The sequence below is a fragment of the Arvicola amphibius genome, chromosome 5 (assembly GCF_903992535.2).
Source record: "Arvicola amphibius chromosome 5, mArvAmp1.2, whole genome shotgun sequence".
Classification (NCBI taxonomy): domain Eukaryota; kingdom Metazoa; phylum Chordata; class Mammalia; order Rodentia; family Cricetidae; genus Arvicola; species Arvicola amphibius.
The window spans coordinates 109298841-109364217 of NC_052051.1; the positions used below are offsets into that span (position 1 = coordinate 109298841).

Here is a 65377-nt window from a genome sequence, read left to right on the forward strand (position 1 = left end):
CTACTCAGCGGTAAAAAACAATGACATCTTGAATTTTGCAGGCAAATGGATGGAAATAGAAAACACTATTCTGAGTGAGGTAACCCAGACCCAAAAAGATGAACATGGGATGTACTCACTCATAATCGGTTTCTAGCCATAATTAAAGGACATCGAGCCTATAAATTTGGGATCCTTGAGAAGATAATAAGAAGGTGAACTCCCAAAAAAAGATATAGTAATCCTCCTTGATATTGGAAGTAGACACGATCGCCAGGCAAAATTGGGAACTTGAGGGTTGGGCGAGACTGGGCCAAGGGAAGATGGGGAGAGAAAAGTGTGAAGGGGAGAATGGGGGGAGCTCAGAGGAATGGGATGCTTGGGATACAGGAAGGGTGGATATGGGAGCAGGGAAGCATATATCTTAATTTAAGGAGCCACCTGAGGGTTGTCAAGAACTTGAACCTAGAGGGGTTCCCAGGTTTCCAGGGAGACGCCCCCAGTTAGTTCCTTGGGCAGCTGAGGAGAGGGAGCCTGAAAAGGCCAGTTCCTATAGCCATACTGATGAATTTCTTGCATATCACCATAGAACCTCCACCTGACGATAGATGAAGAAAATGACAGAGCCCCACATTGGAGCACTGGACTGAGCTCCCAAGGTCCTGATGAGGAGCAGAAGGAGAGAGAACATGAGAAAGAAAGTCAGGACCGTGAGGGAACCTCCATCTGGCGATAGATGAGGAAAATGACTGAGCCCCACATTGGAGCACTGGACTGAGCTCCCAAGGTCCTGATGAGGAGCAGAAGGAGAGAGAACATGAGGGAGAAAGTCAGGAACGTGAGGGGTGCGTTCACTCATGGAGACGGTGGGACAGAACTAATGGGAGATCACCAACTCCAGTTGGAATGGGACTGATGGATCATGCGACCAAACCCGTCTCTCTGAATGTGGACAACAGTGGGGGCTGACTGAGAAGCAAAGGACAATGGCGCTGGGCTTTGATTCTTCTGCATGGACGGGCTCTGTGGGAGCCTTCTCAGCTTGGTCGATCACCTTCCCGGACCTGGGGGGAGTTGGGAGGACCTTGGTCCTAGCATAGAGTAGGGAACCCTGATGGCTCCTTGGCCTTGAGAGGGAGGGAGGGGAGGTATGGGTGGAGGGGAGGGGAGAGAAGGGGGAGAAGGAGAGGAGGAAAGGGGGAGGAGGAGGGGAGGGAGATGGGAGGAGGAGGGGAGGAGATGGAAATTTTTAAATATAAAAAAATAAACCATGAGAAAAAAAAAAAGAAATGATGCCCAATGGTCTGGTATCTTAAAGGCTATTGGCTGAAGGAGTTCCCACAGCAACTTATTATCCCTCTCTCAGAAGTCATTGGTTGCTTGTAGTTCTTTGTCTAGGAGTGGATGCCCATGGGATTTCCCCTTCCATGTTAGCATGTCTATTGGTGCTGTACTTGTTTACATAGCCATGTCATTGACATAGATGAGGCTTGCCTGCCATTTCTAGGAGATAAAACTTTACATTTTTGCTCAGGATTGCTTGGACTATCAGTGTTTTTAGTGAATAGCTTTTTCTGTTCTGTGAAGAATGTTGTGGAAATTTTTATTGGGATTGCATTGAATATGCAAAGACTTTTGGTAAAATGATCGTTTCCACAATGTTAATTCTATAAGCATCAGATTTCTTTCCATTTTCTAGCATCTTTATCAAGATCTCTCTTCAGAAATTTGAAGTTTTCATTGTAGAAATCCTCTATTTCCTTGGTTAGGTTTACTCCTAGATATTTTAGTTTCTTTGAGGTTATTATGAATGGCAGTGTTTCTATGATCTCTTTCTCTGTATGTATGTTGTTGGTGTGTGGAAAAGCTATTAATTTGTGCAAGTTGATCCTGCAATATTTCTGAAATAGCTGATTATTTCCAGAAGTTTTCTAGAATGTTGAGACCCCTCATGCATACTATCGTGTCACATCATATCATGATTTTCTTATTTTCCTATTTGTATCCTGTTAATTTCCTTTTCTTGCATTATTACTCCAGATAGTGCTTTAAGCAAAATATTGAAAAGGAGTGGGGATTGTAGGCAGTTATGTCTTTCCTGATTTTAATAGGATTGCTTCAATGCTTTCTCCATTTTGAATGATGTTGTTTGTGGTTTCTAATACATAGCTCTTATACTGAGATCTATTGCCTTTAGCCCTACATGTTCTAGGACTTCTACCATGAAGATATGAAGGCCTTTTCTACATCTGTTACCATGTATTTTTGTCTTTATGTGGTTTGTTGTGTATAGTGGCTTATGTATATGGAACTATCCTTGAGTCTCTGGGATAAAGCCAACTTGGCAGTGATGCACGATCTTTTTGATGTATGTCTGTATTTGGTTTACAAGCATTTTACTGAGGATTTTTAATCATGTTTATTGGGAATGTTGGCCTACTGATTCATGTTGTTGCTGTTATGTCTTTACCTGATTTGGGTTCTAGTTGGGTTTCTCTAGAAGAACAAAACTAATAAAAATTAATCTATATATGATATATGTTAAAAGGGGATTCATAAGAGTGGTTTACAGGCTGTAGTCCGGCTAATCCAATAACGGCTGTCTCCTGACTGAAAGACCAAGAATGTAGTAGTTGTTCAGTCCACTAAACTGGCTGTGTCAGCTGGTCTTCAGGGTACAATGAAAACCTGAAGAGGTAGGTTCTAATTCCAGCAAGGGAATGCCTAAGCAGTAGGATGGGTGAGCTAACCAGAGTGAGGGCAAACAGGCAAAAAGCAAAGCATCTTCCTTCCATGTCCTTTTAGGTAGACTGCCACCAGAAGGTGTGGCCAAGACATAGAATGGGTCTTTTCCAACGAGTGATCCAATCAAGAAAAATCCCTCACAGGTCTTAGTTGATTTAGTTGATTCCAGATGTAGGCAAGTTGGAAGGCTTTTTATTACTGTTTCAATCTCCTCATTTGTTATGGGCTTATTTAGGTTGTGGATCTTTTTCTTGGTTTAATTTTGGTGGTTTGGCCAAATGTAGAAATTCATTCATTTTTTTTTTAGGTTTTATAAGTTAATGGAGTGTACATTTTAAAAGTAGTCCCTTATAATATTCTAAATTTAGTTTGTATATCTTGTTATGTTTCTATGTTCATTTCTGGTTCTGTTAATTTGTACCATCTCTTTCTTTCTTTAAACAGTCTGTGGATTTTGTTTATCGTTTCAAAGAACCTGTTCGTAGAGTCCCTGATTCTTTAATTCTTTTATGTCATTAATTTCTACTCTGGTTTTTATTATTTCTTGCTGACTACTGGGTTTATATTTTATTCTTATTTTTCCGCAACTTTAAGATGTATCATTTGTGTTCTTTCTGACTTTTTTAATGTGGCACTTAGAGTAATAAATTTCCCCCATAAGAGTGCTTTTTATATATCCCAGAAGTTTTGCTGTTTTGTATTTTAATTTTTATTGAGTTCTAGGAAATTTTCTATTTCTTTCTTGATTTCTTCTTTGACTTACTCTCTAGCCAAGAATGAGTTATTCAATCCCCCATGGGTTTGTGTATTTGTTAGAGAATAGTTTGTTGTCTGTTTTTGCATTTTATTGAATTGTAGTCATATAAGGGTACACAGGGTTATTCAATCTTTTTAAATTTGTAAAGATTCATTTTGTGTCTCAGGATGTGATCTATGTTATCTATTTCTGTGTGCTGTTGAGTAGAATGTATATTCTTTGATGTTTGAATGGAATTTATCAGAAGAGGATGCTTCATTCCAATCAAGAGCACATTAACCGAAAAGACATTACTATCAGAAACATGTATGTACCAAACTCTGGTGCACCTGGTTTCACAAAAATTGTATTTCTGTAATTAAAAATGCAGATTAATATCAACACATTAAGAGTAGAATTATTTTACTATCTGGCTTTCTCCAATACATAAATCATTTGGACAAAAGATAAGTATCAGGATTAAATGACAAAATACAACAAATGAACAGATAACTACAGAATATTCATTCTTCTCTTCAGCCCAAAACATTGCTTCCTGTATTTTCTTGAGGTTTGGTCTGCTGAACATATATTTGTTTTTGGTTCGTCGAGACAAGGTTTTTCTGTAGCTTTGGAGCCTGTCCTGGAACTAGCTCTTGTAGACCAGGCTGACCCCGAACTCAGAGATCCTTCTGCCTCTGCCTCCTAAGTGCTGGGATTAAAGGCATGCACCACCAGTGCCCAGCTGTTTGGGTTTTCTTGGAAGTCACTCAGGCATTAATTTCTTTTTAAGTTCATTGACCTGTTTCTTTGCATCTTTAACCTCCTTAAATTCCTTGAAGTTTATGATTGTCATTTTAAATTCTGTGCCCTGGGGCTCAACTCATCTAGCTAATTCTCACTGGAGAGCAGGTCCGTAAGACTGGTGGACTGGGGCAGGAGATAGAGCCTTGATCTTCCACAGTTTTAAAATTTATTTATTTTTATTTCATGTGCATTGGTGTTTTGCCTGCATGTTTGTCTGAGTGAGGGTGTCAGAGGCCCTGGAACTGGAATCAAGACAGTTGTGGGCTGCCATGTGGGTAGTAAGAATTGAACCCTGGTCCTCTGGAAGAGAGCTCTTAGCTGCTGAAACATCTCTCCAGCTCTCATTTTTTATATTTTTATAATGAGATCCAGACAGACTTCTTTAATTAGGGGTTATCTAGTCCCTGTCTCTTCTTCAGAACATCTCCTCAATTATAAAACACTTTCTCCTTTACTCTCATGTTGGGGCCCAGAAGACTATACAGTAAATGTCAGCTGACAGATTTATAAAGGCAGACCCACAAGTGTACAACTTCTGGGGTCACCCATTTTTGCAGAGCTGCAGGAACACTTGTCTTTTGGGAAAGTCACTGTCATATCTGTAAAAATCTTCTGAAGCCATGATTCTTTCCTTCGAAATGGGATTCATTCCCAAAACACCTCAGCAGTGTAACTTCTGCTTGGGCAATGGAATGACCTTGCTCCATTCCCCCAGACCACAGGACTTTAGAGCATTAACATTTGTTCTTTGTTCTAACAGTCAAATTTACATAGAGACAATCTCACAAAATTACCTGCTAAAAGACCACATAGAAACTTCTACAGATGACAGGCACTGAGCAGGGAGGCAGCACGCCCCCCACCCCTTTGCTAACAAACAAATCTGGGTGTCCCCAAAGCTGGTTATCACTAAAGAGATTAGATGAGGAGAATGTTTGAATCTAGGATTCAGGGATGTTTAGTAACCTTATCTAATGATTTGGGATGTCAGGTACTTCCCCTTGAATGCTGGCTCTTTAATGAGTGAGTGGTGGCACCTGTTCCGGAGTACAGGTTCTACCTGCCCTTTTTGTGATTTTGAAGTGCATATTATCATTGTCCTTGCCTATGGAATTTTCTATGTAAAAACCAGAAACCACGTGGAGACCACTTCTTCTTCTTCTTCTTCTTCTTCTTCTTCTTCTTCTTCTTCTTCTTCTTCTTCTTCTTCTTCTTCTTCTTCTTCTTCTTCTTCTTCTTCTTCTTCTTCTTCTTCTCCTCCTCCTCCTCCTCCTCCTCCTCCCCCTCCTCCTCCTCCTCCTCTTTTTCTTCTTCCTCTTTTTTCTCCTCTTCCTCCTCCTCCTCCTCCTCCTCTTCCTCCTTCTCCTCCTCTTTTTCTTCTTCCTCTTTTTTCTCCTCTTCCTCCTCCTCCTCCTCCTCTTCCTCCTTCTCCTCCTCTTTTTCTTCTTCCTCTTTTTTCTCCTCTTCCTCCTTCTCCTCCTCCTCTTCCTCCTCCTCTTTTTCTTCTTCCTCTTTTTTCTCCTCTTCCTCCTCCTCCTCTTCTCCTTGCTACTTCTACTTCTTCCCCTTATTCTTCCCCTTACTCTTCTTCTTCTCCGTGCCCCTTTACCTCACTTTTTCCCCTTGCACAAAAAGTAAAGAACATTCAGAGGTAATTTACTTGAGTTAATCATTTTACCCTCAGATCCTTGCCTGCCATAGACATCCAATTCTGAGCCCTGAGGGAGCCCTGAGGGAAGTTGGTACTCAAGGTCCCTGATACTCTCAGTCCTAGCTCTGACCCTACTCAACTACCCCACAAACAAACAAACAAACAAACAAAAATGTCTCAAATTATTTTCTTTTTTTAAGACATTACCCTGGAATGTCTTGGAACTCATTCTGTAGACCAGGGTGACCTCAAACTCACAGAGACCTGACTGCTTCTGCCTCCTGAGTGCTGGGATTAAAGATATTTGCTAGTTCTCAATAAGACTAGCTGGGCAGTGGTGGTGCATGCCTTTAATCCCAGCACTCGAGAGGCAGAGGCAGAGGCAGAGGCAGAGGCAGAGGCAGAGGCAGGTGGACCTCTGAATTTGAGGCCAGCCTGGTATAAAGAGCGAGTCCCAGGACAGCCTAGGCTACACAGAAAATGACAACCTGCACACAGGAAGGCCAATTTAGAATCTTTCAGATAATGCTATAACTTCTTGGCAACTACACAGGACCTAATTGTTCTTGTCTCTGAATTCTGTCATGACATCTACAGAAACAAGCAACATTGTAGATGTGTATGCTAGGGTCCTAGGGCCAGCTATTGGTGTTTGTGAAGACCTACTCTAGTCCTTTCTGCAGAACTGATCTTGTGCCATTTTGCCTCCCCAGATGCCTGGTAGTGGGCCCCTACCTCCCCTGACTAACTACATTGATTCAGTGGCCAGAAAACCCTGGACATCCAACAAAACACAGACAAAAAAAAGAAGAAAGAAAAGAAAAAAAGAAAGAAAGAAAGAAAGAAAGAAAGAAAGAAAGAAAGAAAGAGAAAATAAAAGGCAAGGAATAGTGTCAATAACAGAGTTTAAATGAGGATGTTATGGTTTAAGTAAAATCTGAGTCACAGCATGAATGTGTTGCTTATCTATCTCGGCAGCCGAAATTGCCTTGCCTGCCCTCTCAGCGTTGCCTAGTTCCCGATATCTCGGAGGGACCTCCAATTGCCGCGCACGTATGCCCCCCTGTCTGTGGTCTATACTCCAGAATCCAGTTCGCGAGCTTTGGGCAAGAGGCTGGAGGTTGAGGAAACACACACAGAGACAAACCAACACACAGACCTCTAATCGCTGGTACAAAAGCCCCCCTTTAATAGCACCATGGAGGCTTAAATACCCTGCAGTCAATGACCAACAGTTGAAAATCCCATCCTCTGATCCTCTAGGCTAGGCACAGCTTCTAGTAACTTCAATTAGAAGGCTCTAGACAGGGAAGAGCAGCTGAAGGCCAGGACTCAATTAGTCCCAACATCCTGGAGGTAAAAAATGTAGACATCTCTGTCCCCATTCATACTTGGATCCACAAGGAGTCTTGATCCCTTTCTCTAATGATAAAATTCCTACTCAGAAAACCCAAGCCAGTCAAATACTAACCTACCTCCTTGAATATCAATGCTCTTCTCCTTCAAATGCTTGTCCTCATAAATAGTAGCCATTAGAGAGCATAAATGCTCTCTAAAATTCAGCCTGACCTAGGAAAAGACTGTTGGATCTGCCTGAGAGCAAGACAAGTTGCATATTTGGGACCAGACTTAACTAAAATCCCTTTAACCAAGGATTTCACATTCAAGCCCTGCCTCCATGCCTGGTCTGTACAAATTGTGGCTACGGCTATTGTGTGGGCCATCATAACTGCAGCAGGCTAATTTCCAACTCAAAAGTCCCTAATGGCACCTATTTTGAATGTCCCAATGACCTTCTTGCTACGTATCAATTACCCCAGGTGCCAAACTGTATATTTAATTTCAGGCCTTATAATTATCTCTTGGGCTAACAAAAACCATCATCCCACCCCTATCTTAACCAAAAGGGCTGACATATTGCTTCCACTCCTAGGGTCATTGGACTCCAATAAGTACGACTTAGCCAATTTCCTCAATGAATCAAGGTTGATCTGACACTGGCAGAGGACAGTACAGAAAAATGCCAGACTCAGTTGGACTCCCTGGCAGTCATGGTATTACAAAATAGATGGGGATTAAATCTCATTACCACAGAGAAGGGAGGGATCTGTGCTATGTTAGGGGTGGAATGTTGCTTATTCATGGACTTATCAGGTGGTTAAGAACGCTTGACAGCTTAAAAAAATAGGATCATGAACCAGAGACTCCCTATCAGACTTGTGGAACATCAACAACTCTTTTTATTGGACCCCTTCTCATGATAGATCTAATCTCCAATCCCTGTTTTGAAATTCCTCTCTAATTTGTTGCAGCAAAGAATACACGCCATTATTTCCTCAACTACCATTCAACTCTTCCTGACTGAGGACTACCAACAGATCTCTCAGAGTTCTAGAACCAGATGAGTTCGAAGATCCATGAGTAGCTACTTGCTTCTTTAACAAGGTTTTAATTTACTCTCTCTCTGTCTCTCTGATTGTCTCTCTGTCTCTCTATGTGTGTGTAGGGGTTCGAGACAGTTTCTCTGAGCAACCCTGGCTGTCATGGAACTCACTGTCTACACCAGGTTGGCCCGAACTCAGAGATTCCGCCTGCCTCTGCCATGCTGGGATTAAAAATTTAAGAGGCTCTTAAGACAAAGATCTATACTTAATGACCTAATAGTTTTTCAGTTGCAATTTAGTTATTTTGTAAAGAAAGAAAATAAGATGTTTCATAAGTACCAGTCATCTTATTTCATGACTTTCTTTTATCCATTTTTTAACTTTCTCGGCGAAGGAAATTCAACCTAAGACGCTACACGGGCAAGACGCTTTGGAGAACGCACACAACAATTCATCAGCGCTCTCTAACCTTAGAACTACAAGTCCCAGAGAACAACGCGCTACTTTCTTTCTGAACTTAGGGCGGGAATTGGAACTGGCCGAATGTTAAAATGCAATTTTAGCGGGTTCTCATTTTTCGCAGAAACTCAAATGTTCCTCAAAGGAAGCTCGAACACAGGTGCAAGCGAGTAACATCACTCCTACTGTTGACAGACCAAATCCGGCCCGAGGTCGATATTTATCTGAAGCCGAACTTCCCGCTCCCACTCGATTGTCCCAGCAGCCTCTTTCCCGACGCTGCCATTGCGTCAGAGAACCATAGCACCTTCTGATTGGCCAACGGAAGGGTGACAGCGCCTGCGCACTGCGTTTCTCTGAGGGTCGTGAGCAGGCGCCATTTTGGCCCCAGAGGTGCTGCTGGGAAGTTGCGCGCGGACCTCCACTTTGCCGGCCTGTGAGGTACGGCCCTTTCGGATAGCTGGCGTCTCCGTGTCGGGGCGTCTGCGCCGGCCGCGGCCGACTTCTCCGGACCCTCGGACGAGGCCGAGGCGCTGCGCCGCCGAGGGAGGTCACTCGGCCAGGAAGGACGTGACGGGGGCGGCGCGTGTCGCGGACACTCCCCGCCGAGAGCCCGCCCGCCCGCCATGGACTCGGAGTACTACAGCGGGGATCAGTCAGGTGGGTCGGGACGGGTGGACCGGGCTGCGGCTCGGCCTCGGGCCCCAGCACGGAGGGGAGAGGCCTCGGCTAGACGGTCCCCTCCCCGGTAGACTGTATCCCGGGGGTATCGGCGGGGCGGGAGCTGCGACCTCGGAGAGGAGCTGTAGGGAATCGGTCTGCCCGGCTCCCCAAGGGGTTTTCCTCAAGTTGTCACCTCTGCCTGCCGAGGGAAGCGGGCTGCCCTTTTAAGGGAATTGCCAGGAGTTGAATTGTTCCAGGATCCTAAAAAAACTGGTCGGTGGCGGGGACAGAGAACCTTCTAGACTCTTTACCAGTTAGGGCTAGTTTAAGTTCTCTCCCGTAATGCAGGCTTCCCGGGAATAACGCGCAGGAGCTTTAAGTTTACAGACGTAATTTTTTTTTTTGTTTTGTTTTTTTGTTTGTTTTTCGAGACAGGGTTTCTCTGTAGCTTTGGAGCCTGTCCTGGAACTAGCTCTTGTAGACCAGGCTGGTCTCGAACTCATATTTTAAAGCGAGGGACGAGTCCAGGGTACTTAGAGTGAATTCGTGCCTTCTGCACGAAGTCGGCTCCACTATGCTTGGCACATTAGATGTAAAGATGAACCAGGCGAGGGCTTGGACGGGCAAAACAGCTGTGTGCTGATTTCTTAGGGACTTTCTGTATCAAAAGTACTGCAATAGATAGTTAAGCACTAAGTACTGTAATAGATGGTTAAGCATTAAGCTGTTTTCTGTTCTGACTTCAGTTGCTAATGACTGAACGGCTATGACAGTAGACTCTGTTATCCTGGACCTCTACTGCTGTTTTGCTTAAAATATCTTTTTTCAAAATATTTTTTTAGTTCATTGGCATTTTAAAGTTAAGGCTGGGCGGATGTGGCGCACCCCTTTAATCCTAGCACTTGGGAGGCAGAGGCAGGCGGATCTCTGTGAGTTCGAGGCCAGCCTCGATAAGAGTTAGTTCCAGGACAGGCTCTGGGATTAAAGACGTGTACCATGCTCAGCTATAAACTTTGCTCTTCAGGTGAATAGAATATCTCATTAGTATGAAAGTCACCTATTTTTTATATTGCTACCTTGACTTTCTCGTAGGTTACTGTTTCCTTTAATTTTTATTTACTTTTTTTTTTTTTTTTTTTGGTTTTTCGAAACAGGATTTCTCTGTGTAGCTTTGGAGCCTGTTCTGGAACTCGCTCTGTAGACCAGGCTGACCTCGAACTCAGAGTTCTGTCAGTATCTGCCTCCCAGGTGCTGGGATTAAAGATGTATGCTACCACCACCTGACTACTTATTTCTTAAATTGCTAATCAAGTCATGTATTTCAATGTCCCTAAGTACTCAAGCATAATTTTATTTTGTATTTTTAAGGTGTTGGTAGGTTAGGTGACAGTTCATATTTACTGTTCCTTCTGTAAAAGTGTAGTTTATAATTAAATGAATTGTCACTATTTCTGGGCTAAATATTCCTTGTGCTCTCCATTTATAAACATATATAAACTTCCTATATACAAGTTATGAATCAAAAAAGTTCACAGTAAACAAAATAACTTGTTATATAGTGCATTATAGGGTGATAAGTGCCATGGAAAGATAGACAAAAAAATTTGGAACTATTTAGATGACTTTGATTTGGCATTTAGTGATTTTTCTAGGCTTCATCTTTATGAAATATTTTTATTGCTATATGTGCCACACTACATGGTAATAGTTGTTGGTTTTTATGTTTTCTGTTTTTTATTTTCCCCCAGAACATTTGTTTCATTAGCTATGCTTCTTCAATAGTAGTAACTTTTGGCTCTTATATTTGGTTTGCTCATCTTAACTGTAGGTGGTCATTTTTAACTGTAATCATAAACATTATTACAGATATCATCCATCTTACACCCTAAGTGGGGTTTTGTTTTGTTTTAAGCAGATGATGGTGGTGCTACCCCAGTACAGGACGAGCGGGATTCGGGGTCAGATGGTGAGGAGGATGTAAATGAGCAGCATTCCGGATCTGACACTGGAAGTGGAGAACGGCATTCCGAGGTACCGTGTCTTTGGGGAGGCTTTTCCTGACATTTCTATGGCACTTATTTTATTTAGGAGTTTTAGAGATTGCCACAGGCTTTCATCCCTGAAAGTTAAAGGTGCCACAGGCTTTCATCCCTGAAAGTTAAAGGGTGTAAATTAGCTGATTGTTTTAAGGTGAGCAGAGATGGTCTGGTCACTGATGCTCACAGGGAAAAGTTCTATTGGGTCAGATTTAAAGTCTAGGCAGTTTTCAGCTGTGCCTGTTTATTCAGAGTATGATCTGTTAGTAGGCTTCACCGCTACTAAATAATATCTGGGAAAGGCAGTAAGCATTTGCAGTCAGAAATACCCCTTGAAACAGTTAGGGGAGATATAATTTATTAAAGTTTATTTCAGGAATTAGACTTGTCATTCTGTTGTAGTTATTATTTATTTTAACTCTTTACTCTTTAGGGGCCTGCTACCCAGCTCCCAAATAAATACACAGAGATTTATTTTACTTATAAATAAATACCCAGGCTTAGTTTGGCTTAATTCTACCCAGCTTTTGTTAAATTATTCCACCTACCTTTTGCCTCTGGGCTTTTCTCTTTTTCCATTTGTATATCTTTTCTTCTTACTGGTGACTGGCCCCTAGCATCCTCTCTCTTCCTTTTTCTCCCATTTATTCTCTCTGCCTGGCAGCCTTGTCTATCCCTCTCCTATTTCACTATTGGCCATTCAGCTCTTTATTAGACCATAAGATGTTTTAGGCAGACAAAGTAACACAGCTTCACAGAGTTAAACAAATGCAACATAAAAGAAGGTAGCACATCTTTGCAATCGTTAAACAAATATTCCACACCATAAACAAATGTCACACATCTTCAGCTAATATTTCACAACAATCTGTGGCAAGGCCTATTATTATAACTCAAATATAATGTTTTGCTGTGTTTGTTTTGTTATTGTGTTGCTTGGGATTAAAGCCAGAGCTTTGGATCTGCTAGGAAAGTAAACACTCTACCACCGAGCTACCTTTTATTTTTTATTTTATTTAGGAGTGTGGGCTGGGCATGCCACGATGTGGTGGACTGAAGATATCTTGCAGGAATTAGTTCTCTCCCACCAAGTGGGATCTGGGATTGAATTTAGGCTGTCAGCTTTAGTGACACATGAATGCCCTTATCCCTGGAGCCATCTCCCACCAGCACTCTTTTTATTTTTAAGGCAGAATTTTCCTAAATTGCCGAGGCTACTCTTAAACTTTTGATTCTTCTGCTTTAGCAGCCTCCCGGGTGCTGGGATTACAACTGTACTTACAACAAATGTAGTTTTAAAAGATGCTGGGAAACCCTGTCTCGAAAAACCAAAAAAAAAAAAAAAAAAAAAAAAGATGCTTTAGTAACCAAATAGTGGTGAATTTTGTATACATTTTAACATTTGTCCTAAATATTCTTGAAGCTGCTTAATAAACCTCCTGGTCATATAGCATCTCTTAGTATTAACAACATAAAATTGTAACTTTCCAATAAATCAGCATGTCTTTGGTAGATATACATAAAAACAAATAGGAATGGTAAAGGTGGATGGATTTTCTAAGAATTTTATGACTGGCATTTTTATTGCATAAACATAAAGTTTTTTCTAATTTTAAATTGTAGATGTGTCTTCGAAATTGTATTAACTCATTACAGTCATGTCATTTTTCAGATTATATGTTCACATCATTCATAAATACACTGAATTTACTCAGCACTGAGCATGCTGTGTATCAGGCTTTTTTAAAAAGTGCTTTGGACATGTACATTTCTAAAAGTCAAAATCCCATTATTGGGTTTATTTTCCAGTAGAAAGAGACTCTATGAGTGTAATTTTAATGATTTCATAATATGGATATAACAGTACAGTCATCCCTTGGTCCATGGAAATTGATTCCAATACTCTCCCTTATCCTTGCCATCTGAAACCCCAATCAAGGATGCTCACATTGTTTATTATAAATGACACAAGGGATGGGGTATAGCTCAGTGATGATGTGTGTTCTTGGCATTCATGAAACCTTGGGTTGGAGTTTCAACACTAAAAAAATAACATATTTAAAAGGGCAAGCCAGGCATGGTGGCTCATGCCTGAAATTCTAGCACTTTGGAAACAAGTAAGAGGATTGCTGCAAGTTTGAAGGCTAGTCAGTTCCCTGTCTCAAAAAAAAAAAGTTTTTTTAAGGTGTAGTTTTTGTGTAATAGGCACTTTGTTCTCTATACTTTCAGTCATCAGTAGACTACTTACCATACCTAGTTCAGTTAGAATGCAATGTTCAGGAAATAATGACAAATAAAAGGCCCATTCTGGACCTAACTACATAGTACACATCCACAAGGTACTGTTAGTTTCTTTACATGTTTTCAGTGTGTACTTTGGTTTGTTGAGTGTGTATTTGGTGATTCCCTAACTATTGATATTTATATTGTCAAAGCTTCTTTTTTATTTCACCACACCAAGCTATTGAACTTCCTTGCTGCCCCTTGATTATACTGTTTTGAATAATGCATTGTGACATATATTGCTTTATAAAATAATCCCACAAAATTCTGGCTCTTTGGAAATGAATAGTTTTCTTAAAACAGAGTGGTCCCAGACTACTCCTAGCTGAGACTCTTTTTGTTATTGTGTGTGTTTGCTGTGTGTTTTGCTTACATGTGTGCCTGGGCACCAGCTGCATTTATGGTACCTGCAGAGCCAGAAGAGTGCATCCGATCCCTTGGTATTGGAGTTCTGAGTGAGTCAAACCCAGATCTTCTGGTAGAGCAGCCAGTCCTCTTACCTGCTGAGCCATCTTTCTAGCTCCTCTTCCTAGCCGTGGTCCCTGGTGCTGTCTAGCAAACTAACAGACCTATATTATAGCCTGTGCCTGAAATCTTCTGTCACAATTTTCCCAAATCTGATTGTATATGAAGTCTATTTCTTTGGGAAGTGATTAGGAGTGACTTAGTTTAATTCCGTGTTTTCTGCAGTACTCTGGGACTAGTGATGGGAAAATGGTGAGCTTGTCCCTGGCTGACCTCACAGCTACAGAAGCTGAGCTCTCAGCAAGAGCCAGTAGCAGCTCATTGTCATATTCTTACAAGCTGGGGAAAGTGACAAGAGCCCCTATGTTTTCTAAATGTTGTGCCCAAGTATGGCCTTTGATTGAGGATGGAATGGCACCTTTCCATTTAAAACTGATCTCTGCAAACATTTGACAGGAAATAAAGGCCTCTCCCCATTCATTGTTGGGCTAAAACCTTTTCTTTTGATAGCTAAGTTTGATAGCTAAGGAGTACATATTAGTAGCAGCAGTTATCAACCAGTCAGAGGGATTTACTTAGCGGTAACCACATTGTTTCGACCACACCATGGAGTGGCTACAGATTTCTGTGAAAATAGCTTGTTTCCATCTCCACCCTAAAATTTACTTTTTGCCTGGCTGAGAGAAGCCTGGAGATTCCTGGCCATTGAGCCTCCACTCCCATTTTGAGGTGTGCATGAGGACGTAGGGTAGTTACTGCTGTTTGAAACTCTTGCATCTTGTAGATCCAGTCTTAAATGTTTTTCTGAAAAAACTAGGATATTTTCAAATTGTGTGCTCGGTAGGAAATTTGAGTGAACTTTGTTTTTGAAACAGAGTCTCACTAGCCTGGGACTTGCTCTGTAGACCAGGCTGTTTTCAAATCATTGAGATCCATCTGCCTCTTCCCAGGTGCTAGGATTCAAGGTTTGTGCCACCACCCAGCTTAAAGATTTATTTTTTTAAATTTTATGTGTATAACTCTTCTGTGTCTTGTATCACAGGTATGCAGTGCCATGGGAGGCCAGAAGAGTCTCCTGAAATTGGAATTACAGACAGTTTTGTCCTACCGTGTGGGTGCTAGGAATTGAGCCCACGTCCTCTGGAAGGGCAGTAAGTGCTCTTAACCACTGACTCCCCTTGTGTGGAATTTTATGCAAGTACTGTTCCATGAATTTTATAAAATGTAAAAATGGGTATCTAGAGAGATGGCTCAGTGATTTAGAGCACTTGCTCTTATAGAGGACACAGTTTTTATTCCCAGGACCCACATGGTGACTCACAACTGCCTATAACTTCAATTCCAGGGGATCTGATGCCCTCTTCTGGCTCTGCAGGTACCAGGCACACATGTATGGTACATACACACATGCACACACACAGAGGTAAAACACGCATGCATATAAAATGAAATAAACTTAATGTTTTTATTAGAAAATAGGTAGAGTCTTATTTTTGGTAATGTAGAAATAGAAGATGCTGTGGGGGGATATGAAAGAGGAATGACTAATTCTGTCAGAAGGTTGTGTTTGTGCTATGTCCTGAAAGATTTTGTAATTAATTACAACTAGTAAGGTTCTGTTATTAGCAGCTTTTCATGCATTTAACGTTCAGAGCAGCTCTTTAAAGTATAATTACTGTTTCTGACTAACACCTTGTAGACAGAGGCTTTGAGCACTGAGAATGTCTCCTCAGGTCACACAATGTACAGTGGCAGGCTGTGGCTTCCCAGGCTCTTGTGTGACTCTAAAGTCTGTGTTCTTAACTTTCACATTGCAGTGCACAGACAGAGAGAAAGATGGAAAGGCTTCATGAGAGGAGTATTTTTGCCAAGCAGTCAAATTATGGCTGCCAAGTTTTTTATTTGTTTTGATTTGTTTTTCCAGACAGGATTTCTCTGTGTAGACTTGGCTGTCCTAGAACTCTGTAGACCAGGCTGGTCCTGAACTCAGAGATCTGCCTATCTCTGCCTCCCAAGGGCTGAGATTAAAGGTGTATGCCACCACTGCTGGCTGGTAAAAACTGAATTTTTAAAACATTGTAATTCTCTCTGGGAGTTTATATTAGAATTGATAGAATTGTGATATTTAATACTCTCCTTTCCCCATCATTACATTACAACTGTTTTCTTTTCACTTAAAGAATGTCAGTTAAGGTTGAGAGATGACTCAGCAATGAAAGGCTAAGGCTCATAACCGAAACGTCAGTTATATGTGTTATAACCTTATTCTGTAAGAGCATGGTTGCTATTTGAATGCTGAAATGAACAATGTGTTTATGATAGATAATCAGTAGTTCTTTATAACTGCAGTGTGAATGATTGCAGAGAAAGCTTGAGATCAGACATTTCTAAAGCTTCCCAAGATCCTCAAAGTGCTCAGTTTTCCTGAAAGCTCTAAGTGGGAACTTTTTGCTTGTTAAAAAGATGGCATTTGGACTGGGGGTGTAGTTCAGTTGATAGAGTGCTTGCCTGCAATGTTATAAGCCCCTGAGTACAATCCTTAGTGCTGTATTAACTAGATATAGTTGTGCACGATTTTAATACCAGCTTTCAGGAGGCAAAATCAGGAAGGACCAGAAGTTCATGGTCATCTAGCCTCAACTACATAGTAAATTTGATACCCTGTTTGGGAGGAAAATGACTTTTAAGAAATTTTGGCCAGGCAGTGGTGGCATACACATTTAATTCCAGCACTCAGGAGGGAGAAGCAGGCGTATCTCTGAGTTCAAAGCCAGCCTGGTCTACAGAGCGAGTTCCAGGACATCTAGGACTGTTATACAGAGAAACCGTGTCAAAAGAAAAAATCTAAATAAATAAACAAATAAATAAATTTTGGTGGTGCCATGCCTTGCCATATTGGCACACACTTTTAATTCCAGCACCCAGGAGGCAGGGGCATGTGGATCTCTTGAGTTTGAGACTAGCTTGATCTACAGATCCAAGTTCCAGGATGGCCAGGGCTGCACAGGCAAACTCTGTCTTGAAGAAGAAAAGAAAAAGAAAAAAACAGGGAAAAAAAAGAAACTTTGGTGGTAATTTGTAATGTTTCCTATACTTGTGTCTGATTTCTGTTTTAAAAAAGTTTAAGTTTTCAGTTTGACTGCTAAAAATAGTCTAAAATTTTTAAGTATTTTAATGACATCAAATCTTTTAGCTGTGTCATGTTTAATACAGTCTCCTCAGATTCTGTAATGTCTTTGCCCTCTGCTTGAGTATGTTTACTAGTTCTTCCTCTTTTTTTTTTTTTTTTTTTATTGATTTTGTTTTGAGACAGGCTCTTACCATGTTCTTCCGACTAGCCCAGCCTGACCAGGCTGGCCTTGAACTCACAGAAAATATGTTTCTGCCTTCCACGTTCTGAAATTAGTTCTGAGATTAAAGATGCGTGCCTACATGGCCAGAACTTGCTATTGACTGAAACTATTGCTCTTTTTTTTCCCCTTCATGTCACATAACTGGATGAGTGCCCAGATGTTACAGAGCTCATTTTAAAAATGATAGGAGCCAGGTATGGTGGATCACATCTTTCATCTTAGTGCTTGGAAGGCAGAGACAGATGGATCTCTGTGAGTTCAATGCCAGCCTGGTCAACATAGCAAGTTCTAGGACAGCCAGAGCTACATAGTGAAATCCTGTTTTGTAAAAATGTAACATTCTTGTAATAATTGTTTGTTTTGCAGTGCATATACCATGTGTTAGGAAATCCAGGTTAGAGGGTAGCAGATAAAATTTGGGAGGGCTGTCCAGCTCGTTTTGTCTCTTAGTGCTTCTATTTTGCCTGTTAACAGATGTGAGTTAAGTCGTATTTGACTTGCTTGGGCCAGTTAGCTTGTCTCTGAGGTATTTAAATTTTAGAACCCCCACCCCCCCCAGGTCTCAACATGTAGCTCTACGTGGCCTTAAACTCAAATGGAGATCCGCCTACCTCTTCCTCCTGAACTCAAACCTCGTCCTCCTGAATTCTGTGATTAAAGGTATATGCCACCACATACAGCTAAGACTTAAATTTTTTACATTGAAGTTTAGGGTTTAGTGGTTAGAGCTGTATCACACTATCAGTGGTACTCCAGGAAAAAGGCCCAATTATCTCTATTTTGAAATAACCCATAGTTTGTTAAATCCTGTCTTAATGTCCTGTAGTGCCAACTGCTATATCTGTGCACTTTAAGACCTAGCTTTCTTCCTCTTTTTGGGGGGTTGGGTGTTATTATGTGCATGCTTGTGAGGTGTATCTGTAGGTTAGAGAAAAATTTGGAAAAGTCAGTTGTCTCCTACCATGTGGATTCTGGGGATCAAACTCAAAGTTAGTAGGCTTGGTAGCAAGTGCTTTTCCCATTTGAGTTATCCTACTGAGTTTCTGCTAATACATCTTAGGACAAAATATTATTGTTGGAAATTGAGGTTCTAAAAGTTGAAGTTTGAGACCTCTAAAATACTTCAAAATACTTGTTTTTGGCAGGTTTAACTTTTATCTTTTTCATCATTTTTATATGATGTATATATCATGTTTGTACCTTAAACCTTGTTTCTCTCTATGTCTATTGTGATCTGACTTAATGGTGACCCACTGTAACTCTCTTCAGACTTGGTGCCCAGTTGGTGACTATTTGGGAAGTAGAAGTTATGGCCTTCTTGGAGGAAGTATGTCACTGGGGGCAGGTTTTGAGGTTTAAAAGTCTCATGCCATTTTGAGTTAAAGCTCTTTGCTTCCTTGTGGTCAGAGATGGGAGCACTCACCTGCTGCTCCAGCGCCTCGCCTTGTCTGCCTGCTGAGGATCATGATGCTGGAATCTCAACAAAAGAAAAGGAGCTAATACATTGTCTGTGTCTTCCTGAAGTCTTGCTGTGTAGCCCTGGCTGGCATGTTATTTGCTGTATATCCCTAACTAGCCTTGAATGTGTGGCTATCCTTTGCCCCTTAGTTCTGGGATTTCAAGTATGTTCCACTGTGGCTGTCTTTGACTTTTATTTTGAAAGAGTTTTTTTGGAAGAAAGGAAGATTGGTAGGTATTTCAACTTACATTGTATTAGTTTAATTAGGTTGGTCTTGTTCTCCCAGAATCTAGTCTGTGTTCCCTAGTTGATACATGCTTACCTGTGACTACATAACCATCTATCCCCCCCTTTTTTGTTTTTATAACTCGAGAATTTCCTAAAGTGTATTTTGATCATTTCATCTTCCTCCCACAATTTCTTCCAGATTCTCCCCTCCCTCCTTACTCACCCCATTTCATGTTTTCTGTCTCTTAAATCCATTGAGTCAAGTTTTTGTGTTGGTCAATTACTCCTGGATATGGGACTTGCTCTGGAGTATGGTCGACATACCAGATGTTCAATAATGGAAAGATGTTCTGTCTTCGAAGAGCAATCAAATGTCATTAGCTCTTCAGTGGCACTTATACCTACTTCCCCTCCTCCATGCTGGTATTTGTCTGGATCAAGCTTCTGTAGGTCTTGGACATGCCCCCCCAATGGTTGTGAGTTCATATGTGCTTCTGCCCTGTTGTGTTTGGAAAAGTTTCCTTGAAGTCGTCCACCATTTCTGGCTCTTTCTATCTCCTTCTTCTACTTAGATCCCTAAGCCTTGAGGGGAGAGGTGTGATACAGATGTCCCATTTAGGGCTGAGCACTCCAGAATCTTATTCTCTATCCATTGACCTGTTGTATGTCTCTGTGTTAATTTTCATCTGTTACTAGAAGGGTTGAGTGATGTGGTCTGATGTTTGGGTTTAGCAGTAAATCATTAGGAATCATTTTATTGTTGTGTTCATTTATCAGAATAGGTTTTTCTAACCTTGGTCTATAATAGGTCTACTTAGCCACAGGCTCTTGGTCTTATTGACAGTGTCAGTATGTATTCTATCTCATGGAGCAGGCCTTAAATTTAGAAAAGTAGTTAGTTACTCCCATAGCATTTGTGCCACTACTGCACTGGTGGGCATATCTTGCCAGGCAGGTCATTATTGTAGGAAACAGGCTTCACAGCTTAGTGAGACGGATTCTTGCTTTTGTACTCTAGTGTTGCTGTGAAAGCTAGCCAGTAGGGATGAAGCATCCAGTTGAGTATCATACAGATTTTTCCATGTTCTATGGTTCAGATATGTGGCTCTTAAGCAATAGGGTCAAGCATTGACAATAACTTAACAGTGTTGGGGGGGGCATGTCTCTAGGTCTCTATTAACCAACAGCTCAAAACAAAAATCCTGTTGGTACTGGTTTTTTTTTTTTTTTTTTTTGGTAGCATGCGGTATCTAGTTAGGGCATGGTCTATATACTAGTTACATTTAAACTCTGTTTTATGTGTGTATATCTTTTAGGAAGTGCTACAGTATTAGTTATCCCTCCCTGTATTCCTTTCTTTACTATTCCTTCTCATCCCCTGCCCCTTTAATCTTTTCCTCTTTTTTTTTCTTTTTTTTTTTTTTTTTTTTTTTGACACAGGGTCTCTTACTTTATAGTTCAAGCTGGCCTCAGGTTCTCTTCCTCCTGCCTCAGGCTCCTGAGTACTGACATAGGTGTACATCACATCCTCTGTTTTAAGTGGAAGCCTGTTTTCTTGGCCTGAAAAAATACTTGTTAAGAAGAGAAAGTGAACCAGCTGGAAACGTAATGCTGGCCTTTTTGTTTGTCTGGAGACAGGGTTTCTCTGTAGCTTTGGAGCCTGTCCTGGAACTAGCTCTTGTAGACCAGGCTGGCCTCGAACTCACAAAGATCCACCTACCTCTACCTTCTGAGTACTGGGATTAGGCATGTGCCATCACTGCCCGACTATAATACCGACTTTTTTTATTTTTATTTTTTGTTTGTTTTTTCTTTTTTGTTTTTCGAGACAGGGTTTCTCTGTGGCTTTGAAGCCTGTCCTGGAACTAGCTCTGTAGATCAGGGTGGTCTCGAACTCACAGAGATCCGCCTGCCTCTACCTCCCGAGTGCTGGGATTAAAGGCGTGCGCCACCATCGCCCGGCTTATAATACCAACTTTTAATAGGTGCTTTGAGAATAGGAACTACTTTTTTGTTGGTTGAGATTTTCATGGGTGAATATGTGCTATTTGACATTTGAATAATTAAAATTTTTATAGTGAAGCTTTTTTTCCCTTAAAATAATGCCAATTTTATAGAACTCGGGATTATACCTTTGTGAAAAACTTGGTTATATATTTGTTTTTATTTCTTTGGGTAACTAGAATTGTATGAGGAATTAGGCTCTGTTTTTAAACATAGAGATCTCTGCATGTAGGAATATGCTTTAGTGGTTTGATTATACTTGTCTTTGGGGGCCAGACTGTGACATTCCATTTCACAGACTGGCCTTAGTTTAAGTGATGTTTCTTTATTGGTATAGGATGAAAAATCTTCTTTAAGTATACACATATTCCTACATTTTAAAAAATTATTGGAATTTTTTAAAGGTTACATTACCTTTTATGACATTGCTAATTTTTTCTTATGTTTTCAGAATGAAACTAGCGATCGAGAAGATGGCTTGAACAAGAGACTTAATGGAACAGACTCTGAGAACGATGAGCCCTCCAATCTTAATGCCAGTGATTCTGAAAGTGAGGAACTTCACAGGGCAAAGGATAGTGACTCTGAATCCGAGGAGCATGCAGAGTCTCCTGCCAGTGATTCTGAAAATGAAGACATCAACCAGCATGGGAGCGACTCTGAAAATGAAGAGCTTCTTAATGGACATGCAAGTGACTCAGAAAAGGAAGAGGTTAGAAAGCATGCTGCCAGTGACTCTGAAGTTGAGGACACTCTACAGCCTCAGGTCAGTGAGTCGGACAGCGAAGATCCCCCAAGGCCCCAGGCCAGTGACTCAGAAAATGAGGAGCCTCCCAAACCTCGTATAAGTGACTCAGAAAGCGAGGAGCTCCCCAAACCTCGTATCAGCGACTCGGAAAGTGAGGAGCCTCCAAGGCCACAGGCCAGTGACTCGGAAAGCGAGGAGCTCCCCAAACCTCGAGTCAGCGACTCAGAAAGTGAGGAGCCTCAGAAAGGACCTGCTAGTGATTCGGAAGCCGAGGATGCCTCCAGACCCAAACACAAGCCAGAGTCAGACGACAGTGACACAGAGAATAAGAGGGAAGATTCGGAAATGCAGAACGAGTCAGAGACCCATGCAGACAGAAAAAGACTCCACAGCTCTGACAGTGAGGAGGAGGAAGAACCAAAAAGGCAAAAACTGGATAGTGATGAAGATGAAAAGGAGGGGGATGAGGAGAAAGTAGCAAAGCGGAAAGCTACTGTGCTTTCTGATAGTGACGATGAAGAAAAAGCATGTAAGGAAGTTTATTAGGCTGTAGCTTTTCTTACTGTCTATTTATAAATGAAATAGTGGGTCCTTTTCTGCTATATTTTAGTGTACATTGTGATGTTAATTTTATTATAGCCTTTTCACATAGAAATACATAGTATTTTTTAATCATACTTAACCTCATTATCCTGTCATATCCCACTCCCACTACTCCCCTCGTATCTTCTTATTTTTTATGGATTTTTTTTGTTTTTGTAACCAAATGAGTTTAATTAGAAGCCATGTACCTTACTGTGGCTCTACCACTGAAGAAAAAAATTACTCCTTGGCTGGGGTCCTCTGTGACTGCTAGTTCACATTTCACTGGGACAGGAACTGAGCCTTAGAAGTCCTTCTTTGTTAGCTGTTACACATTGTTGAATGCCCACATCCAGCAGGGTTTGGAGGGATTCTATTTAGAGACTGTAACTCTGTGGAGTGTTAGTCTTTGCTGCCTCAGACTCCATTTTCACAGCTAATACTTTTTACTTAATATCTTTTTGTGCAACTTGTCTTTTTGGACAAAGCAATACATTCCTTTGTAGTGACAGTTGTTGCAGGATAAGATACTGTACATACGGTCATATAATTTGATTCATTGAGTTTTTGTTTCCAACATCCCTCCCCAACCTAAAATCTCAATGTTCTTGCTTTTTTTTTTTCTGTATTGCCTTTTCCATTCAGATTTCTCATCTGTTTTGTAGACTTTTACCCATGTGTGTTGCTGACTCTGTTCTCTGAGAGTGGATTAAATTTATTATGATTTGTATCCTTTCAGATTATTGATCATTTTTATGAAAAGGGTTTTGGAATTTTTATGTCATTTTAGCTGCTTCAGTACCTTTTGATTTTGTTAGTTGAGTCATGTTGCCTTGCTTTTTCACATTTCTTGTATTTTTGTGTGGTGATTTATGTACTTACTGGTTTGGATATCTTCTTTTCATTGACGCGGGAATCATTTTACTGAGCAGTCTGCTCTCAAAGGCTCAGTCCCGTCTCAGTAAGTGAGAAGGAGACAGATTGCTGTAGTAGTGACATCATCAAACCACACAAGATTTGGTTGGAAAGAGGCTTAAGTTTAGCCCTTGCACCTAATACAGCAGTGGGCAGAAGACAGGAAATGACATTACTGTGGAGTGATCTGTGAAGTTAGAAATTACCCAGGGCAAGTGTGGAAATGATCAGTGGGGAAAGGAAGGCAGGGAAGGAGAGAAAAAGAGAAATAAGGCATAATAGAGAAAAGCTGGTGACATTTTATAGAGGAAGACAAAAGAACAAGAAATTAGAGAAAAATTTAAAAGGAAACTAACACTTTAGTAATAAAAACCTTTAAAAACAAAATTAGATAAATGTAAGAATGGGAATTTTAAAGATTTTTTTTTAAGCCAATAAGGTAAAAATCAAAATACTGTTAATGATGGGATGGGGAAAGACAGACAAAGGTCAAACAGAAAAATATGAAACTAAGAAAAAGAAAAAATTTTGTTCAAGAATGGTAATAAAAATGCATAAGCAAATTAAATGAAGATGTAAAGGGGGATAACCAGAATTAAAAATTCAATACATTAAAAAAAATAATAATCTTGCTTAAGTGTGCAGGAGAAAAAAATTACATGAAAAAAGTTGCTGTATGGATGTGGTTTCTTTATGGTTTCTTGAAAATTAAAGATTGCCACTTCTATGCACAGGAGAGGGTCAGTTGAACTTAGTTTATGCTGTGTGTTCTGAGATTGTCTGCCTGTCTTGTGTCTACCAGAGTTGTCTTCAGTTTTTTATTTTGGTGTATCAGAGTCTCTAACTGGCCTGATCTTTGCATACCATATACGTTTTGTGGACTGGGTAGATTCTTTTGCAATCTTACCAGACTCATCAGACTGACTGTTTTAGCTTGGAGTGGGGAAGGCAGTGTGGAAAAGCAACTGTAACACTGAATTATTTTTCATTGTTTCTAGTTTTTGTTTTTTGGTTTTTTTGAGACAGGATTTCTCTGTGTAGCCTTGGCTGTCCTAGAACTCTGTATATCATTTTAGCCTTGAACACAGAACTCAGATCCACCTGCCTCTGCTTCCCTAGTTCTGGGATTAAAGGCGCACTCCACCACTGCCTGGCCAACTTCCTATTTTTAAGGCCTCCTGAGTACTGGTCACACTGCTGGACAGATGCAGCTGTCTCTGCCAAGTACACCCTGAAATTTCAGAGTTCTTGGACTCTAGCACAGGGAACAACAGATAGATGATTCCAGACTTTGATCTATTCACTGTCTTCTGGCTCAGAGCTATCAGACTCTGGGGTACTTCTCAGTGATGAGATCTGTTCCCTTTCCCTGTCTTTTCTTGTGCACTTCCTAGCCTGATGCATCCTTCTGCTGTCTGCACCCTTTGGTGCGTTATGATCCAGCTCTTCTTCCTCTTCACCACTGCCTCTCTGGGTCTTCCCTCATGCAAGAGTGGTGGCAAGCCAAACAGCAACTCCCAGACGTATGGATTTTCCTGATTTCAAGCCCCTGGGGGTAGCTCAGTAACAATAGATTCTCTCTCAAGATTATGCCTGGCTATTGCCCTTTGATTATTCATGGGTTTCCCTTCCCTTGGAAGAATCATTGTCTTAAACCCCAAAAGATTTGGGGGCTCAGGAGAGCTGTAGACTGTCCTGAGGGTATGACTACCTGACTTACTTCATCTAACATGTGTTTGGCTGGCTGCTCTGCATTCTTTGTCTTTGTTCCTGTTCCTTCCAGAGTCGTGTTGTGTCTTAGGAAAAGGATTTCCCAAGCTTTTCCTTTATTTCTCTTGTTGAGGTACAGTTAGCTTTTTCTTATTTAAATCTGTTCTTCACTAGTTTTTACAGAAGCAGCCTCAGGTCCACCATCTTACTCAGAGAAGTCTGATACTACCATAAGGAACATGGGGGATACACAGTTTAGATTGAAGGCTGCACAGCACAGAAAGGATGCCCATTCTGCCCAGCAGATTATTAAGTTTCTGTGGTCCCACAAACGGAAAGGTGTCCACTGATACTTGCTTACATTGATGATATCTTTATCATTTAGCCACTCCTTCCTAGGTAAAGCAGCAGAAAATGTGTAAAATGACTATCAGTGTACCTATTTGTGTGTTTTTGATGCTGAGAAATAGAACCTCAGGACCTTGTGCTTGCTAGGCATGTACTCTACTACTGAGTTACACCAGTTGTTTGGGAACTTTCTTCTTTTTCTAATTCATGTGTTAGCTATTTGATTTTTTCCCAGTGCTCACATTTTCACAGCCCGTTACACTTAGTAATATATAACAAAATAACACAAGTGATCGTATTTTCTAACAGCAGCAAAGAAGAGTCGAGTTGTCTCTGATGCTGATGATTCTGATAGTGATGTTGTATCAGACAAGTCAAGTAAAAGAGAGAAGACAGCAGCATCTGACAGTGAAGAAGGAGGGAAAGAAGAATCATCTGGAAAGAAAAATGAAGAGAAGGACCTATTTGGGAGTGACAGTGAATCAGGCAATGAAGAAGAGTAAGTGAGAACAAGGGGCTTTCCAGGGTTCTTCAGTAGCGAAGAGGGACTTGATGAGGTGCAAGACCTCAGCTGCCTGGCTGCTTGGCTTTGGCTTTAGGACATCTGTGCTGAAGTCCTGTACACAAAACAACACGAGTGGGTCTCAGGGTTAGGGTCGGTGCTGAAGTACTATACACACAACAACACAAGTGGGTCCCAATATGTTGACTGAGAAGATTGAAATGAGTGTGTTATGGCTCCATTTATGTGATGTTTAAGAGCTTGCAAAATTCATGGTGCTGGGATCAGTGATCATGTTACCTCTGGGTCTTGGTGATGGATGGTTTATTTAAAAGGGGTGTAAGGGGTTGAAGATGTGGCACAGTCAGTAGAGTGTTGGAAATGAAACAAAATGCCCTCACCTGTGGGTTGAGTGCTGCATGAGAAAAGGCTATGAGGAAGCGTCTAGAGAAATAGGCTTCTTTGCTTAGGGCACTGGTTATATGAGTGCTATGTTTGTTAAAGCCCATTGACTTTTGTGCCTAAGGTCTGCACATTTTACTATCCATAAATACCTTGTTTGTAAAATGGTACATATGCAAGTGTAAGAAAGCTGATGGGTGGTTTTATATTTGGTTTTCTAGAAATCTTATTGCAGATATATTTGGAGAATCTGGTGATGAAGAGGAAGAGGAATTTACAGTAAGTTTAAGATAGGACTATTGTTTTAATTGCATTGTTTCGTTTCTGTGGTAGCAGTTCTCTAATACAGCGAAATAGTATAAAGCCTTACAAAGAATAAAAGGATATGAGGTTGGAGAATTTGGAAAATGCAGGTTAGTGTCTCCTACCCTCTGAATAGTATGCTGACATATGTATGATAAAAGACTAAAGCATGGAAGTGCTTCCTGGAACACAGCAGGCTCCGACACCAGTGGCCAAGGGGGGATCTCTTGCTATACCGCTCTTGATACCTGTTGAGTACTCTTTGTCCTTCGTGGCTATATTATTTAATGTGAGAAGTCGGGAACTGTTTGAAGAAGGAAATCTGTGAGGTGGTCATGATAGCTGGGCTAACTCACTGTACCTTTAGGGTTTCAACCAAGAGGATTTGGAGGAGGAGAAGAATGAAACACAGCTGAAAGAAGCTGAAGACTCGGACTCTGATGATAACATCAAAAGAGGAAAGCAGTGAGTGTTTTTTGTTATTTTTAAGAAAGTTCAACCAAACTGAGAAAGGTGAAGGTAGACTTGGAAGAGTGTTTTGTATTTCTCCTTCACCTCCTCAATATACTGTCAGTGTTCGCTGTTACTTGCTCTGTGCTCAGATGTCGTAAATTATAGATTATACGATACTTGTAATTTATTTCTTATAAGATAAACTCTTCTGAAAAATAACTTACTACAAAATTTTTTGAGGGAAAAAAGTTCATTTTGGGGGACAGGGGGAAGCAAATCTAAAGTAAATACAAAAATGTTTCTTAATTATACTCTACTTAACTTCTGTTAAAATAATTGCGAGCCATGTCCAGAAAAAGATGATATCATGAATGGGGTGATAACCACTGTTCATAGTTGTGAAGATTATGCTTTCAGTGATATGCAGAATTTAGGTGCTTCTTTGAGAAATTTGAATTTATTAGTATGTGGCAGAGTGAGATAACGCTCTCTCAAGTGTAAGTAATGATAGCTATAAAGGCCAGGCACTTAGCATGTGTGTAGTCACTTTGTTTTAAGTTGTGCTCTTCATTACTAAAAAGTGGCAGTTGATTCTTTTTTTCATAGTCATGGTTCATAAGGCAAAGCATTCAAATAATTGAACATTTTCTATTTCTAAAAAAGTAGTTCACCTCAACTGAATGTGCTCCTAACCAAAGATTTAAAATGTTTGTTCTCAGGCTCGTAGATGACAGGTGTAAATGTGGCATATGAAAAGCTTGGGCCTGTTTGTGTTACTATTTATCAGTACTGCAGAACAGGAATTGGATATGAAGTGTAAGGTTCACTCGTGTGGTAGTAAGTTATGCGTATTTGAGCTTTTTAAAAAAGTAGTGTTGGGGTGTATCTTGTAGCGCAGGTTGGTTGAAGAAAGAAGGCATTCCAAGATGAATTTTTTTAAAAAAGAAAAAAAAACTATCTTTTTCATTTTACATACCAGTCCCAGTTTCTACTTCTTCCCCTCCTCCCAATTCCTACCTCCATCCATTCCTCAGAGAGGGTAAGGCACAGTGCTTTGGGAAAGGTCCAGGGTCCTCCCTACTATATCTAAACTGAGCAAGGTATCCCTCCAAAGAGAATGGGTTCCCAAAAAGACAGTACAAGCAGTAGGGATAAATCCTGGTGCCACTGCCAGTGGCCCCGCAGTCTGCCCCAGCCATACAACTGTCACCCACATTCAGAGGATCTAGTTTGGTAAGATGAATTTTAAGGCCTATGTGGCAGCAGGGAAGTCCAGCCTCTCTCATAGACTGAACCCCTCTCCAACAGCTGTACAAAGGCGTATTTATTGACTGTTACACACAAGTATTTCCTCATACCAAGGTCTCTAATTTATGTGTCTTACTAAAGGAAAGCATCATATTGCCTGCCCCCTCCCCAGTCCATTATTATGTAACATTTGCAATACACAATAATATAAGATCAAAGTCCTGGGGTGGCTGCAATACCCCTTAAGCAAAACAATTGCTGTTTTCCATGAGGATTCTTCAGGGTCAAAGTACTTTTAAAAAACAGCTATTCATTCTAATATCTACCCTCTACTTTGCTAAATTCATACAGCAAACTAGCACTTTGCAAAGCATGGTGGTGCACTCGGGAGGCAGAGGCAGGTGGATCTCTGTGAGTTCGAGGACAGCCAGGGCTATGTATAAAGACCCTGTTTCAAAACAAAACAAAGTAGCACTTCTTTGACTCAAGATTAGACAATTTGATGTTCTTAATTGTAATTAAAGAAGGTGTATGATTAAAGAGCTTGATTTTTGTGTTACTGCCTAGTATGGACTTTCTGTCGGATTTTGAGATGATGTTACAACGTAAAAAGAACATGTGTGGCAAACGTAGGCGAAATCGAGATGGGAGCACTTTTATTAGTGATGCAGATGACGTTGTGAGCGCCATGATTGTAAAGATGAATGAAGCTGCTGAGGTAGGATGTCACTTCTAAGTTACCACCTTTCTTTCCCCAGAAGATTGATGATGTGGTATCTTTTTTCCTTAAATGTTTAACTTCAGACTGCTGTAAAAGATTTGTTGCTTTCTGTGATAAAGTATGTACTTGCTAAATTTTAATCCTATAAATCTTAATTTTCAAACTTGAGCTTAATGGTTAGAAAAAAGGTAAAGTAAAAATGAATCTTTTTTTAAGTGAATGGGAGGTTTGTTGTCATAGCTACCTTGGTCCACTACCAAGGTTGATGTCTATTTAAATACAAAATATGCTAAAAAGTCATTTGTTTTACCCCTGATCAATAGATTGTAGCTGACTCATTGTACTGGAATATATATTCCAATAATTTGAAAAAGATAGTTATATATCTATTGAATTATTAAAAATTGGCAAATGTGTTTAAAAACTAATTCTGATCTGTCAGAACTTGCAGAGATGCTTTTGTTTTTTGTTTTGAGATGCTGGGAACTGAACCCAGGCAGTTGGCAGCCAAAGGCAAATGCTCTATCACTCAGCTTCACCACCAGCCCCTTGCTCAGATATTCCATGGGGTTTGATGATCTGTCTTGGCTTTATTTGAAACAGTTCAAGTGTGACAAGAAAAATAGGTAGATGTATAGTTAAATGAACAATCCTGTGTTTGTTGAAATGTACATTGGATATGCTATTGTATATTTGTAGAATTTAGTATTTTTATAATTAAAAAATGTAGAAATTACCCAAGTAATATTTTTGGTAATAGTCCATACTTTCCTTGCTCATGGAAAGATAATTCTTGAAGATAAACCAGACTTTCACAGCTATATACTGTTCTTTGAATGAATTCCAAAAGCTTGGAAAACTTTTTAGTACTATAAATGAAGTTGTCTCTCAGTTCTAATTGTTAAAAAGGAATGTAACAATATTTGTGGGTTTGATTGACTGGACAGATTAGGAGTTTGGCTTTGTGTAAAACAGCTCCTCCTTTCAGAAAAATTATACTTCCTTTGAATAATTATTTTAAGGTTTAGAATTGTAGTAGTTATAATTGTGTATTAAAAGTTAATATTGCTTTATTTTAAACCCTTTTTTGGGGGGGTATTCTGCTTTTTGAATAGGAAGACAGGCAATTGAATAATCAAAAGAAGCCAGCACTGAAAAAATTAACCTTATTGCCTACTGTGGTTATGCATCTTAAAAAGTGAGTATTTTACCCAAAAAAAAAAAAAAAAAAAAAAAAAAAGCCGGGCGGTGGTGGCGCACGCCTTTAATCCCAGCACTCAGCACTCGGGAGGCAGAGGCAGGCGGATCTCTGAGTTCGAGGCCAGCCTGGTCTACAAGAGCTAGTTCCAGGACAGGCTCTAGAAACTACAGGGAAACCCTGTCTCGAAAAACCAAAAAAAAAAAAAAAAAAAAAAAAAAGTGAGTATTTTGTTTTCCTGGAAAAAAATTCCTTCTAATAAAATGATATTCAAGTTGGGTAGTGGTGGTGTAATCCTTTAATCCCAGCACTCAGGAGGCAGAGGCAGGCAGATCTCTGACTTCAAGGCCAGCCTGGTCAACAGAATGAGTTCCTGGGCAGCCAGAGCTACACTGTAACAGGATGAACAGGCTGCTTGTCCCATCCCACCGGGCCAGCTAGTTTCCACCCAAAATAATCACACAGAAACTGTATTTACTTCAACACTGCCTGGCCCATTAGCTCTAGCCTCTCATTGGCTAACTCTTAGATCTTGATTTAACCTATTTCTGCTAATCTGTATATCACCACGAGATTGTGGCTTACCAGGAAAGATTTAGTATGTCTGATTCTGGCAGCTCCATGGCGGTTCTCTCTCCTCCTTCCCAGCATTCTGTTCTGTCTACTCCGCCTACCTAAGTTTTGCCCTATCAGGACGCCAAGGCAGTTTCTTTATTCAGCCAACACATAAACAGAAGGATCTCCTACACCATTTCCCCTTTTTTGTTTAAACAAAGAAAGGCTTCAACTTCAACATAGTAAAATTACATACAACAAAAGTTATCAAACAAGAATTACAGTTAAAGCCGGGCGGTGGTGGCGCACGCCTTTAATCCCAGCACTCGGGAGGCAGAGGCAGGCGGATCTCTGAGTTCGAGGCCAGCCTGGTCTACAAGAGCTAGTTCCAGGACAGGCTCCAAAGCCGCAGAGAAACCCTGTCTCAAAAAACCAAAAAAAAAAAAAAAAAAAAAAAAAAAGAATTACAGTTAAAATATTTATATCTATTTATCTTTTATCATAACTAAGGAAAACTATATCTATCTATTCTTCATCTCCATCAGAGACTTTAGAAGAATATAATATTACCTAAGTAAACAGGAAGTGCATTGTAAGCACTATGTAGTCCTGGCTGTCCTGGAAATTCCAGGCTGGCTTCAGACACACAGAGAGCCACCTGCTTCTGCCTTCTGAGGGCTGGTAGGCATGCACCTCCACTGCCCGGCTCATAAATTTTTCTTAAACCTTAGTGCTTTTTACAAACAGAAAACTGGTAATATTAAAGAAAACCTTGCAATTTACTAATTTTATTCTTTGCAGACAATTGAGATCTTGTAAATTTTCATCTATTTTTTCCAAGGTAGTAGGAAACAGCAAATCTTGGGAGATGTTGCTTGGAGCTCATGTTGTACAGATTTGACTTGGACATCACAATCATTGCTCTGCTTTAATGATGCTCCTCCTAAATCCTTGTTGAGAAATTCTATGATTAGTTTATTCACAGTCAGAAGCAGCTTTGTTTTCTCATTGAATAAAGTTACAGCCTAGTTTTGGAGTTAAAGAAATGCCTTAGCATACCAGGGAGCCAGCTTGAAAACTATTTTCTCCATTGTGACAGGCAAAGTTATTTTGCAGATTTTGCATAGATATGTTGCATTTTCTAATTTATTCCATTGCATGAAGCAGAATTTAAATATTGGTATTCAGTTGATATGTTCTCCCTTCAGGAAAACTATTTTCTTTGTTTTCTGAGAGAATAGCACAGTTGTTTTCCCCACTCTGAAACAAAAAATAGGTTGGGTTTTTTGGGTTTTTTTTTTTGTTGTTGTTGTTGTTTAGTTGTAATAGTTGGGCTTCGTTTTTTTTTTGACTATCATTGATACCAGTTTTAATATATTCATTAAATCTGCATATTTTAGTTAGTTACCTTTGAGTGTAAGCTTTTATGCTGCTTTTGAAACTAGGAGTTGAGTAAATATTGAGTATATAAATAATTCTTTAAAAGCAGTTTTAAAATTATTTATTTATTATGTATTCAATATTTTGTCTGCGTGTATGCCTGCAGACCAGAAAGAGGGCATCAGACCTCATTAGAGATGGTTGTAAGCCACCATGTGGTTGCTGGGAATTGAACTCAGGACCTTTGGAAGAGCAGGCAATGCTCTTAACTGCTGAGCCATCTTTTCAGCCCCATAAAAGCAGTTTTTTAAAACATCACTATGTAAGTAAAATCAGGGTATAGGCTTGGCATTATCATCGTGTTCACCGTTATTATCATTATTGTTGCAGGCAGGACCTTAAAGAAACATTTATTGACAGTGGTGTGATGTCTGCCATCAAAGAATGGCTTTCACCTTTACCAGATAGGAGTTTGCCTGCACTGAAGATTCGGGAAGAATTGTTGAAGATTCTACAAGAGGTTGGCACAGATAATGTGTAATTCAATAAATATCTAATGTGGTTTCTATAGTCAAGACCTGTATTTTTGTACCATTTACTTATTAATTTGTTCTGCTACAGCCTGCCAAAAAAAGGATTTTGGGAAAAGAGACCATATCTAATAAAATGCACATAAAAAGAAAAGCCTTACAAAATTTGGTTGATGGCAATTTTCAAGGAAAGAGTTCTTAGTGCAGCATGTAAGAAACAGGCACTTGAAGTAGAAAGTGTGTTACATTTAGAGATTATAAACTTGAATTGGAATCTCTAGTTGGGGTCCCTTTTTGTATGATTAGGACACCTTAGACAAGCTGCTTAACATCTGAAGAGCCTCTGTGCCTAGCACTGTGCTGGGTGCTCTGTGTCTGTATTGGCTTATCCGTCTTTCACAAATAAACTTGTAAGATAGGAGATGCCTCCATTTTATAGATGAGGACACTAAGACAAGTTAAATGATTTATCAGAGGTCATGCAGCTGGCTGGTGGGTGTGCAGAGATTCAGGCTTAGGTCCTAGGCCTGAGCTGAACTGCTCTCTTCATAAGTATGTGTAATTGGTATTTCCTCATTTTGTTAATATATCTTACTTTACTAATACTGAAACCTTGACTTTTGATTTCAGCCCAAAGGATGTTCTATGTCTTCCTAGATCCTAAAAATGAAATTTTATATTAGTTCTAGTGTGAACAAATGAGGCCTTGGAGATCTCTAAATTAGCACGCCTCCTAGCTCCCGAGTAATTCATATGCATGCATGTCTTTTTGTTCCCCAGCTACCTAGTGTGAGCCAGGAGACCCTGAAGCATAGTGGGATTGGACGAGCAGTGATGTATCTGTATAAACACCCCAAGGAATCAAGGTCCAACAAGGATATGGCAGGGAAGTTAATCAGTATGTAAAGTTTGCTTTTTATTTGTTTAATGTCCATGGAGGGAAAGATGTGCATATAGAAAAGCTATATTTTTACCAATATTTGTTTACAAAGATTCAGTAAAGTTGAATAGAAGAATTTTAGTGCCTATGCACGATTACTTTTTTCTCATATACTTAAAATGCTCTTGTTCATTTAAATATGTTTTCCAGTATTTACTATAATGATTAAAAGCATATGTCTTCTAGCTGTGGACCAAGAATGTGGAGAAAGGGTAGAATGGAGGCCCTATAACTAGCCATGCCTGGTTCATAGTGTTGGCTCCACCACCTTCCTGCAAATCCTCAGCTAGTGACTTAAGCTTCAAGCTTGGTCTCCACCTCTGTAATAAAAGAATTTTAATAATTGTTTTCTTTGGGCTGTTATAAAGATTGATTGAGAGAATATGTAGAGAGCATTACTGTCAAGGAAGTTAGCCACTGTTACTGTTGTTAGCCTCTGAGACCTTTTCTTATGCGTACCTGTTTATGCCAGAGAAATCTAGATCCCAACTGAAGAACATACTGATATGAACTCTAGGTTTGTTTTCATTCTTCCTGTGTTCCACATTTTAAAAAGGAATATTCTATATAATACTCTATAAATAATATTGCCCAGTACTAGGGTGTGATTATTTAATAACCCAGGAGAAATACTATTTTATGGACTAAATTATTATTAATTTACTATAGATGAGTGGTCTCGGCCTATATTTGGACTTACCTCCAACTATAAAGGAATGACAAGAGAAGAAAGGGAGCAGAGAGATCTAGAACAAATGCCTCAGCGGCGAAGAATGAGCAGGTATGAGGGAGCAGGTATGATGCACAAGTGTAATTTAGTGTAGCGGTATATGGGGCAGACCTTTCCAGGACAGCTGAATGCAGTGTGCTCCCTTACAGTGCTGGCATGCTAGAGATTGTAGTATTTTAGCCATTTGCAGAAAAACAAGTTTCTCAGTCCCAGTTTCAAAACCCTAGGAGAAAAAAAATATTGGTTCAATCTATCAGTATCCTGGATACATCCTGGGAGGGCAGGGTTATCGGTAACAAGCATAGCTTGTGTAGATCACTGGGAATGAAACATACTGCATGAATGAATATTAAGGTGAACAAATTTTAAAAGAATTACAAGTTCTCAGGCAGCAGGAAGATTCAGAAGGTGAAGAAAGGCACTTGCTGTGAGAGTCTGGCGACCTGAGAGAGCCAAGAACCCGAGTTAGGTCAGCAAGAAAAGGTATCCTCTGACTGGCACTGTACATCCTCATGCGCATGCGCTCGCACACACATAGTTTTTTAAAAGTGCTTCCTATGATTTAATATAAAGGCACTTAGTATGATATAATTTGATATTTTGATTGCTTTTCCTAGTTGTAAGAATTTAAGATCCAGATGTCTCACTGTTTAATCTTTTCCCAGCACTGGTGGTCAGACACCGCGAAGAGACTTGGAAAAGGTGCTGACAGGAGAGGAAAAGTAAGTTTTGTCTTGATTTTTCTTAGCATATATAGAGGATTTCTGTTTTTCACTTTATTATAAGAACAGTATTAAGTTATGTGTTCTCATTGACAAAGGGTAATTTTTTCAATTTGTTTATTGAGTTACTACAAAACAATGTATTGGGTGCTCTGAAAAATTAAGAAAATAGTTTAATAAGTATTTTGTTGGTGCTTGCTAAGAGCTAGATTAAGTTTAAAGCTTAAAGCATACAAAAGAAACTTAAAAATTTCCCTGTTGTTAAGTATAGCTTCATGCAGGGAGGTAGACCAAGGTGTGTGCATATGCATGCAGTCTTGTTTTCAGAGTGGCAGGGAGAAGTTGGCTTACAATGGAAGATTCTAGTCAGTATGTAGACAGCGATACTACCACCCACTAACTATGGATGAGTAAGTAGACTTAAAGAAAGTGGTAATAAGTTACTTTTCAAGCTATTCACTATGAGATATTTAATGAGATACTCTTAGAAACACCATGGGGTCTAGTCAGACTAGACACAGATTTGATGGTTATCTCCATAGTTGGAGAAAATGTTCAATTTACAATCTAAAATAAGAAATGAACTAACCAGTTTGGCAGCAGAGTGTAGCTGAGGAACCAGTAGAGATGTGTTCCTACACACTGGAACAGTCTGGAGGTGATAGTGTAGATGTTTGCTCCCTACTCCCAGAAGGTGTAAGTCTGCTATCCCCATATCCTTTGGGGAGTTCCTAAAGATTGAGTGGCTTGGGTCTGGAGAGATTGCTCAGTGGTTGGAGAACTGGCTGCTCTTCCAGAGGACCCGGGTTCAAGTCCCAGCACTCACATGGCAGCTCACAACTGTCTGTAACTTGTTCCAGGGATCTCACACCCTCACACAGATATGCAGGTAGAACAGCATTGTACATAAACCATAAATGAAAATTATTTTGAAAAAAAAATTAGCTTAAATGCCCAGACAGTGACAGAAGCATTGTGACCTTAGTGTAGCTTGGTTATTTTCAACGTTGTCTAGAACTAAATGTAAGCACAAATGAGACAAATAAACTGGGAAATGTAAAGGCGATAAGGTAAATAGATTGTATCAGTCAGTACCCTCACTGTGATAACTACAGTTTGGAAAGTTGTTACTAATGAGAGAGATACTGGGATCTCTGTTACTGTTAGGGAATTTGTAGTTACCTCACAAGTTTTCTTCAAGAATGGAAGATCACCTAATTTGACAACCTAATTTTCCCTCATCTCCTAGTGACTCTTTAGTTAGAGAACTTAGGATTCAGAGTATTCTTTGAGTTGGAGAGACTGGCTCAAGAGCACTTACCGTTATTGCAGAAAACTTACATTCAGTTGTCAGCTCTCACATTGTGGCTCACATTATAACTCCAGTTCCAAGGGGCCTGACTTCCTTTTCTAGTAGTCCATGTGTAAATATGAAGGCAAATGCTTCAAACACATAAATTTAAAAGCAAAGTTTTCTTGAAACTAGCCTTGGAAAGTACAGGGCATGGTTACATCTGAAGCCAAGAAACAAGAATTCATATAAAGAGGGAATTGGCATTGAATGATAGTGCACACATTATAGCATTATGTCTGATGATGGAATGACGGGGGTAGGGCATTATTGGTTAAGATTTGAAACATTGCAGCTGAATGGAATGGGTCTAGGAATACAGGGGTGAAATCTCACTTAGGCTCTGCTCTGGCCAGCTAAACAAGCAGTTTTTCTTTTCTTCCTCAGGGCTCTTAGACCTGGAGATCCTGGCTTCTGCGCCCGTGCTAGAGTCCCAATGCCATCAAACAAGGACTATGTCGTCAGACCCAAGTGGAATGTAGAAATGGAGTCATCCAGGGTGAGTGAGCTGAAGAAGAACAAGACCACTGGAATTGTTTCTCCTTTCTTTGTGTTATAGCAGTTTAGGCTTATTTGATTCACAAGATCTGTTTTGGGATCGCTCAGGTATTTGTTCATTCATGTAAAGAGTCATGAGAAATAGGATTTACCTGCTTTTTCAGAGCCTCTTCTCCCTTTCTCTTCATTTGTTGTGAAATTGTCAGGATAGACACTTTCCCTCTCATCATGAAGACATTACCCAAATGCTGTTGCTTGGTAATCTTTTTCTCCCATCAAACCATTCTTTCTAGCCTGGTATTCTTAAAAAGGGCCTAAGTCGGTTGGAAAAGCATAAGAGGCGGTTTGCAGAACAGAAGAGGCTCAGCAAAATGCACCGTGCTGTCAAGTTCAGCATTGAAGGCAACAGAATGCCCCTGTAGTCCTGGCCCCACCAGAGTGTGTATACAAGAGGTATTCCCAAGGAAGCATGAGCTGTGCATGGGCTTGAGTTGGCAGCAGAGTGGAAACAAGTGTGTGCTTTTTTAGTCAGCCAAGGTGATCCTGGTTAGCATCCTGAGACATAAGGCCTCTGAATCCTTAGGAGTTGGTACTGAGGTTCCCTTCTATGTCAGTATCCTAGAGACTAATAGATCATTACTTTCCAAATAAGCATTTTGTTTTTCTTGATTTGTTACCCATTTTTTTGGGGGGGGGGAACCTTTTAAGAATTTTTTGGTCTTTTTGAGTCAGGGATTCTCTATGTAGTCTTGGCTGTCCTGGAACTCACTCTGTAAACCAGGCTGGCCTTGAGCTTAGAGATGCTTGCGTACCTAGCTGGAAAAAAAGGACTTTTTTATTTGGGCCCCAAAATCATAGTTTGCACTACAGTCATACAAACTGCTTAGTGGTTTGTTTGTGAACAGAAAGTGACTTTTTTCCTATAGTCAATGACATGGTAGCGTGTTTATCAAGAATTTATTACATAAAACCTTTTACTAGGTATGTAGGTATATTCAACAGGTCTTCATCACCTGGTCATAAGCCACTGACACTGAGATCAGGAAAACACTTTGCTGCTGGCTACAGTGTCTGTTGCTCCTTTTGTGCTTGCTTCTTCCTCAGCTTCCCTCAGTACACTCACTCACGTTCCTGCTACTCGACACTGCTGTGATTGTGCAGTTAACCACTGAAAATAAATAAAAGGAGTTCATTTTATGCAGAGGACATCTTCCTGCACTTCCTTTTTTCTAATTTGTTCCATATCTAAATCAGTGTTCACTTCTCCTTGATATTACCTGTTTCTTCTTATATTTTCTTATTGTGTCATCCCTCGTTTTAGCCATCTTATTCATATTCATATTTCCTTTCCTAGTACTTTTGTTTTGAAAATTGGAAATGACAGTGTAGCAATGAAAATGTAATAAAAGTTGTCCAGTCTGCTCCAGAAGCATACTCCATGTTTCTAGGGGCTGTGTGCCCGTCTGCTGTTGTTGCTGGCTAGGATCCCATATATACCCTTAGGGGTAGGAGATATCTATCATTTTTCTCAGTGGAAGGGAGAGCTCCCTTCCTAGTCGTAATTTGTTGATATTTATAGAGGTTGCTAAAATGTAGCTTTGTCAGCCAGAGGGACATGTCATTTTCTTTGTTTCTCCTCGTTGATCCACATTGGAGATTTATCATTTTTAAGTGTAATAGTCTTAGTGATTTATGTGAATATATACTAATTTGTTTATTTCTGAAATTTAAAACATTTGAGAGACAAAATTTCAGCTCACCCAAAATTTGCTCTGCCTCAAACTCAAAGATTCATCTGCCCCTGAATGCTGGGACTTTAAAAAATAAAAAAAAAAGTAAAGTGGAGGCAATGCCTCTTTTTGTATAAAGTTTTAATTACAGGCATTACAGGTAAAAGTAATATAACTTGTACTCTGCTGTAAGTTAACACTAACATTTTGGAGTATAGCTTTTTACTCCTTTTTATGCATGCATGAACATTAATCTTTTTAAATATTTTCAGTCTGCAGTGTGATCATGCTCTTATAACTTGAGTTTAAAGGTTTGGTTTTAACTTAACATGGCAAAATTCCATTTGACTCCCATTCTTTGTAGTTTAATATGTTCTCATTTGTACCTCACCCATTGTTTTATTTTGTAGCAAACGCTCTTTGCTAGTCTTCTACAGGCTTTTCTTTCTTTCTTGATAAAACATGGCTTTCCTAATGTCCAAAGGAATGTTACAGAATTGATGAATCGGGAAATGAATATGATTCAATTTGACATGTTTAGGTACTGGATGTCTGTGATGAAACTTAGCTCATTGAGCACCTTGCAGGCCACATACATGCAGTGCTCAGGAGTAGTGTGACACTAGGCTGGCTGTGTTCCCTGTGCTGATGCCAGACAGATCCTGTAGGGTGCAGACTGTTAGAGAAGATCCTGGGAATGAGCAAAGAGAAGTCCAACTTTGTGTGGAGAGCTTCAGGGAGTCAGGTGGTTGTCCAGGATTTGAACAGTAAGACCTCCACCAACTCCTTGTACAAAAATGAAAGGAAGGCTAGGAGATGTTGCTGGTAATACAGCTTGTTCTCATTTAACAGTAAATTTTTGTGCTGAGAGACCAGTGCCAAGTATTGAATAATGTTTAGAATTGGGATATTCCTAGAAAATTTGAAGATTGCCCTAGAAAGCTTGTTCCTTGGCTAGTGATGAAATAGCTTCATATTAGGGTCCATGAATGGACTAAGAAGGCTCACAGTGCACAACTTCAGGACTGTCTCCAGCTTACCTTCTTTAGTGTTTTTGAGACAATAGCTTTGAAAGTGATTTAATAGTAAATATTTGGGGAGAAGTAAAAGAAAAACACCTGTCTCTCTAATCATTTACTGTTTTTTTTTAATCTTATTTTTTTTTTGACAATTTCATTCATGTATACAGTATATCTTCTATCACCCACCCTCCAACATCCCCTCCCTTATCCTTTTGGATAACCCTGTACCTTCCGACCTTCATCTCTTCTTAATGTAGTTTTTTGGTTTTAATTTTTTAATTGTGTTTGTCTGCGTGCGTGCGTGCGTGCGTGCGTGCGTGCGTGCGTGCGTGTGAGTGACAGTATACCTATGAATGTCAGAGTACTCTACTACATAGGTTCTGGGAATCAAACTCAGGTTATCAGGCTTGGCAGAAAGTGTAGTTTTTGTAATTCATTGAGTCCAGTTTATACTGTCTGCTGGAATGCTGACCAGTCCTGTTGGCTTAACCTTGGGCAGGTACCCATAGCTGCAATGAGCTCATGCGTACAGCAACCATCCTATGTTCAAAAGGTAGTATTTCACAGCATTCCTCCCCATCCTTTGGCTCTTACATTCTTTCCATCCCCTCTTCCTCTGTGTTCCCTGAGCCTGGGGATGTTGATACAGCTCTCCCATTTATGGCTGACACCTGAACAGTCATTTATTCTCAGCATTTTGATGATAATTATGAATCATTACATTAGCTGCTGCCCCACTGTAGAAAGAAGCTTCTCTGACCAAGACAGTGCATGACTGATGTCATGAATATAACCACAGATGTTTAAAGGCACTTTGACAACGTGACAGTGTTGCAACACAGTAGTAGTAGATTCCTGTCCTAGGGCTCATGGCTTCCCAAGCAGTGGATTTTGGTCGGGTTTACAGTACCAGTCATGAATTCTCTCCTGTAGACCAAAACTCAAATAGATTGAGAAAGTGATTTCTTACCTCTGTAATAGTCATGCCAATATTGTGCCAATGCACACATCTTGCTTGTCAAGTCAGTATTGTAGCATTCAGTGTTTACTGCTGGATAATACCATTGACAACTATTTCTCCCATTCCCCCACTGCTCTGAACCCCACTGCAGCCTACATAGCAATGTAGCCAGCAGGGAGGGTCACTCACTGTCTTGGTTGCTGTTCTGTTGCTGTAAAAAGACACCATGACCCAGCTAACTCTTGTAAAAGAAGGCAGTTAATTAGGGGCTTGATTACAGTTTCAGAAGGGTTGTCCAGGGGCTGGAGAGATGGCTCAGAGGGTTAAGAGCATTGCCTGCTCTTCCAAAGGTCCTGAGTTCAATGCCCAGCAACCACATGGTGGCTCACAACCATCTGTAATGGGGTCTGGTGCCCTCCTCTGGCCTGCAGGCATACACACAGACAGAATATTGTATACATAATAAATAAATATTTAAAAAAAAAGAAGGGTAGTCCATTATCAACATCACAGACGCATGGTAGCATTCATGGCACTGGAGCATAGCTGAGAGTTATATCCTGATCCATGGGCAAAGAAAAAGAAACTTGGCCTCACATGAGCTTTTGAAACTTTAAAACCCACCTAAAGTAACACACTTCCTCCAATAAGGCCACATCTCCTAATCTGTATAATCCTACGAAACAGTTTCACTTCCTAGTAACCAGGCATTCAAATACTACAAAAGCCGTCAGATCTTTGGGAACCACATCTTTGTAAGATATGCATTATTCAAAATATTTTTAAAATACTTATTTTTAACAAAGCAAAACAATAACAGAAAACCCAATTAAGCCTTTAACTGTAAAAGCAAGTGAGAGATGTTCTGGTAGTAGTAGTGACCACCAGGTATAGTGTGCATAGAAATCTGGATCCTGCTGAAGCAGAGTAGAGACTTACCCCAAGGCTGAATCTAGAACTTCAGCACCTCAGGATTTGCCTGTGTTGGTTATGTTTAGTTTTTCTCTAACAGCTTTTCTTTGTTTTGTGTTTTTTAGTACCCGCACTGTTTGAAATCGTATGTCAAGTAGTTAATCCCATATAGTCAGATGTCAATGATGAAATTGGGAAGACTATAGTTTCTATATTTCTCCCCTCTGTCGTCTAGGAAGTTTCTATGGGCTGTAGCAAAATTAAAATTAAAGCACAGACAATAACCATGTGTCGTCACTGAGAGGTTGATAGTGTTTTTTTCTAACACTTGCTCTGTCCTTGACGTCACCAAAGTATATTCTGGTTATTAAGCTTCGACCTCTCTGACTGCTAGATTTACATATTTCAATAATTTGTTCTTCAATTTTCCCCAATCTTAGTTTCAGGCATCCTCCAAGAAAGGTATCAGTCGACTGGATAAACAGATGAGAAAGTTCACAGATATCAGGAAAAAAAGCAGATCTGCACATGCAGTGAAAATCAGCATCGAGGGCAATAAAATGCCATTGTGACCTTGCCTGGGACGTGTCCCCATCTCTAAAAAATGCACAATGGACTATCGAGAAAGAAGATACTTTTAAATGTTTTGATGTGTCTCTAATGGTTCGACTTGTATCACCTGTTGTAGGACTAACATTTCTCTCCGTTGTATTTAAGACCAGTTGTCTGTTTTGTACAGAAGAGTACTACTCTTGTTTCTATAAACTGTATGTAATAAAATTTCGTTCTGGTTTTGGGGGGTTGTCTCATCATTGTCTTAGAGATTATTCTCTGTGAAGACAAAAACAGTTCTTTTTACTACTTCGTTTCATGTAATGAGGAATTTGTCTGGACCTTTTCCCTGGGGAGCGACAAGGAATATCTCAAACCCTTAGGATTCTTGAAGTATCTTTATTATACTCTTGATTTGGCTCATCGCAGGCTTCTGAGATTCTCAAAGGTGGAGGCTGGTCACCAGAAATACGCTTGGGCTAATCACATTGCCTGTTTAATTAATAAATCATACCTTGGTAGTGAGGCCCTGGTAAAGAACTCTGGACAAGCCAGGTGCCATGTATGGCAAGACTCTTAAATGCTCTGGACACTGCAAACCATGTTGATGTGCCAGGAGAACAAGGGCACAGAAGCTCTGCATTACCCTAGACCATTGCTGAAATTTCATTGACCTGTTTGGCCTCATTTGTATCTTTTCTAATACGACTATTCATAACTATAATGTTTTATTGAAAGACAGTATTTTTCTCAGTTCTGTGAGTCATTCAGCAAACTTAAACCAAGAAGTTTTTGAGAACTCTTCACTTTACAGCCACCCTGGAATGTTGATGGTCTGAAGTCCATGTCTGAAGTCAGGACAGTCTTGTGGAGGAAGCTTGATTCCTTAAAACTGTTGATTCTTACACTCACCCTGAGCATTAGAAATCAGAATTGAATAATATACCACTGTGCATGCCTATAATCTCAGCACTCAGCAAGTAAAGATAGGCGTATTGGGAGTTCCCCCAACTCTCTGATACTTAGCAAGACCCTATTCAAATAAATATGGTATCCCAGTTGGGGTTGAAATACAATAAACTTTTTGTTTCTCTTGTTAGGGATTTTTTTTTAAATCTGGGGAGTTAATCTGTAGAAAGAAACGATTAAGAAACTCTTAAGGGAAATACAGATGTACTTGAAAGTTACTCGCTTACATATAACAGACAAACAGAAAAGAGAGAAACACAGTTTATAGTTTCTTGTACACTTTTGAGAATTCTTGAAAATCCTAAGAGTTTCTGTCGATCAAGAAAGTTTTATCAGTAACCCATTAATTATAAAATCCTTTTCTAATACAAACTGAGACCTTGATTTTTAAAAATAGAATATTATTTGCCACAATGGACTTTGGACAGTTGAAGGAATATGGACCTTATGGACTAAAATACTCTGTAAGAAACTCTAAAGCTGGGTTGGTGGTGCACACCTTTAATCCCAGCACTGGGAGGCAGAGGCAGGTGGATCTCTGTGAGTTCAAGGCCAGCCTGGTCTACGTAGAGAGTTCCAGGACAGCCAGGACTATGCAGAGAAACCCTGTCTTGAAACCCCAACCACCAATAAAAAGGGGGGCTGGAAGAAAGGACTCAGTGGTAAAGAGCACTTGTCGTTCTTGAAGAGAACCCATTCTCAACACCCTTGTTGGGCAGCTCACAATTGCCTGTAATTCCAGTATTAGGGGATCTAACATCCTCTCCTGGCTTCTGCACCTTCACACACATGGCTCAGCCTTTAAAGACTAGACTCACAACCAAAAAAAAAGTAAAAATCTTAAAACCAAGCATGTGGATCTCTAAGTTCAAGGCCAGTGTGATCTACAGAGAGTTCCAGGACAGCTACATAGACCTTGTCTTGAAAAATTAAAATGTCAAAAAAGCCTGTGAAAGCCTATGTGTACTCTCCGCACACAGAGCAGGTGAATTGTGAAGCAGGAAGACCTCACAGCAGCTCAGCACTAGGTGGAAGCAGACCACTCCCTGCATTGTTTGATTCCACTAACTAAAGGCGATAAAGAGCTTATAATCAACCACAAAACAGTTAAGAGCATGAAAAGCAAGTTTTTAAAAATTGTTCGGATTTTGGTGTCTTGGGATGAGCTCCACTTAGCACTGTGTTATGCGAGCAAGTGATAAAACTACCCTGGAGTTCAAGGGGATGGGAGGGTTTACACTATTTGAAAAGAGTAAGTTTCTTTATAAATTATCTTTGTTGTGTATCTTTATAGGGGAATCCCGAGCCTGACTCATCGCCTTTTTAATTCCTAGTTACTTACTCTTCAAATACTGAGATTAGCTCCCATATACTCTTCAACATTTTCAATCGTGCAACTTTATATTTTATATATATTTCTATCGCAGCCCATGTGTGTAGCTTTATGGGCAAGGTTTTCTCTTAAATCCACATATCTAAGCATATTTCTCAAGATAGTTTTAGCAGCTGGATAATGTAGCTGTGTTAGTAGAGTGCAGGCTTGGCATGCATTAAGCTTGGGTTCCATCCCTAGCGCCACGGACACCTGGCCTTTATCATTTATCAGCCTGACCTGGCTACATAGTAAGTATAAAGCCAGCTTGGGCCACTTGAGACAGTTTGTTTCAGGGTTGGCCATGTTAACTTTGACCTCTTGTATGGAATGTTGCATAGTCAGTTTGTTTTTTTGTAAAATATTTTCATTTTGGCAAAAAAATTGTATCTTTTAACTGTACAGTTTAGGTGCATTGACTGAGTTCACATTGTTGTGAAAACCTCTAGACATCATCTTAAGAAAATTTAGCTGTAGACTGAACATGGTAGTGCACATCTTTAATCCCATTGTTAAGGAGGCAAAGGCAGAAGGATCTCTTGAGTGCAAAGCCATTTTAGTGAGCTCCAGGACAGTTAAGACTGCCTAGACCCTGCCTAAGAACAAACAAAACCCTTAACTCCTTCCACCAGCTCTTGACAACTTCATTCTGCTTTAGACTATTCCAGGAACACACTTTTAAATTTATTGTGGGTGGGGCACATATACCATGGTACACATATAGAAAATCATAATTTTATGGAGTTCTTGCTTTCTACTTTTACATGGATTCTAAGGATGAAACAGGTTTTAAGACTTGTGGCAACCACTTTGACCACTGAATTATATCATCAGCCTGTTTATATGTACAGGTATAAATGCCTTATCAGATGCATGATTTATGAATAGTCTCCCATTCTTTTGACTATTGATCGTATTCTTTGGTATAAAAGTAATTTTAATTTTGATGTAGCTTATTTCCTGTGCTGTTGGTATCACCAAATGAGTTACATAGCTTTATGTAAGGGCTGTGTGAAAAAACCTATGATCCATTTTTGAGATAATTATAAACAGGTCTGCTTTTATTATGGACATCGTTACATTATTTGTTGAAAAGACTGTCCCTCATTGATGGTCTTGGATCCCTTCTCAGAACTGATTTGACTGTGTATGAGGGTTTATTTTCATATTTTGCTTCATTCCTTTTGTTTTATTCTTTCTAAATCCTTGATGATGTTTTGACTACTGGAGCTTTATATTTATAGTAAATTCTGAAGTAATATGATCTATACACTTCTCAGTATTGTTTTGGTTGTCTGAGGTTCCTTGAAATTAAGAGGAAAATTGTATATGACTGTGTGCAGCTGCATGTGGAAGTCACAGGACAACTTTTGGGGGTAGTTCTTCGCCTGCGTTCTGTAGTCATCAGACTTGCACTGCAGACTTTTACCCAAAGAACCGTCTTTCTTGTCCCCTCCACTTTTCTATTCAATTTTATTCTGGCTTTCTGAGGTTCCTTAAGGTTTTATATGAATTCTAGGATGATTTTTCTGTTTGTAGCCATCAATGGATTTTTAACTGATTGTGTTAAATCTGCCATTTGAGGTAGGACTGAGTTTTAACAATTATAAGTATTCTGGTCCTTAAGCAGAAAATATCTTTTCATTTAGAGTCCTTGGTTGAATTTATTCCTAAGTGTTTTTAATTCTTTTTAATGTTATTTATAAATTGATTTATTTTCTTAATTTCCATTTAAAGATCATTGTTCATTAGCATGAGCTCCTCCTTTCTTTTTGGATACCTCTCACTTCCTCTTCTTGCCTTATTGTTAGAATTCTAGTAGTCTGTTGAGTACTAGTGATGAAAATGGGCATCTTTGTCTTTTTGAGTTTAAAGAAAAGGCTTTGTCTTTATTCACTAAGTATAATGTGGGCTTTTCATATATGACTTGTTGACTTTCTGTCTAATTTTAATTTATTGAGTTTTTATTATGGCAGGCTATTGAATTTTGTGAAGTGCTTTTTCTATATCATTTGAAATCATGGTTTTTCTTCATCTTGACATTGTGTATTTAACTGTTGTATATGTTTGTGTGTGTGTTTTCAATTATACATATCTACATATGCATGAGCACCTGTCGGTACATGTGCACAGTGGTGTGGAGGTCAGAGGACAACCCTGAGGATCCATCTTGTCTTTTGAGTCAGGGTCTCTCACTGTCCTGGAACTCCATAGGCTTGGCTGGCTAGTAAGGCCTAGCCATCCACCTGTCTCTACCTCTATTGTGTTTGGATTATAAATGTACACCACGCATGACTTTTCATAGATCCTGGGCTTCAAACACACGTTTGCTTGCAAGGCAATCTACTTTTACCAGCTGAGCTGTCTCCCCAATCCATCATAGATATTTGTTGTTATTGTTTTGCTAAATCATCCTAACATTCTGTCAGTAAATCCTTCTTGATCATAACTATAGCTATACTTTTTGAAAAAACTTTATTTCATATGTGTGAATATTTATTACTTCATGTACATATGAGTGTGTACCACATGTGTGCCTGGAGCCCGTAGAGACCATAAGAGGGCATTGGATCCCTTGGTACTAGAGTTAATAAGATGGTTGTCAACTTCCATGCAGGTGCTGGGACCTAAACCTGGGATCCTCTGCAAGAGCAGCCAGTGTGCTTAACCACTGAGCCATCTCTCCAACCCCACAAAATCCTTTAATGTTTTGTTGAATTCTGTTTGCTAGTACTTTTTAAATTTTACATTTTTGTGTGTGTATGATTGTGTATCAGAGGATAACTTAAGTCAGTTTTCATTCTACCATCTTGGTTCTGAAGATCAAACTCAGGTTGCCAGGCTTGGCAGCTGAGTTCTCTCATTGGCCCATGTTGGGCTTTTTGTTTTTTGTTATTGTTTGGTTTTGTTCTGAGGAATTTTTGTAACACTGTGACCTGTAGTTTTATTATCCTGCCTGTTTGGTTTTGATTTCAGGGTAATGCTGGCTTCATATTTTGGAAATGCTTCCTTCTTTATAAGTTTTCAGAATATTGTCAAAATTAATTTTAATTTGGCCAGGCCTGCCGCATGCCTTTAATCCCAACACTTGGAGGCAGAGGCAGGAGGATCTCTGAGTTCAAGGTCAACCTGGTCACCTAAGGCTATACAGTGAGAACCTGTCTCAATTAGAAAAAAGAAAATACTGTTCTTTAGATGGTTGGTAGAATGTACTGTTATAGCCAAATGGTCCTGGGGTTTTCTTTGCTGGGAAGGTTTTAATAGTAGACGTAGTTAGAGGACTACCTATTTAGATTTATATTTCATAATGAATCAAAGTTGGTGGTTTTTCTCTTTTATCTATTATCCAGTGGATATATTGATGAGATACAGTTTATAGTGTTTTGCACTTTTTATTCTCCAAAACCTGCCATGATATCCCCACTCCTTTTAAAGGTACATCAATGTGTATGTATATTCACATGTGTGCAAGTGTGTACACATATATGTGCAGGGGGCAGGACAGGGGGCTGAAAATAACATAAGGTCTCTTCTTTTATCTCCACTTTATTGAATACAGAGCCCCTAACTGGTAAACCAGTTAGTCACATTTCCCTAGGGATCCCCTCCCCGTTCTCTGCTTCTTAAATCCTGGGATTATAGAGAGCTAGTTACATACCTGCCTAGCTTTTTCTGGGGATCCGAACTCCATCTACTAACCAAACCCTCTCTCCAGCCAAGTGTCTCCATTTTGGTTTCTAATTTTAGTTAGTTGAGCATTTTTTTCCCCTTTCATAGCCAGTCTAGCTAAAAGTTTGTCAGTTTTGAGATTTGAAACACCAATTCTTGATTGTTTTATTTTTCCACTACTCTGATCAGTTTTCCTGCTTGCTCTTTTCCTTGTTCCTTGAAGAATAAAGTTTGGCTGTTGAGACCCTTGCTGCATAGCTGTTTCAGCCTTGCTTCTGTTGTATTCCAACACTTCTGGTATTTTGTGGTGGTTTTTGTTTTGTTTTCATTTGTTTCAGGGAGCGTTTTAATTTCCCTTGTGATTTCTTTTTTCAACCATCAGTTGTTTAAAAATATCTTATTTAGATGGACATTGGTGGCACATGCCATTAATTGCAGCACTAGGGAGGCAGAGGCAGGCAGATTTCTGTGAGTTCGCAAGCCTGATGTACAGAGCGAGTTCTGGGACAGCCAGGGCTACACAGAGAAACCTGTCTTGCGGAGGGGTCCTATTTATTTTACACATATTTGTGGGTTTTGTAGTTTTCCTTAATGTTGTAAGGCTCTTTATGGCACTGATGTATCTGGGAAAGTGTTCCACACTTTGAGAAAAATGTGTTTTCTGCTTATTGGATAAGATATTCTGTATATATGTTTTGAGGTCCAAATATTCTGTGGTGGTTTTCAAGTGATGTTTTTCCTTGTTGATCTGCTGTACTTACTATTCTGTCTGTAACCTTTGAACAGTCTTATTTCTCCCATAGTTCATATACTTAGCAATTTTAGTTGGCTTATCTTTGTTGATAATTGCTGTGTCTAATTGGTGATATAAATATTCTTATTATGTAATTGCCTTTGTCTCTTAAAACAGGTTTGAATGAAGACCTTTTGGGTTACTGCAGTTGAACAGGACATGTTTTTCATTCTATCAGTGTAGTGTGTTTACTTCTAAAGTGGGTCTCTTGTATAAAATATATAATTGAACCTTAGGTTTTAAGTTTATTCTTCCAAGCTGTATCTTCTATGTGGTACTTTAATCCATTGGCAAAGTAACTACTATAACTTAAAGGAAAGGGCTCACTGTTGCCATTTTGGGTTTTTTTTTATGTTTTCCAGTTTTTTGTCCTTCATTTCTTCTTTTACTGTTTTTTTTTTTGTGTAGTTTAAATGTCTTGTTTGATTTACTTTCAATTCTTTTGTAATTGTATATGTGATTTTTATGAGGTTTACGTGAAACATCCTAAAGTTACAGCAGTTTATTTTAAACTAATAGTTTCAATCACATACAAAGCTTCTTCTCTTTATAGTTCTAGCCCTCTTTTTTACATTATCAATGTTACAAATAGCATATAATGTGTGTCCAATAACAAGTTTATAACTTTTTATGCTTTTCTATTTTAAATACTGTTAAGGAATAAAAAGAATTGTGAACCAAAATTACAATGATGGCAGTTTTTCTATTTGTGTGTTTATTATTATAAGAAAATTTATATTCTTATGTGGCTTTGAGTTTATGCTTAGTATCTTTTCTTTACAACTTGAAGAATTCCCTTCTGCATTTCCTATAAGGTAGGTCTGGGTAATGAATTTAACTACCTCTGCTTTCTTCATTTATTTCTCCCTCATTAAAAAATACATTATTTCATATATGTGTGATATATGTATGCAAGGGCACTGCATAGCACATATATAAGTCAGAGGACAACTTTGGAGAATCCGTTATCTTCTACCTTTCATGGATTCTAGGGCTTGAACGCGTTCTGTCAGGCTGGCACAGTAAACACATTACCTGCTGAACCCAGCAGCCCTCTGTTTTACCAGTCCTCTCACTCATTGTTCAAGACCAGTTATTGTATGACAGTTTTCCTGGGAAGACATAACATCCACATGTCTAAACACCACAAATAGGGAGCTCATGGCAAACCAAATATGGATGCCATTGAAGTCCAACTTGGTAAACCAATGAGTTTTCATGGGGTTACTTACAGGAGGAGAAATGATTCAAAGACAGCTGCATCACCAAAGCCTACCCAGCATGAACGACAGCTCACAAAAGCTGGAAAACTCAACAGGTTAGAGAGTGTCCTTACGAGATACCTCAGTTGGTCTAAGGCCCTTCCAAGCAGCTCAGCCCGTCTCTGCTTCCTCCATAAAGCTGCTCTAGTCTGTCTTCTTTGCAGCTTGTCTCATCTGAGAGTGACACTCAACCAACTTTATGCCTGGGATGGAAGGGACTAGTAAATCTGGTTAGTGTCAGGACTTCCTGAAGCTCTTTTGAGTTACTTACTTTCTGTTTTAAGGAGCTTCCCTGGGAGATGTAATGTGTCAATCTCACCCAAAAGTCTAGGGCATTTAAATACGTGATCTGCAGTTGGTGGTTGTTTGTGGAAATTTAAAAGTGTGACCTTGCTAGAAGTATATTATTGGAGGTGGGCTTTGAGGTTTCAAAAGACTCATGCCATTTTGAGTTATCACCTTCTGTTTCCTGCTCTGGTTCAAGATGTGCAGCTTTCAGCTGCTGCTCATGTCTGCCACCTGCTGTCTTCACTCTGTCATCATGGACTCCAACCCTCTGAAACCGTAAGCCCAAAGTAAACCTCTTATAAGTTGCCTTGATTATGGTGTTTTATCACAGCAATAGAAAAGTAACGAATATAGAAGTTGGTACCAGGAGTGGGATATTACTATGACAGACTTGACCATGTGGTTTGGGGAGCATTGTAGAAGGCTTTGGAACTTTGGATGAGAAAAACCATTGAATGCTGTAAGCAGAGCTTAATGGTCCATTCTAGTAGGAGCTTGCAAGAAAGTGCTTAAAGCAGCGTGGACTATAGTGGCCTACCTCAAAAGAGTTTTCAGAGGGGAACAATATAAGCAGCTGAACTGTGGAAACCATTCTTACAATATTTGACAAAGACTATGGTCGCTTTCTGCCGTTTTCCTAAGAACTTACCTGAGGTTAAAGTTGAGTAGTAGTCTAATGTCATTGACAGAGATTTCAAGACAGCCTAATACTAACTCTGTTTTATGGTTATTAGGAATTATCATTTTTGCAGGTCTACAGTGAAGAGCAAATAGGGCAGAAAGAAATATAAAGTGTAGAGTTTGGAGAGGAAGAGGATACTGGCAAGGTTAATGTTACAACTGAGGCTTGTGCTGGAAGAGAGACCAAAACTGTTAAGGGTGGCCAAATCTGCATTTGAATGGACAGAAGGCTGTCTTCAGGGCGAGACCCCACTCAGCTGAATTTCAACTTGTGAAAGGAAGACCTAAGGAATTAACAAAAACTGTTTACAAATATGACTCAAAGGCACCAGGATTCATGCCAAGTTGATAACCAAACCTTGACAGTATCAGCCATCCACTTCTGGCATCAGAGTCATAAAGGATACACAAGAAAATGGGTTGTGGAATCTTCCTCCACAGTTAAGGAGAGCCACTTGGCCCAGGCATGTAGAAGTAAAGTCTGGGTTGCATTGATGACCACAAGATGTTAGAGGTGCCAGAGCCATGGATATCTGCCAAGGAGAACATCATACAAAAGTTGGAACCCACCCTGAGCAGAGAGATCCATCTTACAGGCAGCAAAGCCATATAAGTCCTTTGACATCAGACATGGAACTCCAGGATTTGGAGGTTTGTCTTGCTGTGTTTTGACCTTGCTTTGATGCAGTGCTTCCTCACTATGCTCTGATTCCTCATTTTTGGAATGGTAATATATATTCTGTGCCATTGTATGTTGGAAGTATATAATTTGCTTTTGATTTTACAGGGGGTTCCAGTTAAAAGATTGCTTTGAGTCTCAGAAACTTTGGACTTTTAAAGTGTATTGAGACTGGAAGACTATGGAGACTTTTGAGGTTTGACTAAATGCACTTTGCATTATGATATGGCCAGGGAGAGGAATGTGGTGGTTTCAATGAGATTTCCCTCATAAGCTGAAGGCATTTGAATACTTGGTCCATAGTTGGTGGCTATCTCTGGAGGGTGTGACCTTCCTTGAAGAAGTATAGCACTGGGAGTGGACTTTGAGGTTTTAAAAGATTGATACCATTTTGAATTAGCTCTCTTGTTTCCTGTTTGCAGATCAAGATGTGAGCTCAGTTGCTGCTCCTGCCTGCCGCGTGCTACCTTCACTCTGCCATTGTGGATTTTAATCCTCTGGAGCTGTAAACCCCAAATAAACTCTTGTCTTGGTCGTGGTGTTTTATCACATCAATTAAGTGATAGAGACACCAGTTGGCGGTTAACACATGATGTTTTCTCATGATACAGAATCCAGTACTCATGGTTTGAGCATCAGAGAGGGATAATCACCTGCCCTTTGAGTTTGCAGAAGGCATAATATCTAATTCTCTTTGGTGCACATTTCATGCGCACTAAGAAAGGTTTTGACTAGAAATAAGAGGGGAATAGAGTGAGTTTTCCCCAGAGAAGTTCTGCATTAAGACAGTCAGAGGCTAGTAGGTCAGTAAGCATTAGTCTAACGAGAGTCCGCCATTATAGCCATACACAACTGTTTCAAGCTTCTTTATAAGTCAAGTCAGGGAAGAAGCAAGACCAGACCAGAAGAATGATCTGGCTGCTGTGGAACTCACTATGTAGACCAGGCTGGCCCCAAACTAACAGAACCACGTGCTTCTGCCTCCTGAGTGCTGGGATTAAAGGTGAGGTCCACTACATCTGGCTTCATCTAATTTTCTTAATTCAGTTTGTTGAGCTGAGCTACTATGTAACATTTCACATTTGACATTGTGGTGGTTAGATTTCATCATCAATTTGACAGTCTAGAATTGTCATGGAGTATTTGTCTGGATTTGGGTTGGGCTGCAGCACGTCCCTGGGAGCTTGCCTTGATCACATTCATTGAGGTGACAAAGTTTGTCCACTGTGGATGGCATCTTTCCCTGGGGTTAGGTCCTAGACTGCATATGTGTAGGGAAAGCCAGCAGAGCACAAGAGGCATGTGTACATTCATTCTCTTTGTTCCTGGTTACAAATGCTACTAGCTATTTCAGGTTCCTGCCCTGACCTCACAATAATGGACTGTAACCTGGAGCGTGAGCTAAGATCAGTTCTTTTTCCCCCTAAATTACTTTTTATCAGGGTAATTTATTACGAAACAAAACTAGGATAGAAATCTATCCTAATTCTATAAGATATTATTCCTGTATTACGGATGAGGAAAATGGCATGAAGACACCACTGTTTCAGCCATTTGGTTAGTTGGAGAGCAAGCATTGAGACCAAGGTCTGATTCCAGAGTCTTTCTGATTTCTGCTCCCTTGACCACTTTAGTAACTGGATCATTTCTACATGGTGTAGAAAGTGTAACATGGATTTTTAATTTTTTTTTTTTTTTTTTAGTTTTATGTATACGGGTGTTTGGCCTGCCTGTGTGTGGGGGAGGGGGTTGGATCCTGGAGTTACAGGCAGTGACCATCCCTCCAGCCCCGTTTTTAAAAGACGTGTGCCAGTAACATCTGACTCATTTTACTTTGTTTGTTTTGTTTTGTTTTGTTTTCTGAGAGTTTCTCTATGTAGCCCTGGCTGGCCTGGAACTTGTTCTGTAGACCAGGCTAGCCTGGAACTCACAGAGATCCACCTGCTTCTGGCTCCCAAGTGCTGGGATTAAAGGCGTGCACCACCATGGCCCAAATTGTAGCATGGAACTTAACATGGAGTTGAAAGTGCAATCACTTTTATTATTCAAATTGCACATTCCTTGGCTTTGACCTCAAGATCATTCTTAATCATTTGCTGTTTTTTTATTGACTAATTGATAGAAAAGAGAAAACCCCGTGTCTTAGTTAAATACCTGATAAGACCATCTTAAGGGAAGAAGGTTTATTTTGACTCACAGTCTGAGGGTGCACCAGGTAGGGAAAACTGGGAGGTAGGATCATATCACATTCACAGTCAGGGAGCAGAGAAGTGGATACTAGTGCTCAGCCTGCTCTCTCCTTTTGACCGGGGAATGGTTCCATTCAAACACATTCAGATAGTTCTCATATCAACTAACCTGAACCAGATAATTCTTTACAAATGTGCACAAAAAGAGCTGGGTGGTGGTGGCGCAAGCCTTTAATCCCAGCACTTGGGAGGCAGAAGCAGGTGGATCTCTCTGAGTTTGAGGCCAGCCTGGTCTACAAGAGCTAGTTCCCGGACAGGCTCCAAAACTACAGAGTAACCCTGCCTCGAAAACAAACAAAAAATACCCCACAAATATGCCCAAAGGTGGTGATTCTGATCCCATGGGGATTCTAAATCCCATCAAGTTGACAAGATTAACTGGATAAAATTTCTCAAGCATTTCTTGAGAATGATGGTATTTAAGATAAAATAAGCTGAGTGTAGTTATATATTCCTGTAATACCTGCAACTTGAGAGTGAGACAAAAGGATCACACATAGATCAGCCTGGGCTACAACATTGAATTTCAAGATACAATCTGAGCTGCATGGTGAGACCCTGTCTTTAACGAGACAAAATAATCTGCATAATTATGTTAACCTTAAATTCAGAATGAAATTGATCTTTTATCAACAAACTTTTTTTTCTTTGTTTGTTTTGTCTTTGTTATTTATTTTTTCTTTCAAGACAAGGTTTCTCTGTGTAACAGTTTTAACTATCCTGCAACTAGCTCTTGTAGACCAGGCTGGTTTTGAATTCACAGAGCTCCTCCTGCCTCTGCCTCTGCCTCTGCCTCCCAAGTACTGGGATTAAAGGTGTGTGCCACCACTACCAGCAACAAACTCTGTTTTTTAAAAACCCTTTTAGGGCCAAATATGGTGACATACACGTTTAATGCTAGCACTGGGGAAGACAAAAACAAATGGATCCCTGTGAGTTTCAGGCCAGTCAGGATTACACCATGTCTTATGAAACAAAAACAAACTTTTGAGCCTGGGGCTATTGTTTCCCCAATGCTTGCCTATGTGTGTGAAGTTATGGGTTCAATCCCCAAAACAAAAGTTTTTAATGGAGAACCTTGCAAGCCAACCCCATGGCTCAGGTGGCATGATAGAGACTATCTCATACCAAAGAAGGAAGAAACAGAACTTTGTCTTGTGCCTGCTACGTACATACTACATAGGTCCCATGTGCTGGCATTGACTGCAGTTTCATAAGAAGTAATTGCCATTACATTTTTAAAAGTGAGAAAGATAAGGCCAAAGTTAGTTACTCCTGTCAAAAGTCCCTCAATAAGTAGCAGACACTCCATAGATCAAAAGTCAGTTCTTTGAAATTATTTAGTATTTGTTGTATATAGTGGCAAAGGGCATGTGAGCCACAGTACACGTACGGAGGTTGGAGAACAAGTCTGTGGAATCAGTTCTCTCATTTGTTCTTTACATGGGTTCTAGGAATTAAAATCAGGTTGCCAGGCTTGTCTGCCAAGTGCCTTTATGCACTGATCCATCTTACTGGCCCTAACACTAATTCATTGTCTCCAAAGTTCTCGGTTATGTTGTATGTTTTGTATAAAACACTAGTATTTAAAATGCATTCTTAGAGTTGTTCGTAGATGGTGTAAACTTTTACCATTTAAAAAGTAATTATTTGTAGTCTTTCCCAGTTTTTGTTTTCATTTTCTTTTTTCTTCTGTTACTGCTCAATACATTCATCCTTTATAATATGATAAATAGAAGACTTCACAACATCAGTAAAGCTAATAATCCTAACAAAACTCTTCAGTGGTACACAAGCGGTCAAGAGATGAGATTCAGTCATACTCATACATGGTTAGGTAGTTGTCTTCAGACATCAAATTCAGAGGTTTTTGTTAGGATCTGAGCAAAGCCTTACACTCTTTCCACTGTTGGGTTAAATTATCCACAGGTTGAATCAGTAGCCCTGGCAGAAGCCACTTGTAAAGACTGGGAATTCCCAGAGTAAACACAGCATTGAGAGAAGGGCCAATCCAACAGCAAGCCCAAATGTAGGCGGACTATAGTTGCAGGTTTGTTCTCACCCAGGCAACTCAGTCAGGTACGCTCTGGGAAGAGAAGGGATGTAGATGTGAGATATAAAGATAATTGATGAGGGTCAGGATGTGCTGAGCCCAGAAAGAGCTTTCTTACCTGATGAGAGTAAGGTACAGTGGTAACATGGATCCATACCTAGTGATGCTCTGGAACATTACAGGAATGTAGATTCTCTGGCCAACCTGGGAGGTGGGAACTTAAGGGAAACTGCCCTGAGGAACTATCAGATCCTGAAACTATAGTTTGACCTACCCAGCACTGGGGATCAGGCACACACCCATAGAATTCTCATCAGTATCTAGAGAAGACTTCTTTGATGTGCAGTATTCTACTTGCATAGGTGAGAATTGTGCACTTACACGTAGTAATTTGAGACTGAAACAACTTCTCTTTCTACTGCAACTTAATTCATTTGTTTGTTTAAATCAGGATCTCCCTATTCTGGCCTGAAACTCATGATTCCCACCGCAACCTCCTGAATTCTGGAATAGCAGGTGTATGCGACCAGAGCTGGTTTTTTTTTTTTTTTTTTTTTTTTGCTGCATTTTAAAATAGACAAATGGAGTTTGTTTGTTTTTTTTTTTAAAGAAAAATAGTTTATATCTTTTTGTTGTTTTGCTTTTCAAGACAGGGTTTCTTTGTGTATACCTCTCTGTTCTGCAACTTGTTTTGTAAACCAGGTTGACCTTGAACTCACAGAGATCCACCTACCTCTGCCTCCCAAGTGTTGGGATTCAAGGTGTGCACTGCCATGGCTGGCTAATAGTTTACATCTTTATTAAAGGATAATTTAGAGGCCAGAGAGATGATTCAGTGAGTAAAAACACTTTCAGACAAGCCTTTCAGTTTGAGTTTGATCCCTGGGACCCATATCACAGAAGAAGAACTAGCTTCCAGAGTTGTTCTCTGCCATCCAAACATGCATTGTAGATGGGAGTTTCTGTCCTACCCAGTCCCACAGCTATTCAGTCCCAAATTTTATATTTTATATTAATTATAAACTGTTTGGCCTGTTAGCTCATGTTTATTATAACTAGCTCTTACAACTGGTTTTAGAGCAGCTATGTTGCAGTTTCCTTTGAGTTCTACATCCAGAATAGCTTCAAGACTGCTGACTGAGATGATCCAGCCTCACAGAATACTCCAGTCAGGACTTGACCATAATCCTAAACTTTCTTTGGGTCTCCATAAGATTATCAGTGGCCCCAGTCAGTAGGAAGTAGCCTAGAAAACCATGCCCACATTACCCAAAAATGGATTATGGATGTTTTTCTTTGTTTGGAGTATTGGTTACAAGTTGTTATGGACAATGGTCAGTAAAAAAGCTAAACAAGGAAGAGTAGATTCAGAGTTCTTGTTTTGAAAAGAAAAAAGGGGAAATACTGTGAGATAATGCTCTTGTACACTGTAAATATTTGTCACTCATTCTAATTTAATAAAACGCCAGTTGGCCAGTAGCCAGGCAGGAAGTATAGGCTGGGCAATCTGACTAAGAAAATTCTGGGAAAAGGAAAGGTAGAGAGTCACCAGCAAGATACAGAGGAACTAAGATGAAAATGCCCTACGGAGAAAAGGTACCAAGCCATGTGGCTAAACATAGACAAGAATTATGGGTTAATTTAAGTTGTAAGAGCTAGTTAATAATAAGCCTGAGCTAATAGGCCAAACAGTTTATAATTAATACAAACTTCTGTATGTTTCTTTGGGACTGAGCAGCTGTGGAACCAGGTGGGACAGAAACTTCCATCTACAGGGCTGGGTAGAGAGAGATGAAAGGGGTTCCATAGTGGAGTGAAGCAAGTAATGGGGAGTGAAAGTGGGTACTACAGTCAGAAGCGGCTGAGGGAGCTGACGATGAGCAGTTGTGTGTTGAGATCAGTAGAGTGGAGGCTCATTAGCAAGGTCCTGAATAGTGGAAGTTTCCTCTAGTTCAGACTTCTTAGAAGGAGCTGAGTTGGGGGACAGGAAGAACAAATGGAAGATTTGGAACTAAGGCAAGAAAATGCTTGGATATAAGACACCTTCCACCTGCCCAATTGCTGGCAAAAGTTGGCAAAGGTCCTGTATAAGACTGGGATCCAGATTATCGGTAGGCAGACATTTTGATTGATTATCTAATGAGTCCATACTTGACTGAAAAGGCATACAATTTTGGAAGCCCTTAATTTGGGTGCTGAGTGTAGAAGTCTGAGGTTTTCTGAGAAGAATCCAGTGGGGAGCTTGGAGATCCTGACAATGACACAGTTCCCATGAGTGAGGCAGAGACAGAAGATCCGATAGCCTGGAATCCCTAGAATCCCAGGAATTCAGGGAGGATCAAATTAAATGGGCACAGGCTGTCTGGTGTGTTGTCACACAAAGAGCAGGGCCAGAGGGCTCCAAGTCTGAGTGAGAGAGACGTGGTTACCTGGTACCAGGACTTGGTGGGGCCAAAACGTGAGAAACCATGCTCAAGAGAGTGGTCAGAGGTGAGTGTGGGCGATGAAGGTCAGCCGTATCCTTGAAGACTGTGGCTGGAGATTTCTCCACCTCCAAGAACACCAGAGGGGTGCCAGACGCTCAGCTGTCACTCCCATGGATCCAAGGGAGGGGTTACACTCACCACGAGAAGGGAAACTTACCAACTGTGCCGGTATTGGTTGGAGGGCCCAGCGATAGGTCAGGTGAAAGGTGAGCCTATAGTAGATAGACTGGGAGCAGGATTCTGGTGTGTCTCAAACTGCCTGTAGGTGGGAAAGGGGCACCAGGAGAGCCTGCCAGTGTTGTTCTGCGGTGTGGTGCAGTGGCGAGAACAAAAGTTATACCATACAACAGAGCACATGTGGGAAGTTTACATGGGGAAGAGAAGGGAGAGGTTGACAGAAGAGACAGGAATGGTGGAAAAGAGAGGGAGACATGATAGGGGCCTCTGCACAGGGAGAGCTCTAGGTAATGGCGGTGGCTTGTGGCATTCTGTCAGGACCCTTAGAGTCGGCCAGTGTAGGTGCCTGAGTACTAACCAGCATAAGGAGTGCTCTTGTGGCTGCAGTTGAGAATCCTAAGGGCGGGCCAGCATAATGTTTGAATGCTAACAACTCCCCTACCTTTCTAGTTTCTAATGTTGTGATTAATACCATTCCCAAGGCATTTGGTGAAAGAAAGGGTTCTGAGTTGCAGTCCGATCCCAGGAAAACTAGGTTAGGAACTGAAGCAGAAATCGTGAAGGAATCTGCTGAGTGCTTGGCTCACTGGCTTCTGCTCAGCTAGCTTTCTTAATCAACCTAGGCTCCCCCACCCCCTGCCTAGGTACACGCATAGTAGGCTTGGCCCTCCCACACCTAATCGTCAATCAAAACCACAGGCCAATCTCATCAAAAATTCTTCAATTGATGATTCCTTTTCCCAGGTGTCTCTATGTGTCAGGTTGACAATAAAAACTAATGAAGACAGCCACCCCTTCCTTCTGACCCATCTATCTTCCCAATTAGTTCGTCTTCTACTTCTCTGTCTTTTTTGGGTGAGGATGACCTAATGAGTTTTGTTAGGGTTTTTTATTGTCTGAGCTTGGGTAAGGGGTTATACAGGAGCATTGACACCTTAACAGTGGCTACACCACTAAAGAAAATGTCTTTCCTCCACCAGCAACAGTTAAAACTACCTTCAATAGAGGTTACCAGACTAGTTAACAGATTCACAAGGTGGAGCCTTGTGAGCCCATCCCTCCTGCATGATCAGATTTTGGTGTGTGGTGGTGGCAGCATACGCCTTTAATCCCAGCACTCGGGAAGCAGAGGCAAGCAGATCTCTAAGTTCAAGCCAGCCTAATCTACAAAGCAAGTTCCAGGACAGCCAGGGCTACACAGAGAAACCGTGTCTCAAAAAGCCAAAAATAAAAAATAAAAAGGCAGCATCCATCTCATTCCTGGAAGACAGCGTTCTACAACATTCCATGGCATCCTCCAGTGCTCACAAAATTTCTGCCTTCTTCTGATGTTCCCTGAGCCTTGGAGGGAGTGATACAGCCATCTCATATATGGCTGAGTAGACAATCATTTACTATTTTGACCAATCTAAGCTTGAACTTATGAATTTTATGTCCTTTTCCTCATGTATCATTGACATTGCTGAGAAGAACAATATTGTGCAGTGGCAGGAAAGTCTGGTCAGCCACAAGTGTGTGCTGTTTCAGTTAATATTTGCCCTAACTGCTTTTGAAACACTCCTCTGATGTACTGAAGATGAAAGTACAATCTCTATGTTTATCTGGCAGTTTTGCTCATGGACTGATGAATGCACTCATCATTACCAGAAGTATATTGCTTCATACTTAAACGTCAGCACATGCTGTTCCATAAACGGCCCCCGTATCATCATGTGAAATGATACTGTTGCCGGACTCATTCTGAAACAAGCATTCCAGCATCAATAAGAATGGAAGAGCGCTCACTGGTGGTCCAGAACCAGACTAGCTACAGGAAGGCTTCCGTTCTGGGCCAGTTTGTCTTCTCATTTTGTACTCAAACCATAAGGTGATCTGGGCCAGCAAGTGAGACTTTATAGAAGTATGTATGGCAGTCACCAGGATGTTAAGGGCAATGACCTTTCAGCTGTTTCTCCAGGACAGTCTGTTCCAGGAAGCAAGTGAAGTCATGCTTGGTAAATAGGCACTACAAGCAGTGCTTTAAGTGAATTGCTGAATAAATCAGTAAACCAGTATCTAATAATTGGCCTTTTATACTTTATTCTACTTCAATATAAGGGAACATTTTAAAATTGTGCTTAACTGTTCTGTATGTGTGTGTTTATATATGATTACATGTATAAGTGGACACTTGTATGCCACGGTGTGTATGTGGAGACCAGGGGACAGCTTTCAGGAGTTAGCTCTGTTTCAGTTTGTTTTGAGGCAGGGTCGCTCTTGTTCTTGCCATGCTGTATACTACAGGCTAGCTAGCTGGCCCACAAGTTTATAGACACTTCTTTCTTGGAATGGGAGTGTTGGAACCATAGACACATACCACCACATCCGGCTCTTTCACAGGGGCTGCAGGCATGGGGTTTGGGTTTCCAGGCTTGTGCAGCAAGTGTTCTTACCTGCTGAGCCATTTTGTTGCCCTGTAAACATTTTTGAATGGAAAATTCTGTTAAACACAAATTTTCCACTTGGGGCTAGAGAAAATGCTCAGCCATTGAGAGCACTTGTTGCTCTTGTAGAAGACCAGGGTTCAGTTCCCAGAACACACATGGTAGTTCACAACCATCCATAACTCCAGTTCCAAGTCATCCTATGCCCTCTTCTGACCAATACAGGTACTAGGCATGTCCATGGTGTACATAGAACATGCATGGAAAACACTTCGCACAAAATGAAATAAATCTTTAAAAAGTAAAAACAAAGCAACAATGATAAATATGCCACCACTTAATTAATAAGCAAAAATGTGGCAGTTTGTCTCCATATAGCTTTCCATAAGTGAAATAAACCTTGAACAAACTTTACCAGACCCTGACCAAAGCCCTATGTTGAAACTCCACAGTCATTGCCATTGCCAAACTCAGTCATTGACTATGACTCACATCGTGACAGCTGGGCAAAGCAGTTTCTAAAGATAAAATGTCCTTGCTTGGACTACCAGCTCCAGGAGGGAGAAACTGCAGGCCTGGATGTAGCCCCAGGAATTGTATTTCCCAAGCTTCCCATATAACCCCAAGAATCCCCTTCCCCTTTGGCAGAGACTCCGTTACCACTGTGCCTGCCCACTGATGTCTGAAACAGCCAGTCCAGTTTGCTGAGTCAGTGTCTCTAGTCTCTTTTCTGCTTCCTGTGTCTTCAAGCTGCCTTCAACCTAACACAACAGTGACAGTTTCAGTGGTGGCCTGTTGTTGGTTCCATGTGCAGTTGTTTTGTGATGAGGCCTCACTATGTAGCCCTGACTAGCCTAGAACTTGCTCTGTAGGTCAGGCTGGGTTCTCAAATTTGCGGAGATCCAGCTGCCTCCGCCTACTAGTGCTGCAGTTCAAGATGTGCACCGCATGCTGGCTAACAACAGAGATTCTCTTAACGTAGTGTGGCCCCTGGAAAGCACTCCCGTTTGTTTCTACAGTGTGGATAAACACTCTCTCCATAATGAGCCGAATGTCTGAAAACCATTTCATTCCTTCCACAGATGGATAAATATCATAAAAAGGATTTTTTAAAAAAAAAACATTCCAACCAAAAACATGTATTAATGATTCCGCTGGTGTTTTCTCACCTTTTCTGTTTCATGTAACTCCAATTTCTAGCCTCCTTTGGAGTGATAGTCAGGGACTGTTACATAGAATATTAACAAATGAAAAAATATCTGAGTTCTAGAAACCAACATATTCCTGTAGCATAGTATAAGTCCAATATTTTCAGGATCTATCCCAGGACACCTCCAGCTGTATAAATCATACTACAAATTGACATCTCCTATAACAAAGTTGAGTTTTCGCAAGGTCTTATTTTCCATCAAGCCTAATGCATTAGCTACTTAGCGTGGTGAGCAGCTCATTCATGAAGTACAGCTGGGACGTCTCTGAAAAAAGGGAGAGAAAGAGGCAGCAGGAAGTCCCTTTGGGCAGATGGTACATGGCTGTGTCAAGGATCCAGCTCCATTGGGAAGCTGTGGCCTGGGGAGAATGAGCAGGCTGCTTTCTGTTGTGGAATCTTATTTGAGGTTGTGTAACATTCATTTATGCTGCGGAATATCTGCTTAGTGATGCAAAGATGTGTTGCATTCTTTTATGTTGCATTTGTTTAACTCTGTGAAGCTGTGTTTAGCCTGCCTAAATCACCTGAATGGTCTAATAAAGAGCTGAACGGCCAATAGCAAGGCAGGAGAGGAAAAATAGGTGGGACTGCCAGGCAGAGAGAATAGGAGGAGAAATCAAGGCTCGGGAGAAGAAGGAGGCATGGACAAAGGAGAAGAAGAGGATGCCAGAGTCCAGCCACTCAGCCAGTCACAAAGTAAGAAGGAAAGAGAGCTATAGAGAATAGAGAAAGGAAAAGCCCGGGGCAAAAGGTAGATGGGATAATTTCAGTTAGAAAAGCTGGCTAGAAACAAGGCAAGCTAAGGCCAGGCATTCATAAGTGAGAATTAGTCTCCAGGTATCTATTTGGGATCTGGGTGGTGGGCTCCCAAAGCGTAAAAACAAACAAACAAAAACAAACAATATTTTGGTATTCCAACATGGGTCTACATTTCCATGAAGAGCCCAAGAAAGCTGACAAAAACGGGAGGGGTACAGCTACGTTAGGAAATTCTGCTCTGGCAAACAGACAGCATGAGAAAACACCATCCTAGTGAGAGAACCAGACCCAGAAAGGCAAATATACTATCTAAGCACTCATAAGTAGATAATAGACATAAAACAAAGAACAGCGAGCCTACAAGCCACAACCCCAGCAAACCTAGGTAGCAAAGAGAACCCTAAGAGAGACAAACGTGGATCCGCCTAGGAAGTGGAAAAAAGACAAAAATCTCCTGAGTAAATTGGAAGCATGGAGGGCAAAGGAGAGGGTGGAAGGGGAGGGGAGGAAGGTATAGCACATTTCTATCCAAACAATTAAAATAAGATGGATTTAATAAAAAAGAAAAGAAATTCTGCTCTCCAGCAGGGTACTTAAACAGACCTTTTCACACTAAGCAGAAACAAACAAACCAACCAACAAAAGACAAGTAAAAGATGTCTGCCAAATTGCAGGCCATTGGCCTTCCAGAGCTGGAGGACTGAAGGCAGTTCCTGGTCAAACACACCTCTGACAGGGCAGCAAGCTATAGGAATCCAGTTTTCTCAGTCCATATGTTGAAGAGATTATCTGTCAGTATGTGCTTTGTATGCATTTTCATGCACAACGAAAGAAAGGATGGAAGGGAGGGAGGGGAGGAGGGAGGGAAGGAAAGAGGGAGGACAGGTGGGAAGGAAAGAGAGCAATTCTCCAATGGACTAGAACATAAAGGACCCAGGAATAAATCCACACAGCTAAAGCCACATAATTGTGGGCAAAGGCATCCAAAGTAATACTGGCACAAAGGCCACCTCTTCAACATATGGAACTGGGAAAACTGGATTTCCACATGTAAAATCCTGAAACTAGAGGTGAGCTCAGGAGGCCCACCCCTCCCTGAAGATCCACAGGCAGCTAAAGGTTGCTGGTGAAGAGAGACGTTTTCTTCAGTGCTGTTGCCACTGGTGAGGTGCCCAGGTTCCTATCAGCAATCCAAATAAAACTCACTGGGCCATGTATGCAGAAGACATGGAAGTAGAATTCCACAGGAGGAGGAAGGGAATGTGACTCCAGCCTGCCAGCATGGATAGGACTGCCGAGGCCTCTGCTCTCGTGCACTGAACAGATTCTCAGCCTCTCCAGTGTGCTGAGGACCATTGCTGGATTACACAGCCCCTACCGTGTAAACACCTTCAGAAATCCCCTTTGATAATATAGATTCATTCTCTAAGCTTGTTACCCTAGAGAACCCCAACACAATGTCCTAACAGCGGGAGAGAGAGACCTCCCCTTCCCTCTCCTCTTAGTTTTACCAGGGCTAGTTGGATGGAGCCCACAGCTGGCAGATCTTCCCACTCAGCCCACAGACTCATATGCCTGTCGATCTCCTCCAGTAGGCATCCGCAGCCTCTACAGTCTGGATACAGGCCGGCGAGAGACCCAGGGTCAAAAAAAAAAAAAAAAAAGTGGACAATGTTTGCGAAGCAACACATGAAGTTGTCCTCTGGCCTCCAAACACATATGTACATATGTGCATGCAACCTACACACACACACACACACACACACACACACCATCCCCACCACCCCACATACTCCAGCTGCCCCAGGAGCAACGGAGAAGAGAAGCAGCTGAACTTGGGAACGCGTCCTTGGTTTGAATCCCCGCTCCACCACATGGCCCCTCTGAGCCTCACCTGCCTCTACCGGAGACCGCTGGTGAGCTTTTCTGACCTGCAACCAGCACCAGCTCCTTCTGAAGCCCCGAGAAAGGTTCTAGTCTCTTTTTTTCTTTTTGTTTTTCGAGACAGGGTTTCCCTGTAATTTCTAGAGCCTGTCCTGGAA

General features: G+C 40.5%; 1 protein-coding gene and 1 long non-coding RNA gene across 4 annotated transcripts; both read left to right on the top strand.

Annotated features, from left to right (window-relative positions):
- The first annotated feature begins 9142 nt into the window (after positions 1–9142).
- On the top strand, positions 9143–45888 carry Iws1 (interacts with SUPT6H, CTD assembly factor 1). 2 transcript variants are annotated; one of them, XM_038329706.1, is made up of 14 exons: positions 9143–9421; positions 11340–11455; positions 21704–22529; positions 25865–26054; positions 26681–26738; positions 27130–27227; positions 29031–29181; positions 30300–30382; positions 32708–32837; positions 33628–33745; positions 34457–34568; positions 35183–35239; positions 36978–37089; positions 42154–45888. In XM_038329706.1, exons 1-14 carry the CDS (start codon positions 9388–9390, stop codon positions 42283–42285), a joined length of 2217 nt encoding a protein of 738 aa, XP_038185634.1. In that variant the 5' UTR covers positions 9143–9387; the 3' UTR covers positions 42286–45888. The 2 variants fall into 2 exon arrangements, with proteins under 2 accessions (XP_038185634.1, XP_038185635.1); XM_038329707.1 differs by having other exon boundaries at positions 25868–26054.
- Positions 45889–49204: 3316 nt separating this feature from the next.
- Positions 49205–52512, top strand: LOC119815796. 2 transcript variants are annotated; one of them, XR_005285575.2, is made up of 3 exons: positions 49205–51950; positions 52087–52174; positions 52401–52512. It is a non-coding gene; the product is annotated as an uncharacterized LOC119815796 (long non-coding RNA). The 2 variants fall into 2 exon arrangements; XR_005285574.1 differs by having other exon boundaries at positions 52087–52512.
- Positions 52513–65377: the final 12865 nt, after the last annotated feature.

Excerpts from the sequence above, each read along its gene's own strand:
- Iws1 (XM_038329706.1), top strand. The coding sequence starts at position 9,388 with ATGGACTCGGAGTACTACAGCGGGGATCAGTCAG. Across the intron at positions 11,456-21,703 it reads GTGGAGAACGGCATTCCGAG|AATGAAACTAGCGATCGAGA; the intron begins GTACCGTGTCTT and ends TTATGTTTTCAG. Across the intron at positions 30,383-32,707 it reads GTGGTTATGCATCTTAAAAA|GCAGGACCTTAAAGAAACAT; the intron begins GTGAGTATTTTA and ends TTATTGTTGCAG.